We start from the raw sequence: 72089 nt of genomic DNA, 5'->3' as shown, positions 1-72089 counted from the left end.
ACATGTATTGGCAGAAAATTGGCTTGCAAAAGCAAATTTCTGTGAACCACTTTTTCATCTCCGTTGTCAGGATTCCTAATCCGGTAGATGTGACATCTTGAATCCTTTGAAATCACTGTGTACAGGGCTGACTCCCACCTGTCAGCAAGTTTTCTGCGCCCACGTTCACCTCTGTTGGCCAAGAGGACCATATCACCCTCTTCTATGTCAGCACCTTTCACACCTTTATTATAGAGCTCAGCTTGTCGCTGTTGTTTTGCGCTGGCATGAACTTGAGCAATACAAAGAGCCTCCTTGAGGTCATCTCTCATCCTTTTCACGTAACTGTCATAGTCTATGATGTCATTGTCTCTTTGCACACTGTGGAACATAACATCCACTGGCAGTCTAGGAACCCGACCGAACATAAGGAAGAATGGGGCATAGCCGATGGACTCATGAGCAGTACAGTTGTAAGCGAAGGTTAGTGTTTGAGCATCTGAGGCCACTTTTGTTTTTCTCTGGGAGGCAATGCTCTAATCATGTTTCCCAGGGTCCGGTTAAACCTCTCAGTGTGGCCATTCCCCATAGGATGGTAGGGCGTTGTTCTGGATTTCTTCACACTTGCTATCTGAAGTAGCTCTTGGATAAGCTGGCTCTCGAAATTCGCACCCTGGTCTGAGTGTATTCTCTGTGGGAAGCCATATACACAAAAGTACTTGTCCCACAGCTGACGTGCAACCTGTTTTGCAGACTGGTCTGAACACTTGAAAGCATGAGCCATCTTAGTGAAGTGGTCTGTCACCACTAATATATCCACACTCTTCCCGTGAGAGTCTTCTGCAGACCAGAAGTCCAAACAGACTAGCTCCAAGGGGCTTGTAGTTTTGATGCTTTCGAGCTGTGCTCTTCCCTCGGGCTCCAATGTCTTACTAACAACACAACGCTTACAACATTTTACATAGTCTCTGACGTCTCGCTCCATTTCGATCCAAAAGAACCTTTGTCTCGAAAGGTATAAAGTTCTACTCTGACCCTGGTGACCAGCATTATCATGCACACCACTGAGAACTTGGCTGATCAGGGAGGAGGGCGTCATGTACTGGTGTCGCTTTTTCCTTGTTGACGGGTCTTTGCAAACTCTGTACAATATGTCATTGTGCATCTTCAGTTTTTCCCACTGTTTTAGGATTTTGAGCACTTTCAGAGGCAACCCAGCTCTCTCTCGTCTTGATGGTCGTCTCCCTCGGATGACAAATGGGATGACTTGGGACAGAACGGCATCATTCCTCTGCCTATCATGAAGCTCTTGCAGTGAGAAAACAGGTAGAGGGACTTCGCCTGGCTGGACCAACTTCTCCAGATCCTGGGCCAGCCATGAAACCACTCTCTGCTTAGAACCTTCTTCCCACTCCATGTGACCTGCTAATACTGCAGATACTTCACAGTCAGATAGGGGTTGATTTCCCAACTCACTCAGAGGGGCTGCGTGCTGAATGTTTTGGTGGTTGACACCAATCCTGAATGTTTCCTGGATCATGGTTTCTTGAACTTGTTGCGACTCCTCCACAAGGTCATCATATGACTCGTTCAAAATCCGCTGGCAGACACGACCCTGGGCAAAGGGCCTTCTGCTGAGGGCATCAGCAACAATATTCTTACAGCCAGGTATATACTTGATGCTAAAGTTGTACGGTGCTAACTTGGCAACCCACCGTTGTTCACATGCATCAAGTTTGGGTTTTGTGAGGATGTATGTCAGGGGATTATTGTCAGTCCAGACAGTGAAAGTATGCCCTTTTAGCCAGTGACTGAATTTATCGCAAACAGCCCACTTTAACGCCAGAAACTCGAGGCGATGGGCAGGGTAGTTACTCTGGGCACGCGTTAGAGCTTTACTGGCGAAGGCAATGGGTCGTGCTTTACTTTCGCCCTCCTGGACCTGAGACAAAACAGCCCCCAATCCATCCTGTGAGGCATCTGTAGACAAAATGAAAGGGCGACTGAAATCAGGGTGTGCGAGCATCACAGTTTCCAACAGTGCATTTTTTAGCTCTTCAAACGCACAGCGATGTTCCTCTTTCCAGTCATTTGGATGTAACTTCTTGAATGCTGCGGCACCCCTTCCATTCACTTTTCTCCCCTTGGGTGCGGCAGTCAAAGTGAACAATGGTTTGGCAATGCGGGAACAATCTGATATAAACTGTTGATAATACATTACCACCCCCAAAAATGACTTAATTTTTTTTTGTGAGGGTGTGACACCATCCTCCATCATCAGGTCAGACTCTGTCATAGCAACAACTGCTTGGATCTTATCGGGATCAGTTGACACGCCATTTTCACCCACAACATGGCCCAAAAACTTCACACTCCTCCTGAAGAGCTGGCATTTCTTGGGGGCCAGTTTCAAGCCATGGGCATGCAGCCTGCTGAAAACAATCTCAAGCCTCTTTAGAGCTTCTGCTTCATCGGGAGCATAGACAAGCAAGTCGTCTAAATAACAAAGCAGCGTCGAAAAGTTCTGATCACCAAAGATGTTCATCATGAGGCGCATGAAGTTGGCAGGACTATTACAGAGACCCTGAGGTAGCCTGTTAAACTCATACAACCCCATGGGTGTGGTGAAGGCTGTTAGTTTTTTATCATCTTTAGCCATGGCAATGTTATAAAAACCAGAGGTGAGGTCCATGGCACAAAATATGGCACTGCCACCCAAAGCTGTCAAGCAGTCGGATTGGTGCGGCAACGGGTGAGCATCCTTAACTGTACGAGCGTTTAGCCAGCGGTAGTCCACACAAATCCTCAGATCTCCGTTCTTTTTCCACACCAACACTACAGGAGATGCCCACTCACTGTTAGACTTGCGAATGATCTCCCGTTCTTCCATTTCTGTAAGGACTTTTCGCAGCTCGTGATAGTGCCCTGGTGGAACACGTCGATATGGAAGCCTGAATGGTCGATCATCTGAAAGGCGGATGCGGTGGACAAAATCTTTGGCCAGCCCACAGTCAAGTTTACTTCTCGAGAAAATGCCTTCATATTTCTGGACCAGCTGCAACAGTTTTGTCTTCCAATGATCAGACACCTCACAAGAATCAATGTCCAGATCTTCTAGCCCCAGGGCACTCAGGGTGCTGCGGAAGCTGGAGCAGGGAGAATCAGAGCTGATTGTTTTGTCGCTTTTCACTATCTGACTGTTGGTACTGACTTTTGCGTCTAGCAACTGCTCCGGGGTCACATCCATATCTTCAAGGGCTATACAGGTGGACACCTCCGCTACCTTGGTACGACGTTTTAATGTGATGGGCTTATCAGAGGTGTTTAGAATGCGAACTGGGACCCATCTGTCACCATTCATGGAAGCCACCGACCTACAGACAATAATATCCTTTTTTTGGCTCTGTGTTTTAGCTGATGGCTCAACTAGAATGGCACTGCCCTCAGAGAGAGGTGAGTTTTTGGGAAGTCTGCCCCAAACCAAATGTTCTTGTTTTGGGAGAAGAGTGACTGCCTGCACCAGTTCAGCTGTTCCGATAAAGTCTGGAATTACATCACCTCTCCATCTTTCAATACCAGACAGCATACAAAGGAATTGTATCACTTCTGGTGTTTGGGTAGACTCTGGTTTACTCACAACCTGCCAAAAATGAGGAGACTGTTTGAACTGGTTTAGGAGGTGTTTGATGACATTTGTTCCCAAGATTAGCTGATCTTTCTGCCCAGGCACCACTAAAACTGGGACACTAAATACACATCCATACACTTTCATTTTCAATTCATGGATGCATTTGGGTCTTACTTGAGCTCCCCCACAGCCTACCAGAACAATGTCATTATGATTACAGTCAGGCTGAGATGCGAGCCCTGCATTCTTAAGAAGTTGTTCAGCTTCTACGCTGATAGTGCAGGCCATGGAGCCAGTGTCTATAAGAGCTTGCAATGACATTTTATCCTCCACCTGTGCATCAGTGTAAAAGAGGCTGTCAGCCTTCTCTAGTCTGGATATGTTTTGAAACAACACAAAAGTATTAGGTGAAGCAGATTTCAAACTTTCTGTATACACAGATTGTATGTCTTCTTTTGAGTTGAGGGACTCGTCATACTCACTCACACAGTGCCCTCCCAGGTGTGAGTGGCTTAGTTTCCCGGGTCAGTTGAGCCTCCAACTCGCTGAGTATCTGTCATTTTTTGACAGCTTCTTCGCTGATGTCCAATTTCGAGACAAGCCAGGCATCTTCTCTCTCTCATGCAATGTGATCGTGTAGAGTGGTTGCTGTTGCCACATACCTGACATGGTGAAGACTGACCGGGAGGGAAAAACTGAGGATGTGTATCTCCAGCAGGCTGGGTAGTGCGTTCTAGTACTCTTTCAAGCATAGTTAACACCCGTTCCAGAGCACCGGACTCTGCAGAACGATCATTCGAGCTGGCAGAACTGACAGGAGTAATTTTGACTGTGTTCACTTGCCTGTGTTCAACTTCAGGCTCTGAGTGGACCAATGCTGCTGTTGCGGTAGCAATCTGAAGAGCTTTTGCTTTTGCTGCAGTTGCCTGTGATCTCTTCACTTGCTGTTCTCTCTGATGCTCATCAATGGCCTCCTGCACCTCAGTGAGTGTCCACTTAGTGGTGGGCTTACACTTGAAAACATAGGCAAGACTAGGATCAGGACAGTTTCTGATGAACATCATTGCTATCTCTGCATCCATTTTATTCAGGCTGCTTCCTTGGTCTTTCAAGTGTCTGTCAGCATTTTCAGCAGCTGTGTTAAGTCTAACCCAGTAGTCCACCGGTGTCTCATTTGCTATTGGCTGAGTAGCATAGAAATCAGCCAATGGTAAGCAAGACCCAGGGATGTCACTAAAATAGCGTCTCAGAATGTTATAGACTGCCTCAGGATTTACAGGTGTGGTAGAAGGACTACTCCTTAATCCAATCTTTACAATGCTCTTTGCTTTGCTTAGCAGGTGGTTCAGAATTTCATCCGCCTTTTCCTCAGCTGAGAATCCCTTCTTACGCAAGTAGACCTCCATCATTTCTATCCACTCATGAACAGAGATCCTATCATCACCATCACCACGATAGGTGGGAGGCTCTTTAATGTCTGGTTTCACCACCAAGCTCATTTTTGTGAGGTCAGTCATTGTGTGGGATATCTCATTCTGCACAGGCTGTGATGGTGGGAGCTTCTCTGGAGTGAGGTGAGATCCACTGTGTAACAAACGGCTGGTGATGGCCTCACCTATTTGGCTCCCTATTTCACCAATGAGGTCGCGTAACTGTTGCATGGTGTTTTCATTATTGTTTACAGGTGTGGAAAACTGGGGTTCCAGCGGAGGCATTCCAATAGTCTCCTCTGCTTCTGACCCCTCATCAATCATTTGAGTACCACTCTGGGCTGTAAGCCCCCTACCGCGCCCCACTACTGGTGTGAAAACATTAAATGTACTACAACCTCTGCCTGCCATGTTTCACACAGTACAAAAGCAGTAATGTAACAAAAATATAAACCAAAAAGGTTCCACAGTTCACACAAAAAAAGAATAGGTTTGACCGAACTAATATAGTGATTTGAGTGATTGATATAAGTCTCTGCGTTTTAGAAAGGAAATTGTAAGGTGTAGCAACACTAACAGGCACAGTGCAGAACAGTGAGAGATCATTACAGTTCCACTCTGGTGTTCTGTTAGCTATTATAGCCAGTGGTAATAAAAAGTAAGAACAGTCTCTTTCTGATCTATAGTTTCACAAACATCTCAGGACTTAAAAATGAGCAGTTTCGTGAAATTCAATTCATAACATATGTTATAATGTCAATTCTTATTTAACAAAAACTGTGCAAAAATGTAGAAACAGCATGTAAAAAGTGTAAGTGCATCCTCACCACTTCCACAAAGTTTAAAGGAGTATTTATCAGCCAGGTACTGCTGATTAAATGAGCTTGAATAAAGTGATGATTGGAAAGTGTTACCACCGCTATAAAAATGGAAAGTTTGACTGTTTGAGGGTCTGAAGCATCTCAACATGTGTTACCAAATAATAAAGTCATCAGCAATGACCTTACAGTAACAATAATTGATGCCTATCATTCTAGAAAAAAACAGCACAGCTTAGATTTGCAAATACATATCTAAGCAAACCACAAGATTTTCAGAACTATGTCCTTGGGACAGAAGTGACCTAAGTGGTGATTCTTTGGCAAAATAAGCAGCACTGCATTAGGCAAAATCCAACCATGATAGCAAAATATCTCATTACCAGTCAAGCATGGCGGTGGAGGGTTAATTAGGTTAATTAGGCTGGTTTTAAAGCTATAGCTGCTGGTCACCTTTTAGTCAACCATGAACTCCTCTGTATATCCAAGCATTCTAGAGTCAGATATGAGGACATCTGGCCAACCGCTGAGGTTTGGCCCAAACTAGGTTATGAAACAGGACAATGATCCCAAACACAGCAACAAATCTCCAACAGAAAGACCTAAAAAGAAAAGAATCAAGGTACTGCAGTCCAGACACCAACCTGACAGGACCATGAGAAAGCTGTGCAGAAACATCTACAAATCTCAATATTTTGAGGCAACATAGTTAAGAAGAGTGGGCCAAGATTTGACCACAGCAACGTATAAGACTAATAAGGGCTTACAGAAAACATTTATTTAGGTCAGCTTTTAGTGTGCTGGATGAGGTGAAAAAAAAAAAAAACACTGTTAGACAAAACCCCAAATCCTGTTTTGCAGTACAGATCAAAATAGTGCTTTTATAAAAAAGATGAGGGTTCAGTACATCCTTGCATGTCTAAAACTGACCCCAAGGCTTCATTCAGATGTCCATGCAATAAAAAAATGCAAATAATTAAAGGTCATCCCACCAAATCTCCAGGATATGATAACATTTAGAAGTCTGTTTGCAGAGAGCTGTGACTGGAATGACAATTTGCTCAGTATATTTAACACCCATTCAGTCTTTCTTCCTCTCACGTTCCTTTTTTCCCGTTCTCACATTCTTCCATCCCATCCCTCCTGTAAGAAAACCTTTACAGTCTCCCTATCCATAACTATGTCTTCAATAGGATGAGGGAAATCACATTAAAGGATTTAAAACCTCTGCAGTGAGACACCGTAGCTCTGCCAAGCCGACTCTCTGTCTTTCATTTTCTCATTCTGCAATTCTTCCCTCAAACACTCTCCCCTCTCTGAAATATTAACACTGTTCAAATCCTCAGATCCCGATGAACAACAGTCACCAAGCGATGACATCGCAATAAAACAAAGAAGCAATAACGAATGAGTCACCAGATGTACGTATGTCTTTAAGAATCCCAAGTTCAACATTTTAAAATGGCAGAAATCGTCAAGGCTAGCATGATTATGATGGTCTCAGAAAGACTTCAATACGGATGAGAGGACTCTAAATATTTGCCAATTTTTAGACAAGAGGGAGTGAGAGAGAAAGAAAAGAAATGCAAAGCTGGTCTAATTTAGAGAAGTAGAACTTGAGCAATCATAAATGTGAAACAAAGAGGATACAGAGTGTTGCCTTGTCCCATTTTCATAATTGTAACCAATTAAAAAAAAAAATCCCTATGGCTCAGCTGAAAACCAGTTAGAATGAATTAAATTTGAGTATTGGTTTGTCCTCAAAACAGCTTTTTGCTATTGATAATACAGCCAGAAAACAGACTATGTGGATCATCCATATGTTTAATAAAGTAGTTGAAGTGTTACAATAAAATGTTTGCTTTTTCTTACTTCATTTTAAGGGTAAACGATGCTCATTATTTTGTCATTTGTGACAAAACTGTACTATTTTCGTCATTAATTTATTAAAGTTCATTTAATATGAGATTGCAGTAAAGGTTTTGTCCCAGTATAACGTCTTTTACATTTTATCATCCTTTAAATATAAAGGCGAATGCACGAATGAGCCAGTTATTGATTTTTAGAAACGTCCTTGCTGTGTTCTTGAAGGATGCAGCAGGACTGAGAGTCGTTGGCATTTTGTGTACAGCAGGAGGTGCTGGCTGACTGCACTTTGCCTCCTTCATCTCGCTCTAATCCACAGCAGCTCTGTAAGTGGGAGATAGTCACGGTCTGTGGGTAAGACTATCAAGGAGGAAGGGGGAAACCAAGGATCGAAAAGGAAGATGTGGAGGATACAGAGGAAGTGGCAAGGCAAATGGTGCTTTACTAAGGTGTTAAAATGGGGCGTACAGGTGTGTAAAAATGTGAGGACATTAAAAGATGTGTGAGACTGTGTGTGTGCTCGAACTGGATGGGTGATCTTAAAGGACACGGTTTGCTTCAGCAGAGCCACTTTTCTTCTCAGTGGCAGCCTCTCCTCTTTCTGTTCTCTTTTTCTCTGACTGGCTTCAGACCAAACCTTGTTCTAGAGTTACATCCTTTCCCAATGCCTCCACCCCACCCCCATGACCATCCTCTCTCCCTCTTTCATCCCTTTCTCTTGTTCTCTGTTTTCTTTCTATCACTGAAATACCTCCTTATCCTATTCTCTCCCTTAGGCCTTTGTCTCTTGGAGTTGCAGGTGAAATTAGGGGGTATAATTTCGTGCAATCAGCAGAATCCGGTCCTCTGCAAGCCAGCCGCTCTTCTCCCGCCCTTCCGCCATCCTACCACCCCTTCTCAGTTGAATCCTCACCATGGCCTGGGGCGGAGGAAAACCAGCCATCTCAGTGAGAACCCTCCCTTCATTCTGCCTCTTACGTTGGGTCACTTTGAACTTTTAATTGCTGGGAAAGAACAAACCAACAGGAGAGCGTGTCTTGGTATGCAATGAAATGAAGCAAATGAATGGGAGGGAAGGAAAGAGTCATGACAAAACTGCACAAGCAAGGAAATGAAGATGAAGAAGAAGGAGTGGCAGTGACGTAGAGGATTCAAACACACACACAAACAAGCGAGTGTGCACATAACACACTGAACCAATCTGTCATGGATAAGAAGATTATGCCTCTGAGTTTCCTGGAATGTTCTGTGCTGTACCCCCTCAGTACCATCACCCATCCCTCCCCCCACCCCAAGCTCACATTAAACACAGTCTCTGTCTTTCTTCTGAAGGCCTAGATACCCTGATCTTCCCCAACTTATATAAGCTTGCCCCCACCCTTGCCTGGATCCCCAAAGATACCCACTCAGAACCAGATTTTTGGCCCTGTCACTTTAACGCTGATACCAACAGTGTAATGTTTCCATCCTCACCCTCAGAGTTTTTGCTGTGTTCCATTTATCTAAAAACATCTGGGAATGACTTTACATCCAACTAAAGCGTATTCCAGTTTAAAACTGACAACATGATTTACTAATTTTTGTATTAGCGTCCTGCTCATTTAATGAGTTACAAACTGACAGAAAATAAAACGATTATTACTGCATCTATCACTACTTTTCAAAGCAATATTAATTTTTGAGGTCTGGTGAGAATTGCCAACTTTTATATTCCAACTTTTGGAACTCAAAGATTTGGCTTTTAATTAAAGAAGAAACACCCCCTTTTTAATGAATACAATCAGTCCAGTTTTCAATCTGCTCTTGTTTCTACTCATTTGATGAGCTGCACAACATCTACTGATGCTCATAATGTTTGATCGTTTTCACCTCTATGTGTCTTTCCTTGATTTATTATTCTTCATTAACACATGACAGTATTTCATGAAAAACAGTGGTCATAACAACCTGCCTGGCATTATATTAATTGCATGTTTGTTGGCATATGATTCTCAGCTCATTCTCGATGTGTTATCTCAATGACTACATATTGTTAGATTTGTTTGATTCCTGCTGTAAATGATTCCTGCTACCGACTTATTCATTCTTACAGTATTAACTTCAGAAGACAGGCATTTTTTTAAACAAGAACATTGACTGAAAGTAACAATTAAGAAGTAAACAATAATTTGATAGATGGGAAAGGACGTTAATAGTTCTGTAGACCACTCCAAATTAATTTTTCAACACTATACTAAAAGCTGAAATTATTTGTGGACATGCTAACCAAACATATGTATGCAAATGTAAATGTAATAAAGCTTTCATCTGGCAATTTTTCAACTTGCTGTCACTGGTTGAACCCAGCCAATAAACTTATGTTATTTCTTTACAAAAGTAACAACTGAAATTCATTATCTAAATGAGTCACTCCTCTCCAGGTAGTTGCTGTAGCCTGTAGCCTGTTAATGTTCTGTAAGCAGGAAAACTCAGTTCAATTCGCCAAAGTCTGAGAACGCTAACGAGAGTTATAGCTAAGAGTCTTTATTAAAATGTAAACTGTGTGCATGAGCTATTCAACAGAGAATTCTCTATTAAGCTCCTAACAATGAATGATAATGACACTAGTGTCCACAGAACTGGGATGATGAGAGCTTTTGGCTCAACATGCAAATTAGGTGACAGGAATATGTAAATAACTTTTACTGACCAAAATATTACTTTTTACGTTGTTAAATAGCACTCAAACATTGGTAATACTTCTTTGACTACTAACATCACAGCTCCTTGAATTTGTAGATTTACGTTAAAATTTTGTTTTGGGGATTTCTTTATAACGTTTGTTCTGTTGTCACATTTGTCCATTTACTTCAAGTTTTATTTTGAAATATCTGTTCCCTTGTCTGTCTATATTTGTCACACCTGATCCCGTTTTGTAATTAGCACACCTGTTCTTCATGTTCAATATCATCTCCTGTGTGTGTATAGCCTCAGCATTTTCTTAGTATTTTCTGCTCTACAAACAAAGGATTATTTCATCACAGAGTAAATCACTAAGTGTCTGCATTTAGATCCTTAAGCCTTTGACTGTCTTGTTTTGTGACAAATATATATTTACATCAAACTTGAGAACAAAACGAACCCTTATAGATTGCTGGTGCTGAAGCTTTTAAACAGAAATTTCAGAAAGCATTTAAAATTTGTCAATCAAAAGTACCATGTGGTTCCTAAACAAAGTGACAGTATAAATCTTTAACAAAGTTATTCTCTGCTTTATGAATTCAACAGTTCGAATCTGTCTTTTGTTTATACAGCCGCTGCTGAATGGCATATATTCAGATTTTCTAACTAGCGGATATAAATATTTTCTGGCTCTGACTTGACTCGATTAATTAGTATTCTTTTTGACTGTTTTTTTTTCCTGTTCAAAAAGACAGCCTTGGATGCAATATAATTGGCCATGGCTCAGAACCTTTGAAGTAAAATTGCTTGGATGAAGTCGACAATTGTAAACTGGATTAAGAGTCAAGGGGGTAATATGTAATCAGTTTTTCCATTCTAAATCAACTTAGCTTTCTCGCTGTTCTCAGCCTTCTTTTTTATCTGCTTACGTCACCTCCTTTACTGTCGGCAATCCCTCTGCCCTGTTTTGTGTATTCATACTTAAGTGGGTCCAATACAGCCAGAGATGGTCACTGTATAACATTGTCTCCCCACAACAGAAGTTCACCTTAAAAAATGAACACATTAACCTCCTTTTTGTGAATGTTGCACATATTTTTTATGATATACATAGATTATAGTCACAGGCATAGTGGTTAATGAATAGACACGGAAAACAACAGATGGGGAAGGAAGAGAAGCAACTCTTAGTGGGGTGTGACAAATTATTCTTTAAGCCACGATGCACAAAAAAGGACTGCAGTCTGAAAAACAAGGAGATAATCACAAGAGAAAACCCTTCACACAATCTTCACAAAGTAATGACATACGTAAAATAAGCTACATATTAAGATAAAGCTGAGGTATGTAAATTAGTTTATATCAATCATTTGTTTTCTTTACTATCATCCTGAAATGGTTGGAAAATGTTATAAATGGTTGGATGAATGCAATCTTTGCTCTCAAACGGCCATTATAAAACAACTCATAAAAGTCACTCCGGTTTTGAAAAAATGCCCCTTTTTATTGATTTTCACACCACCTTACTTTTCCATCAGATACTGTAGTTAGAAGCCCCGCTGTGCTTAACACATTATATTTTGCAACACAAGTTTCACACGCACCATTACTGGTTACAGACCACAGACTGCGTCGGTCTTTATTGCCAATATATATAGACCTATAAATAAATAACTGCTGAATGCCAAAGTAATGGTGGTGTAAAGGGTTATCAAACAGTGTTTAAATGATTTGCTATGATGTTTTTTAGATTGCAGTTGTTTTAGGACTGCAGATATCTACTATGGAACTAGACATGGTAGTTTGTCTCACCCAGGTGAACTTATGTGTTTTAGTTCATACTAATAATGCTCTGATTAATTTCTATTGCAGGTCAGATTTTGATCACTGATTACAACTCAACTAAGCACCCCTTCAAAATACAATAAAAATCTGAACTATTATTTAAAGCTCCTCAACATAACTAGCTAAATATTATTTAATCTTAGTTTTGAGCTTGAAAAAAGTAAAATCCATATCTCTATTAATAGTGGATAGTGACACAAATTGAACACAGCAGGTATGCACATACAGAAAATAACTTTACGTTGACTGTGATTTTTGGGGTAACTGCTGCTTCATGTAAATATTACTTGGAGCCCCACTGACCACATCTAGTATTAAATTCTTCTACCATGTAAATGTTCATTTTGCATCAGGCCAAATTTACTAATGTTATATGGCATATGCAAAATGTTATTGTTGGAAAAGGTTCAGTGCTAAACAAGTGTTCGAAAGGCTTGGACAGAGTAAGTAGTTTGTGCCTGAAACTCATTGTGCATATTTGTATATTTCAGATGAAATGCATCATATTTGCAACAGAAAGAGGCAGAGTCACAGTGAATGTCAGAATTTTCTTGTAAGACAGAAATAAATGCAGAGTCAGAACACTGGAAGCAGGCTGGGCGTCCTGTCCTAACCTGGATTGTATGTCCAAAAAGTCCAGGCAAGCAGATACTATTGATCTGATTGATGGAACAGGAAAAATCAGGGTCAATGAGAGGTTCAAGAGCCTGTTTAAGCTCACAGAATACAACTAGTCTGGGTATAGAAGGTTCTTCTATCTGGCTGTGAGTTGAGACTGGAGGCCAGTAGCTGAACAGTCTTCAGAAACCAGGACTGCATCTGTAATCAGAGGGGGACAAAGAGAGTCCTGATTGGTGGAAAGGGAGAGCACCGGGCCAGACACACATAAACACTCATCAATGTCACCTGTAACAGTACTGCAATAAAAGCTAGCTAGAACCTTGACATAGTCTCCTTTTACAGGCTCCTGCTACATGGCCAAGATGGTGACTGTTGAAGATGATTAACACTCGGCCTATTGACTGTTATGAGCACAACGTCAGAGTATGAATGTGTATGTATTGAGTGACTCTGGTGAAGTTTCTTTACCAGAGTTGATCAAGTTGTAAACTAGGTTGTAAGTTTATAGGGTTTAATGGAATTATTTAAATCTTCTGATACGGGATCCTGTAGAAAGATTATGAACAACCTCAGTTTTGATAAACAATTTAATTCTGACTGAATTTACAAGCTAAGTAAAGCAATGAACAAACTGAATTGCTGCCATGGTTCTATTTTGTAAATCTTTACACTGCTTTACTCGTCACAGTAGATTGTAGGATCGGAAGGGCTATAGCTAGTTGCTGCTTTTTGTGCTTGCAAAACCATAAAGTTCAATCTAAACGCCCATGTGTAGCAAAACTGATGACAATGTGAAGGATTTATAAAGTAGTGTTTGTAACCGCTATGAAATTTAATTTTTTTGTTTAAAGGAGACACCAATCCGCTTTGATCTTGACTCTTTCGGACTAGTGTTAGCTCGTCAATCTAATTATGTTCCCCTCAGGCTATACAAATATGAAAACAGTTGAATGACAAACTGATTGTTCACAAACACATGGCGACATCATGACAACTCTGTCTACAACATTTATACCTACACTACATAGATGGACCTCTTTCAAACAGGAACAGTTAGTTCTCCCAGAAAGTTTAGGAAGAAGGATAAAAATCCTTAAATCTAGCCTCCATAATGCAAATTAAAATAATTTTTTATGTATGTATTCATGGAAATTAATTAGTTGATTAAAGGGTAATAAAAGTTAATAAGGTAATACAAATTTTCTTTTTGTTTTTTGCAAAAAATAAGACTGGACGGAGGATCATTCCTACACATCCTTCTCCTCATTTAAGCTAACATGTATAAACCTGGTTGTGTGGATTTGGGTATAAAGTAACATCTGCACTTTGAACACATTCATCACACCGCCACTTGTGTCTGTGTCAGAGAGAAAGCATCTGTGGGGACTGAGCTGTGGATCTAATGATGGCAGTGAAAGGTATCATATTAATATTTTAATCACAGTGCTGGGGCTTCTGTTGAGAGACGGGCTTAATATGACAGATGAGGGTTAGGGGTAAATAAGGATTGGCTGTCCTCCACTGGAACTGAGAGGACAGAGTTGGTGGATTAAACTGCAATTTTGGCTGAATGGGACCTAACCTGTGGAGGGGGCGGGGGGCTGATCATAGGAGCATAAGGATAGGACAGCACCTATTTAGCTGTTACACAACTTTGCCAGTGACATTTCACTTTTCTGCTCAACAGTAACTATCATACATCATAAATCCAAGATGACAGGCAGGAATATTGCAGCCATCATTATTAAGGGTTGTTTGTCATCTGTAGGCTACATTACAGGTGATAATTAAGATGCGCCTGAAACAATTTGGAAGATCATAGTGGGTCACAGATTCACTCTGCTGCCTCGCAGCATGAAGATGCTGCTTCCTCGGAGGTGAGTGTGTCACTGTGATGGTGTTAATCGGTTTTAGCCTTGTAATGGACTGCTAGCCTGCCAAGTGCATGCTGAAATAAGCTTTTGCCCTCTGTAAAGTAAATATAAAGCATGTCATTGTCTCATTTTTGCCACACAATACTCTTTTAAGAACACTGGAGAGGTGGCAGAATACACTGTAAGCAAATTTGTCTTTTTACCTTTCCGCCTTTGCTGACCTAGCAAAGAATCGTCCAATTTCTGAGATGGAATTAAATTACACATTAGGGATTGCACTAAGCTTAATACCCAACACACATACATAATGTAGTCGAGTTCAATTTGTCCCCTGACATGCACCTTACTGCACCTAAAGCCGGATTTAAAGTTGGTTGACATGAGATAAACTGCAAGCTTCGACCACTAAATTAAACTCGCCACATCCCATCAGTCAATACTTCAAAAGACTTGCGACCCACGACTTGTACAAGCCAACAGTTACTTTAACACTAAATAAAAGATTTGCACTTTTTTGGGATAAAAAATAAGCACTCACACAAAAGAAGTAAAGCAGCTAGAGTGGCAAATTTGAACATGCATGGACTGAAAGATCCTATGACTGTACTGCAATGATTACAAAATCAAACCAGCTGGATAGATGAGATGACAGGGCTGCTGGTCTCATGTCAGAAGGGTGTAGCACCCTCTGGAGCCAACAGAAGGGTGTTATACAACTGTTGTATCATCTCCTGCGACAAGTTAACCTACAGCTGCTGTTACTGGGCCTGGCAGATCGGCACTGGGTCAAAGTTGATCCAAGCTGATCCCGCAGATTGGAGAAAGTGTGGCTGGCCACTGGAGGATCTTAACAGAATGTAAGCAGTCTATAGACACACATGCAGTATGTGTACATTGGTGCTGTCTCGGTGTTCATCTGTGGTAATGCAGAACTGAGCTTCATCGTTGATCATGACACAATGCCATTTGTCATCCGTTCATGCCTCCAGGTTATGGCTTCTATCCAAATGAAGATGTCTTTGCTCTGGTGTTGATGGCAGCCTACACCCAGAATGGTGAACTCATACTTCATTTGATGCTAATTATTAAGACAAGGTGCAAGATGACAAAGGGTTCTGTAAAAACAAAGTCTACTACTTGTGCCCAAAAGGCAGGCACATATATCTTGGTTTTCTGTAATGCTCAAAAACACAATATGACAATCCTCTCTTGGTGTGGTCTGTCTTGGGCAACCAGAACCTAAACGGCATGCATGGATGCCTTCACATACCCTTTGGGTCAAACACTGGCCTGCTGTGACATCTGTACACTCTACATACACTGGAATATACTGGGACCAGTGGGATGATGGTTCCAGTTCAAGTTTTACTTCAGATAACATATTTCAGTTGTTGGCACTTGTAGATTCATATAGTTATTTCCTTGCTGCTGTATGTTAAAATATTAATATTTCTAATATGTATAGCTTTAATTAGTTATTTCATGTTTGAAACAAAGATCAACGTGATGCCATGATTGCATGCAGGACCTAATGTTCCACATCTCTAACGTGTAGACTCTGGCTCCAAAAATACAACATGGCAGCTTCTAAAACAGGATCTCATGACTTTCAATTTTGAACAACAAAAGGAGGTGGAGACACTTTGTCCATTTTTATATTGATGGTTCTGACTGACTATTGGACAGTCACACAACTACCTCATAACACCAAAGCTCCTCTCATGATGTCACTACTTATGTCTTCTTGTGTCGTGCCAGCTACTTGGAAACTCTATCCCCCTATTCCAACCTCCAAACTTAGCAACAAAACTGACTGTGGAAAATGAGATAAATTATTGATCACGAGAAATTTAATAGTATTTTTGTGAAAGATAACAATTTGCTTGAGTCATTTGCAGTAGCAGTTTCTATTTTTCCTCTTGCATGCTATTTAATTGAGCCACACAGTTGGGAGAGTGCTTAATCATGGTGTAGGTGAATCTTGCAGACTGAACAGAAAACTATTTTTCTGTCAAGATGTCTGCTTGTGCTCATATCCAGCAGGTGATTAATTGCCATATGGCAGCACAACTCTGTTTTTATAATAAAAGGTAATCTTTTGTTTTAATTCTTATTTTTGAAAGGATTTAACAACAAATATTTAGCCTCCGAAAAACAAATATTAGACCCCATGACGTTTGTTACGGCCAGGCCAGATGGCCGCCAACACTTATGGTGAGTTGATAAGAAAGATCTGCATGGTTGGTGCTCAAAAGCTCCCAGCAAAGTCTTGACTGCAATATCCATTAATCCACTGCAGTTTCCCACAGATTCAAAGGCTGTCTTGCAGCAAGAGTTCTGCAACATCAAAGAGTGTTCTCTTATGAAGGGTAGCGGTGAAATGTGGAGCTCTCAGCAGAGCTTTCCAGCCAGCTGCACAGGAGTCTTTGGAATTCACCAAGAGACACAATTACAGCTTGTTTGATTGAAGTGACCTTTGCTCTGATGACATGCTCAAGGTGAAAACAGTTATTTCCCTCTGGCCCCAAGTCCTCTAATGGCATCATTAGAAGAGTGAAAGCTCAACAGTTTCATTTTCCCCTTAAATATGATGTATGCTTCGTGCACGGTTCCATGTCATCTGAAATCAACACGACTGAAGATGTCCACAACACTTAAAAGACCAGTGATTGTCTACATTACATCTTTTGACCATATATTGGGTTTTAGAAATACTAATTCATAGACCGGTAATTTAACAAAGAAAACAATTTTCTGCCAAGTTTTAATCAGAATATTTTTGCACCCCTTTTAAACAAGTTGAGCCAATTTTCTGAGATCCTGTTGATTTTTTTTAAGATTTTAAATTCAACATTGTTCTCTTCCTTTTTTAGAGCTAATTTTTAGTGCAGACATAGTGAAACACTCAACTCTACTCTTCCATTTTATTCAATAACTCTGAAGAGCCTACTGTACTGTACACAGCAGGATAATTCACAATGACCCACACCAAGCTCAGTCTAAAATTCAAATAAATAAATACAATAAAAATAAAAAATAAGAAAAGTGGAAAAAATAGACTGTCAGGTTAATTCTCAAAATCTTCAGTATTTCTTGTCTGCATCTTGATCACAGACATTTGGTACTGATCTTATTTGGTACAGTCATCTTGTGAGTTTTGCCTTAAACTGGTCCAGTTTATAAAAACACTAAATAGCAAAAATGAACAATGAGATAAAGAATCAATCAGCTGGAAAAATGCAATAATCACAATTATTTCTTGTGGCATAGTAGTTCCTCCACTTTATGGCATTGTCCTCTTTGCTACCTCTGTCAAGGAGGTTATATTGTCAGTAGTTTTGGTTTGTTTGTCCTGTAGTGTGATTATTTAAAAACTAATGAACAAATTTCGATTGAACTTTAAGGAAATGTTGGGGATGTCACAAGAAAAAAAAAGAAGTTTTCATCATTTTATGTCACTTGTTTATTTTAATTTGTTATAAAAGCTCACTTCTTCTCTCTGGCTTTTTGTCATTTTACCATAAAAGCCTGGCAGTCATGTGCATGTTTGTCAGAAACCAATTCTACTAACTAACTGATTTTTTTTTTGTTTTAAATCAACCTAATTGAAAAAGGCCACCACATCTCACTGACCTTAGCTAACACAAATGTGTCTATAACTCTGTCAGTTTTACAGATACTGAGACAAAAATTGGTGTGAGGTAACCGAGACCCATCCCAACCCATACTCCGAGACCTAACAGACTACATGACATATTTGAATAAACTTTGTTATGCAAGGCAGTGGGTGATATGCATTCCTTTAAGGAATGCTACTTTCATGTTTGGATATTTTAGATTTGCAATGCTAAATTGTCTATTTACTAGAAAATTAGTTAGTTAATTTGTTTATTTATTTTTGCAATTTTTCCTACTTAATGTTTTATTCTTTACTGTTGTTCACATTTAATACTAATTGCTAAACTTACATGGTATACTACTTTGGACTGGGGTTCATCTTAACTGTTTGATAGAAATGAACTTTCCTAAGTGTCTGACAAAGTTATAGTAAAAGATAAGTCTGTTTCTTTCTAAAGTCAGCTATTTAACATCCAATGGAAACTTTCAGTTTATAGTGAAGCAAGAAGTAATGGAAAAAAGAAAGTTTAGGTCTTCCTGGTTCTGAGTTTCAGAGAGGTACACTGGATTTTAACTTCTCAGAGATGGGAACGTGATGTTCTATTCTCCTGCCAATCTTGTTGGCACTGACTTCAGACACCAAAGTGGATCCATTCTCCCTCCTGTCTTTTAAAAGACTTGAGTTAGTGAACCTTAAACATCGTATTGGTGAAAAAGGAATTTTCCTTCCACAATTATAGTAATAGTAAAAGTTTATATAATTATTAAAATTTCTTTAATCTTACAAACTTATGTTATTGATTTAGATGTTAAACCAACTGAATATTCTAGATGTCCAAGGTGACTTTTGTGACCCTGCAGTCAATAATTGTTCAACATTCATAGATGGACAAATCCCCAAGTACGTTGTGATATAATATGATGAAAAGCACATAGACCAATACATCAATACTAGTTTGGAGCAATTCTGCAATAACTGAGAAATTGTTTGATGACAGTAATTTTACATGTTAAAAACAAAGATCTATGTGATGAGTTGGGAACAGACCAGGCTTGGTTCTGAAAATTGTTTCTTCAGTTTTTCTCATTATGCAGCAGGAGTGAAATCTGAACCGTTATGTTGAATACTGTGTCAATCTTTACATTTGTAGTAAAATAATTGTGTTTTTAGTAATTTTAACCCTTTATCTTTGCAAGCCTACCAGGGCCAGCTGCCAAGAAGCATCCTCACAGCATGATGCTGCCACCACCATGCTCCACAGTGCAAATGGTGAGTTTGTGATGATGTGCAGTATTTGGTTTCCGTCAGACATGGGGTCTTGTCTGATGGCCAAAAAGCTCCAATTTAGTCTCAATCAGACTACAAAACTTTCTTCCACTTGACCAAATGTGTAGATTTACACATGTCCCCTATTCCTTCCATCTCTTCATGATGGATCTAACAGAACTCTTGGGGATGATTAGGACCTTGGAAACCTTTTTGTATCCATCCTCTGACTTGTACTTTTCACTAATCTTTAGTATAGTATATATGTATAGTATAGTATACTATACATCTAAAACACATGTAATCTCAAATCCCACCTATTTGAGTCAGTTTTCTTGCCATATATTATCTTGTTTTTCTCTTTTTTGCTTTAATTTACTGTGGATACTTATATGGAAAAATACAAATTAATGAAAGTTTCTGCGCACTAAGCACAATCACGCACTCACACACGCATGCACGCCCCCCCACCACACACACACACACACACACAGGAGTTTGATTTTTACATTTTTAAGCTTTTCATGTTTACTAAGAACGTCCTCGTAGGGATGATAACTAGTAATAGCCAGATTAGTTCTTAAGTCGAGAGTCATTATTTGACCCCAAACAGTTTTCATTTCTAATCCTAATCTGTGACATAAAAAGGTCCCTCTAATCTGTCACAGGCTCATTTCTGCAGACATTCAGTTTTAGGGAAATAGGGAATGAAGGCTGTGAAGAGGGGATAAAGAGATAGGTCTTAACAACAGAGATCATCTCCTGCTTGTTTTAAATAGATTTAAACATCACAGTTCAGCCCGTGCGTTTAATTAAACCTGTCTTTTACATAGATCAGATAACCTCAAACAAAACTAATTACAACATCGTAAACTTGACACACGCGTTTTCATGCAACCCTGATGTGAAAGCTTAAATGGTTGAAAATTATTGTATTTTTTGTATTATTTCATAATTGTCAAATGATTTTGGAGTAAAAATTTAAGACATTTTTTGACACATGCATGCAGGTTTTCAGCTAGTTTAAAATAAATGCTGTACAGCTCCCAAGCCACTGAATGTTGTCAAATAAAACATGGCCAATGCAAAGATGTCAGAAATCAAAGTTTCATAGAGGAAGACTAAAAATAGGCAGTTAATTATTTGAATACTGGCAGAAACCTGAGGAAGGCTCTTCCACCACCATCAAAACAAAGATTTAGACCTTAATTGGTAAAAATGTTTTCATCTGGCTTCATCTAGAAATGATAACTATTTTGAGGTGTGGAAAGATTATAAACAATTAATATCTTATCTGTTGTAGATAGCTCTCAGAATGACTTGAGTTTGAATGAATAAAGTTGATTTGGAACTGGCCTGATGAGCTAACAATCCCTGTCAGTAAATCTTTTTAAATACCTCCTGTCTTAAAGGACCTGACTTCAAATGATCTGAGCTATAGCTTCAAGTACTTTTTGAGAAAGACCGAATTCGCCACAAATGAGCATGAACAAATATCTGCAAAACTCAAGACTTTTTGAAAAAGGTTGATGTTTTGACAGTTTCATCTGGCTGTCAGGAAAAAAGGTAAATTCAACAATTTCAATATTGGTGTTCCGGACAATTATTAAATGATTCTGTAGGATTATAGTCTTAGATGCTGGTGAGGAATAACAAAAAGGCAGCAATATCATGTTTTTTTCTTCAATCACTTCTCAAACTAGCTAACATTGAGCATCACCATTTGTACATATTAAAGAGTAAAAGTATATGACGTGCAACGTGCAAATTTCCCCATTGTGGGATCAATAAAGTTTTATCTTATCTTATCTTATCTTATATCTTTTTCAATCCACAGCAAAGTAAAATTTGACAGTGAAAGTTGCCAGTTTTAAACTCCAATAAAAGAGATGAGAATGATGGCGAAACCTGATAAGTAAAGGCTGCTCCTAAATTACTAACACAAAGGTCTTCCAAATATCAGCATTCATTAAGGGAACTTCATCTGTCCTGAAAGGAGCGACTTTAATCCCACAGATTTAACTTGCGGGATTTGACCTCAGGCATTAATGATAAAGAAAACGAGAAGAGGTTGCATCCAGGTACAAAGGAAATGTAGAAGCACTGCACTTTTCTGTTTAACTAAAATAGGTATCTATATATAATAAAACTCAAATCTTTACACTAAAATTAAAATAAATAAACAAATAAGTAAATGTAAGTATTTACAGTATTTTCTAAAATAACCCAAGATCACGTGGAGTCAGATATATGGTGAAAATTCACCTAAATACCCTTCTACATATTTACATATCACTGAATTTTATAAATAATGACACAAATATCATTTAAATTCCAATGCTTAAATTCTACATTTGAAACAAGTTATGTATTTATTTTTATATGTACATAAATAATTTCATAATAGCACTACAAATAACAATAAGCTACATGCAAATGGTTATTGAGATGCCTTTCATTCAGTTCCATCCATCCATCCATTTTTGTTTACTCGCTTTCCTTTCCAGGTCGTGGGGAGCTGGTGCCTATCTCCAGCTGTCACTGTGCGAGAGGCGGGGGACACCCTGGACAGGTCACAAGTCCATCACAGTTTATTTCAGTTTATTTATATAAACTATGACATACAATATCATAGCTTTTGATATGCAAATCAAAAATCCAATTCAGATCCAGATTAAAATCCAAATACAGTCAATTAATTCCTGTACTAATACAATATATTCAAGTACAACACATTTTGAAATTTTTATTAAACCTTTATTTAACCAGATAAAAACAAACTGAGATCAAGACCTTTTTCACAAGGGTGACCTAGCTAAGAAAGGCTGCAGCACACATCACAATAGACAAGACAAGTAAACAGAAATAACAAAAATAGACACTAGAAATACATAAATACCAACAATTTGAAAATGTAGGGCAGTAGTTGTGACAATATTAACTTAAAAACAGTGGCAATTTATGATTTAAAACACAGGTATCCGAAATGCCAGTTTGTAAAAATGATCTGTCTAAGGACGCGCTGAAAGTTGTCACTTTGCTGCAATCTCCCATCCTGAGCAGCACATTGGTGACAGTGGAAAGGAAAGAGGTACATAGTTTAGAACAGGGATAGGCAACCCTGGTCCTAGAGAGCCACTATCCTGCATGTTTTCCTTGTTTCCCTGCTCCAACACACCTGATTCAGTGGTTAAATCACCTCTTCATGTTCTGCAGAAGCCTGTTAATCACCCATTGATTCAAATCAGGTGTGCTGGAGCAGAGAAACAAGGAAAACATGCAGGATGGTGGCTCTGCAGGACCAGGGTTGCCCACCCCTGGTTTAGAAGGATGTGCTGAGCTTGAAATCCTGGATATGGTCTTGTGAATAGTCACAAAATGACATTTTAAATCATTGCATTAGATTGTGTTGGGAGTATTATACAAGTAATCCAAACACAACTTCATAACAAATTTCAGTTATATCAGTAGAAAAAAATGACAGAACAAAAAAGCGACAAGTCAGAACTACAAAAATAGGTTGTTTTAACCCTCCCAACACAAAGAACCCAAAACTTCAAAAAAGTGGAATAACCTTTTCTGACTGCTGCGGTTATCTGAAAATTAACGGTAAAATAATAAAAAGCAGCATTTGTAAACCAAGCAGTTGACACACACTGCACCAAAAAGACCTTCAGTCGAATAGTATTAAAAAGTGAGCGAATCTTCATCTATTTAACTAGTGAGTAATTGTCATGATTAAAACCTAATTACCTAAGTCTGATCTGAACAGGGTTAAATAAAGAACTGAAACTTAAAGAAATTTAATGAGCAGCTCACCCGAGGGTCGTGGTCAAAAGAAATATTATTTCTGTGCGCACGAAGCCAGCTTCAGATTTCACATGGTCGCATAATAGAGGAGGATTAACAGAGAAAACCTCCTGTCATCTGTGGACAGTATGATGAGCTGAGGGGGGATTGAAGGAGAGAGAGAGCAATGAAAAGAAGAGACAGAACTAGGCCATTTGTTTAAATGTGCCCAACTCTTTCTGGCTTTATGCGTGCACGCTCGTGGATCTATCTGTTTGGATAAAGAAGGCTGTGAATCTTTACTTCAGCACACATGCAGTGTGTACAGGACCAGCTCACTAGCACTCATTGTATATGTCACACTGAGAAAGGTGAATAACGTGTAACAAATTACTTATTCAGGAATAAACTGTTGCATGGAGTGCAAAATATATAAAAAGAAATATTCTGTATTGAAAACAAAATATGCACCCCTCCAACACCTACAATTTAATAACAGATACTGAGCAGATTTATAGACATCCAGCCTTTTTTTTGTTTTGTTTTTACTATAACTGCAAAAAAACCAATCTTGTACAGATCAAATTCATTGATGTAAGAACTAAATATCTAACTTACTGTCATAGTGGAGCCATACAGCAAGCTAATAATGGTGTTTTTACATTCATGTTCTGTTTAATTGTCTTTAGCTGGTTTTATTTTAATCTACAGAATCTTCGCAGAATTGCTGAAGCTGTGGTGACGCAAGACATACCACCCGCCTGAGTGCTTGTGTTTAGGACATTACACTGATTTATCGGACACTTTTATCCAAAGTGAATTACCACTGAGCAGTATAAAGGAGGGTAGAGGGTATTGGACTGAATACATTTAGGACAAGCTTGTGTTAATTACTCATGCACACAGTATTTAGTTTGTGTGCCCAAATACAATATTCATGATTTATGTTATATTTGGTTTGCTGGACTCCTAAAAGACTTCATAAAAAATGAAGTGTTTCCACTTGACTGTATTTTACCAAATTGATTTGCTTGGAACATCAGTAGAAGTAGTACTATTTAAGAGCCCATCCGAACTACACTGGGTATTTTTAAAAACAGACTTTCTGCTCCGTTAGCAACTCTTAGGCACATTAAAAATGAGTTTGTGGTTAGGAAAACTAAGATTTCAAAAGATGCTTTTTGATGTGAAGAATTCATTCTGATTGAATGCATTCAATGAACTTAGCTGGTTAATGTGTTATGAAGTACACTGTGTTTTGCTGTCAGATGTCTGTTACCCACTCTGCATGCAGATGAAGACAGCCATGTGACACAGTGGGCTCTCAGATCAGCAACAAACAGGACATCTGAACTTTATTATTATTATTTTGACATTAGCACAGTTCAGAGGTACAATATTTGGGACCTCACCAGTTAAGCCCAATTTACTAAATCTATGTCAGAGCAAAGACAGAAGATGAGTTAGCTTTAACATTAGCTTAGCTAACATTACATTCAATTTCTACTTGAAAATAAAAACACTTAACATTTAAATAGATGTTTAAATGAAACACTTTTTGTTATTTCTTTTGCAACAACTGAAGGAAGTCAGATCATTTTTGTTAGATGTTGTTAAAAGTTCATGATATTCTCCCATTATGTGGCTTCACATCACAGAGGGATCAAGGTTTTATGTTTCAATAGAGAAACATCTTCCAAAAGGAAAAAAAAGTGTGATTGCCAATAAAATAAAATGACAATAGTCCCCCTTTTTTTTCTCAAGATACAACTGGCTAACAAATTTCATAGATTAAAGCAAATAATCAAGTCTTTGATGCCATGTTCTATCCTTCAGATCACAGACCTAATCTGATCATGTTTTTTAAAATCTCTTGTAGTAACATTATGCACATAAAAGGAATACCATCATTTATTTTCAAGATATGTTATATCTGTTTTTTTTAAATAACATGAAAGTTTTTCTGTAAGGACTACACAGAGTTTAGGAAAAAAATTCCATTTCATGTGTTGAAGTGAAAAACAGACATTTTCATTATCATATGCTGAAACATTGGAGGCCATCAAACCAAACATCCCACACAAGCTGATTATCTTGTTGATAGCTCTGCAGCATTTCATCTGATACTGCTGCCCCTCTGAAATAGAGGAAGAGAAGGCTGGCTTCCAAATAATAATACATCTATACTTTTAGGAAAAACTGTAAAATCTGGAAAGAAGGCACCAACTGATATGAAATCAATAAAAATGAAAAGTCCTTCTGTAAAATGGGTAATCTTGTTATTCATCGTTAATAGAGGCAAATTGAGTTTCATTATAATTTTTAAGTAAAAAGAAAAAAAAAAAGTCATCTTTCCCACCACTGTCACGCATCGTCTTATTTTGAATATTTTGGACTTTTTTTTAGTTCCGTAGGACTCACTGACCCAACTTCAGCAGCTGCTTTGTCCAAACCAGCACTGTTTTTTTTTTTACTAGTTATTCTAACTAGATTGCTCTCAGATGTTTTCCTCCTGTATTTATTACTTGTTCTGCCCATTCTGTCCATAATGACAGACTAGGTAAATCAAACTGCTACTGTAAATATCAGCAAAAATTGAATCTCAGACCTTCATCGGATCAAAGTAAATCAGTGTAAATGTATAATGACTGAGCGAAGCAATGCCAGAATACAGACTCATCTTAAATTAACAAAGCTAATTTATTTACAAAAAACAACAATTAGGAACAGGTGTAGATGGGCGTGGCAGGCTGGGTGGAGAACTACTGAACTGAGAGCAGGTGAATAATGGTGCAGGAAACACAAGAGTGACAACATGAAAACAAATACAGAAAAATAATAATAAATGACTACATTCAAAGCCCAGAGTGCTGACCATTACAACATAGATCCCACAAAGACAGGAAAAACTTAAAAGCTACTATGGCAAGCTGTCACTCTAAATGTACCATCTTAGATGATTAAAGTCTTCAAGAATGAGGTTTGAGGGGAAAAAAAAAGTAAAATCTCCAATGATTTGCACCTTTTGGGCACTGCCTGTCACTGCAGTTATGGAATTGGTTAAAAAAAGTTAAAACCACCAATTTACTTTATAAAATGCTTAATACTACAACCTTTTTTTCAAAGAAAAGCGCATTAAATAAAATTTAACCATTTTGAAATAAGTAAAAAAAAAATAGGCTTACTTTACTCCAACAAATGAAGTGTTGATGCATGAGTGAGTATCGAATTCTAGACTTCACTCAAGTCCAGTGCTTGCTGTCCATCCTGTTAAAGCTTTCAGAAACATTTTCCCCCTTTTTTATATATCAAAATGATTTTGTCATTTTCTAAACAGTTACAAATGAACCAAAATAATAAATTTAAGGGCATTTTTTTATCAGTTAAATTCAAGGAAAGCTTATCTCTTTATGTCTTGCCTTTAAATCTATAAAAACTGAATTAAAGGAACCAGATAAAATGATTAGACNAGTCACAGATGTAATCTGTCTTTGAACATTTAAAATCAAGGTCCTGGCATTCTCTTTGCTGTTGAAGTGTGCGTTACCATCCTGTCGAGATCTAATGAGCTCTCCAAGGCCTTCAGGAAGAAGGTAGGTGGATGTCTGTGTGTGCCTCTGATTTAAAGAGGTCTTCAGACTATCTGATATCAATCAAAAATGAAAAAGAGCATGTCCCACTAGCATAAATTTCAAAATACTTCCAATTTACCCTAAACTGGCTGCTGTTGCAAATTCTTTTAAAGTAAAGGATAAACAGGAGACCACAAGTGAACAGTTTGTTTATAATATTTGTTAAACAAAAAAAAGCAACTTTACCTTTTAGTCATGTTAGGTAATAGCCTTAATCTGTTGTTACTGTCAAGAATTTTATAAGCAAGTACCTTTTTATATTTTTAATACTTTTCTACCAAGCAGCAAGGCTTCTTTTTAATTTTTTTAAAGTGACTGATAGTTTTTCCAGGATTTCTAAAGGTTTTCCAGAGTCTTCTTTGGACTAATTGTTTGTAAGCAGTGTGCGCAGATGATGCACCATCTTTTAGTTGATCATCTACTCCTGTATGCCAAGTTCTTAGCTAAATAGCTTTTTTAGGATTTCCTTGTTGGAGCTAAAATATTGCATTTTATGTCAAACTGTGTTATCGTTGTTATTTTCTATAGATTAAAATAAAGCAAGTTGTGCATAAAGTGTGCCTTTATGGCAGGTTGATAGTAGCAATATGCCTAAAGCTTCAATTTAAAAATAGTTTTTTACTAACTTTTCTGACTTGTGTCGACAAAGCATTGGTTCATCCACTAAATGTAGTAGCCTTTGTGTCTGAATGATGTCTAGGGTAGAATTAGAAGGTTTAACAAATAATCAAAAACATTTCTCTGAAAACAGTTGAGTACTGGACTGAAAATGAGTGAAAAATCAACCAAAGTCTGGCAAAAAAAAAAAACCAACAACAACAACAACTCTGAAATACCTTCAGAAAGCCTAACGAACTTTTAATCAAGACCACTATAAGAGACTACAAGAAGGCCTGGCTGCTTGGAAGCAAAATACAAAGACATTTGTAGATTTGCACTTTTCTATTCAGCTTTCATCCTTGTAGCTTACAGGTTTTAGAAAATGAGTCTTCATTATGGTAGCATAGACTGCATCATGCTCTAGAAAATATCAGATTTTTTGCTCCTAATATAAATTGCTTTGAAAGAGGATATGCTGTTAATACTTTGAGCTTGCATGAACATTGATGCCAGGATGATGGAAAGGCTTGTTTTTCAGCAAAAACATCTGCATGTAATCGCCTTTTGAGTATTACTCAGATGATGGGAATTTATTCATGGACACATTACATATTTTTTTTATCTTATTTTCATTTTGATTTATGCTGTGTTCGTTTTTCTCTACTGTCAGAGGCTTCAGACAGTGCTGATGGAACATAGACAGTAAATCTTGTCTGTGATCAGATGAGAGTTTTGGAACCATGTGGTAAAGTTAGGCCATGACGCAAGGAAAGTAAATTAAACTAATGAATGAGGTTGCCAGAGTTCGGACGTAATGAGCGTTTAGTTGTTAGGTGGGCTGTACACATCTAGGTGATTGCTCTTTGGGAGATTTAAAAGATGATTCTGGTCCTAATGTGTCTACTTGCTTTTTGTCACAAAATTCCATTAGAATGATGGAAACATCTCTTAACCTTGAGACTATCTAATGTTCCAAGAATCCCTACTTAGCTTTCTTTTGGTGTAACTTGGCATGTACTTGTGATTAGAAACAGCAAGAAGGAGAACAACTTCTGGCAAAGTGTGTAATGTGATGTCCATTAGGAGATTGATTCTTAGCCCAAAGTAAGAAGACAAGTGAGTGACTGAGGACGGCTGGCGAATGCTGGGAGAAAAGGAGAGGGTAGGGCTAGAAACGTCATTACAAAGGGAGGAAAATATCTTTTTTTTTTGTTTTCACATCAATACAAACTGCATTATCCCATGTGTGGCTCCTTCTGCCCTGCTCTTACTATGCCCCCCATCCTTCACAAAAGACTGAACATCTGCTGTCACCTGCCAATCAAGTGCTGACAGACGACGACCTTGGTTGGCGTTGTGGTTCCAGCTGACCTTGAATTTCCAAAGTGCGCCCACTCCTGGTTTCCCTGAAAAGTGGCTTTTAATAAAGATGCCAAGCCAAATTAAAATAGGATTGTTTGGAGCTCCATTAAGTTGATTTATTTAGCTGAAGTCTGAGAGTTCACGCCAGAGGTGTTCAATTTTTTTTTCATATTAACTTCAACATCAGATTCATAGATGATGATCACATTTAATTTGACTGCATTAACATAAAGTCATAAGACTGAAGTGGTAATTTCAGGTGGGCTGCTCTTTTAGTGCACTGAGAGTAGAATGCACAAACCTAGTGTTTGTTGCTACCCAAGAGTGTAAATAAAGATGGATGTTGTATATCTTTTTACTTTTGTTGTACAAAAGTGAAACCAAAATAGTGCTGCCATGTTGTATTTTTGGAACCTGAGTCTGTGCACTAGAGATGTGGAGCTGTACACTTGATACAAAAGTCCTGCCTACATTACAGTACACAATCATTGCGTTACATTGCCATTTTAAAGCTTAAAATAACTAATTAGAGCTAAACGTACTGGGAAAATTAACCTTTCATCATACAGAACCAAGGTAAAACTACATCAATCAACTGAAGTCAACATCTGGAAAAAAATATTGTTGGTGAATATTTACTTTTCATTTGGAAAGGTTTGTCCACGTGAAGGGACGGTACTGAAAACATATTAAATGGGGCCAGCCTGACAGAGGGGTGGGAGGCTTGTTTTTCTTTAACCTTTTGTTGTTTTTGTTTTGTTTTCCTTATTATCATAGTCCTAAACACAGGAAAAGAAAAGAAACGAGAAGGTGAAGCAAAAACTAGATGAGTACCCCTTAGAATGCTGGCTGCAGTATAAGTAAACAATTGGAACATTTTTCTGACTAAAAAAATAAAGATTCACCTTTGATCATTTTTTTTCAACATGTAGAATTTTATTAAATCACATAGTTTTTGCCTTGCTGCTGGAGGTTCAGCAATTCATTTTTCTAATTTGCTTAGTTATTTGACACCATGACGTTTTACAGGTAATTATGTGGAACTTTCAACTGTGTTCCGTTTACCTCGGAAGCTAGAACTTGTATCTTGGAATGACGTCAGACTCAACTTTACTCTCTTCCAGTTGCAACTTGGAAAATCAGTAGGATTTGCTCATGATTATGCTCAGTGACCAGGCTAACAATTCATATCAATACAAGCCGATAACAAAAAAATTCTCTTCATTCTGTGTATTTAGTGCTTCTAACGCCACTAACAATGGTTGGAAAATATGATGTGTGACTGGATTGCTAACATGCACACTGACAAAGGTTCAAATAAAAAGTTTATTTCTGAAGCTATCACAACTTTTCGTGTGCGAGTCAGCCATATTGGATTTTGAAGTAGGGGCAGGTCAGGAATCTCAAATTTTCCAAGTTGGAATTTTGACTTGGTGGGGGGTAGAGGGTGGGGATGGTGTTGTTCCAATTAATTTTTCTGACTTGGAATTCGAAAATTACAACTTTCGAGAACAAATGGAATGCAGCATTAGACTTTGGCTCTAAAAATGGAACATGGCAGCACTTGGAAACAGAATATTTTGGCATCCTTCTGGTACAAAGGAAGTAGACAGGGAAGCGTTGTCCATCTTCATACAGTCTTTGGTTGCAAGTCAGCAAAATTACTAATAGTTGACTGCAGAAGGCTGCTATTTATGAGCACAAGCTGATTTGTACAACCCCATCAGCATTTATCTATCTAAATTTGTCCCAAACTTCTTGAAGCACCTGGTATTTTGGCCCTTGAAGTTTAAGTAACTGCATATGCCCAGTCTTGGGTTTGTGTTCGTGTGAGTATTTTGCTGCCCGGGGCGAACCAAGGGAGAGCAGGGGGTGATCGTCTGCAAGTTTGCATGTCTTAGCTGTCTAACTAGATCTGTCCAAGCTCATGTTCCTGTCACAGTCGACTTAAGCCAGCATTCAGTTACGTCGGGCAATAAATAGGTGCATCAGGGACCAAAGTCACTTTATTCAGATATCTTAATTCATCTGTGGAGCTTTAAAGGGTAGAAATCACAGAGAGATTGTGGAGGTAATCACTGCAAGGGCAAATAACAAAAATTGTGCACAATAGGAAAGACTTCACAACAAAACATGCTGGGTTTTCCATGTGTGTTGTGTGCTAGTCCTCTCAGAAAGACAGACATTTTTTCACAATCTGCACCTTCGTTTCCCCCTCCCTATCCAACCTGCCCACCCCCACTGTTTCAGTCTATCAGTAAAAATGATTAAGCTTCTTTTTTCTTTTAAAGAAAAACATTTCTGCAAAATAAAATTGAAGTCTTTGTGAAGTGTCTGTTTCCCATCTCCCTCATTGTCAGCCCAACCAAACCGCCTTCCCTTCCCATTCCCTGTCTCTTTCTCATGAATGTCACCTCTACTGATGGTGGCTGCTGGAATCCACACACACACACACACAAACACGCATCCCGTTGCACTGGCTTCAGATGGGAGGAGGAAGAGGAGGAGAGGAGAGAGAGAGAGACAGAGAGAAAGAGATGAGCGGGGGGTAGGGTGGGGGTTGGGGGGATTGGTGAGGACTGTGGGAAAAGGAGTGTGCCATCCGGAGGCAGAAGAGGAACCTCTGTCTGTGTGTGTCCATGTCTCCGCTCTGTTCCCGGCTGTGTTCCGACAAACACTGTCAGTGTCCCGCCTGCTGTTCCACCTCTGGATTTAACTCAGCTGGATTACAGCTCGGACTCTCCGCTCTGCCACGTTTAAATGGGAGGCAAAGTTGGACCTCTGTGGACTGCACAATGGGCGACAAACAGTTTGGGTTTTCTTGCTCTTTTAAGAGTTTCCTAGCATTGAAGATGATCTCACTTTTCTTCAGAAAAAGTGTTTTTATATGTAATATATTCTGAGCTTCTTCTCTTTGCTTTTGTCTATTGGAAGTAGTTATTTTGCATTACAGTATTTTAAACTTAAGGTACATTTTGAAGGGAAAAATGAGTGGGGAAGAGGGTTAGGTTTTATTTCCTCTTACAAAAGACATTTATTCCAATTGTGATCTTAGTCTAAAAGGCAAAATGTGACTGTAGCAGTTTATCCTGCACCCTGTTTGGTTCAGATTTTTATTTTTGACCAGAGTGGAGGTTTTACAGAGGACTACATCTGAACTTGCATCCCTTCCAGTTCTACCCTCTCAAAGGGAACCATCAAGCTAAACTCTTCCCTGTTAACCCACTTAGTATCCTCATCTCCCCTGGGAGGCTTCTTTAAAACATCTGTCCTACTCTAGTTTTTTTTTTTAAGGGAAGCAAAAAGACCAACCAGTAAAGGGGGTACAGAGAAGTACAACACCCCCCTCCCGAAGGTGTGAGGGGGGGAGAAGATGGCAGCTCTTGCCAGCTCTCTCATCAGACAGAAACGGGCGGTCAAGGACGACCAAGCCAACCGACCGGTCGCCAACAAGCGCAGGCCCTGTCCCAAGAGCAACAAGTCCCTGTGCCAGAAACAGATCCTGGTCCTGATCTCCAAAGTTCGACTGTGCGGGGGTCGAAAAGCTCGAAACGACAAAAGACCAGGTGACTCACTTTTGTTGTTTTGCTGTTTTCATTTGTTCATGTTTGCTGCTTTATATTTCTGAAACATTTCTAAGAAATATAATCAAAACTTTGGCTTACAGTGGAATTTAAAGTTAACAACCATACCATAGTAAATCTCAACAACTTGTTCTGTCATGTCAAGTTGTCTAAATAAATGTATCTTACATAACATTTACACGCATTATATAGTTTGATTTTGTACTATTATTTGAAACATGTTCCAAAGGTTTATTTAGTGGGTCAAAATGTTGATGCACTTTAAACTTAATAACTTATTACATCAAGAGTAAGACACACCAAATATTTTACAATTTAAAGTTCCGGAAATGTTCTAAAGCTTAACCAAATCAAATGTGCAAATTCATTTTTGCTGCAGCTAACCCAGCGATGACTTTTTTTTATTGCCCACCACCAATGGTGGAAGGGTGATAATGGTTTTACTTGTATCTGTGAATGTGTTTATTTGTCAACCCAATTCAAGATGGCTGCCACAGCTTATCGACCTCAGCCAAGACAAAAATTTCTGACTTGGATTTTCTGCCTTGTTAATACACAGTTAATATGAGTTCAGTTATTCAGGGAACTAATGTTAGAAATGTTGCTGAACAAATATTCTTCATGTCGATCCAAGAGTTATGATACTGTACTGAACTTACTTGGTTTTGTGGGTCTAGCCATTTGAAACTTACTGCTTCTTTAGTGACATTTGTGTTACTGCTTGAATACAAAACCCAACAATAACTTCCCACCAATCAATTCTTATTCTCTTGTTAAGTAACAGAGTAAATCATACTCTTGTTTGCATTGCTAACTCAACACTACAGGTTTGTAGATACAGCAGACTAATATTTTAGTTGTCTTCAGAGAGACATATTAGGAAGAGTATATTGCATCTGTTACATCCTAACCCAGACAATCCCTGGATTTCTTAAAACCAACTGTTTACATAATAATACCAGCTGTCTGGCTGGTGTTGCGCTGCCAAGTGGGGAGTGGGAGGGGTGATTGTGGACAGGATTCAAATGGCTCTGAGCTCATTCTAACACAGCAGTAGTTTTAGAATTATAATTTTAGCATCTTAATTTTTACAGATGTGTCATGTTTATCTTAATAATTGTTGTCTGATAGAACATATCATTTGGTGACAAGTTATCTACTTCATGACAAGTTATCTGCTTTACCTTATTCCATCTAAAACAAGTTGGAGCCCAAAGAAGATAGAAATGTTCCTAGAACTAAGTATTAAGTTTTAACTTTTGCATGCTGTAACCTGACTGAAAATGGCCACTGCAGTTAATTGACACCAGCCAACACTAAAATATCCGTAACTCATAACTCAGCCAGTTTTACAGATACTGGCCAGAAATTTGGTGTGGCAGTTGCTGAGAGTCATCCCCAACACATATATTGAGTATTAACAAATCACGTGAGATCTTTGTGTAAAATTTTGGAATTATCTGTTGCTGTCAACCCTGGCTGTCTGGTAGCAAAATGTTTCATTAGACAATTGACAGATTTTATTGAAACTCTCAGAAAGTAATCAAAGGATGTACTGTATAATTGATGTTTATATTCAGCCTGATTCAAGATGGCTGCCACAGTTAATTCATCTTGGCAAACACAAAAATGGCTGTAACTCAGACAATGTCACAGATACTGAGGCAAAATTTGGTGAGGTAATAGCTAAGTATCATCCTGTCAGAGGTTTTGAATGCTAGCAGATCACACATGTTCTTTGTTTAAAACTTTGGTATACAATGCTTTGAGAATTATACATTTCTTCAAGGCTTCTAGTTTATCGTTTCTGTCCTTTTAAAGGAAAATTTTACGGTTCTGCAAAAAGACTGATAGTAAACAGTAAACATGTTTCTGAAGTGATAGAGACAAACATAAACTCTGCTGCATGTGTACACCCCTGGCACAAATTTTAGACAAAATGAGACAGATAACAGCATCAGCCTGATTTTACTTTACCTTTGTCCTCCCCATCAACCTCCTCCAGGAGCCCTGCACAATCCTTTAACTTTACACAGACTGTTTGAAGTGTTGGCCCTTTCACCATCAGCGATCTGCACTGTTGCCCTCTTTTCAGATCAATTCAGCTCATTAATGTATAGTGATTAATCAATAATCCACCTCTTACTTTGTTCAAGGTGGAATCTGACTTGAAAAGGGAAGGGATATTGAACTGCTTGCCCCCTGTGTATCACCTTCAGTATCTTTCTCTGAGTTAAAGCCAACAAGCACACTGTTTAAACACACATAAATATGTGTGTGTGTGGAAACTTTACAGAAACATTCTTGTGAAAAAAATAGCAACACTAACAGCTGAGTCTTTTGAATGCATTCAGATATAGTGCAAGCCTAGCTATCTTGTAGCAATGAGTGTGCTTTTTGGCATGGAGGAGCAGTAGTATGTTGTAGGTGTAAGCATCCGAGGGGCCAGTCGACTGTTTGGAGCACAAACGGAGGCCCTGGCTGGCGGGTAGCAGACCGGGTTACAAGGAGAGATCCAGCAGAGGATAGCATTAAGCTGACCCCAAGAGATCAGGGCAGCAAACTCGCTTACTCAACAACACCTGATCAGACAATGCAGTGTTATGTAGCTTCTCATCCGAACTTCACTGACTGTGACAGGGGTCAGAGAGAGGGAGGAAGACGGGGAGGAAGACTCAAAGGCAGGTATCGCGTGAAGGAAGATACAAGCTTAAAGAGAGAGACGTTACCGATGTTGAAGAGACCTGGGGAGGGTTTCAAAGATGGGTGTGAAGCAGATAAAAAAGGTGATCAGAACTGCCAAAAGAGAAGCAGAGGAGATGCCCTTAGAAATTGTTATGGGTAATGATTTAACTTTATAGTGACGTTTTATGAAGTAAGCAATGTGAATCTCAGTGAATCCAAAAACACTCCAAAACACCGATTGGTCTTCTTCCTTTGGCACGGCCATATCAGCACATGATGGTCAGTTGTGATAATTAAGATTCATTACTGAACCTGATGCAGCACCACTTTTCATCAGTCCATGCCTCCCAGTTACAGCACCACTTCAAACACAACCACCTCTAATGGCAGTCTACGCATGAAACGTTAAGCTCGTAGTCCAAATGATGCCAGCTGTTGAAACATGGTGCAGGACATTGTACAGAGTTCAATACCTGTGTTTGGATGGCAGGCACAGATGTGATGGGGTTCTGTAATGCTTAAAACACAACATGACGATCCTCCCGAAGGTGTCTAGTGCTAGTGTTTGTTTGGTGACCACTAAAACCACTATTGCTCCATTCATGATGCCACCGCTTTACCCACCAGTGTCCTGTTCTAGATGTGCTAGCTTCTTACAAATCAAATCATTTACATACACATCACTAATCGGCAGTTGCACCAAGTTTAAGCCAAGTCAGTCCATTCTTTGTGGGAGCTTAGATTTTTTTGTTTTGTTTTGTCTTTTAATCAGAGAGTGTACTTAACTCTGACATCAAATAAGTAGTCAGACATTTAATAGAATTTAAGTCAGGAATGTGGAAGGGACTGCATATATTTGTCCGAATCAACCATTTGCTTTTAGAAAATACTTAGCATCCTCCCTAAACTTGATAGAACAGGCATTAATCAGATTGCAGTAAGTTGTCATTGAGCATAATCTTGTCAAACAAAAGATTAGTGGCTGATTGCCGTTGAACTCGTGCCCACGGAGGTCTTTGGAATTTCAGCTTTAAACCCTTTTTTTCACCAAAAAGGTCTAAAACACCAAGAACCAGATGTTGCTGATGAGGATGTGGACACAGCTGTTCAAGCACAGAAACTGACGATCTAGTTTATCTCTTAAATTTTGTCCAAGATGTACTTATCAACCTAAAACCCAAAGAAATCCTAAGCTGAAAAATCCTTGAGTTTCTCATCTAAATTAAAACCTACCAGAGGGTTTTAATTTATACAAGGCCAAATGGTGTTTACAAAGAGCTTCCTTTTGTTTTCTGTCGAAAGGCCTTTACCTCCCACACGCACCTGCTATATTAAATCAGTGGGGGCTTTGATTAAAGCTGACAAAGGTAGATTGAATTTACCTCTAACGCAGGAAAGACTGTGAGGGTGGAGGACATTTGCAGAGGTAATAAAGAGAGGACAAGAAGAAGGAAGTGTAAAGCGAGAGAAGAAAATGCTCATAAATGGAGGACACACTGCAAGAGAAGAGGGAAGTGAGAGGTCAATAGATAATTTTGCACCTATTAATAGTGTCTAATACCATAGTTATATTTGACTTAAATGCCAGATTTAAAACTGACGTGACTCTAATCTTATTGAGAAAATACAAATTGGTGTCATCTAGTTCTTTAAGAAATTTCTGTCACATCCAACTCTTTATGGCAGTCAAATGAGGCACTTTTCAAACATAAACTTTGACAACCAGCGAGAGCTCTGCAAAAATAGCTAGATTGTGAGAGATTAAACAATTAAAACTGGCACAAATAAAGAATCTTTATTATTATTTTTAGATGACAGTTTTAGGATTATTCGAAGAACTCAATGCAGGAGATAACTAGGGATGTCAGCAATAATCACAGAAAGGCAGTTGTTACTTCTCATCATTCTGGGAGGGGTTCCAGTGTCGTGTCCATAATTCTACATCAAGAAAGCTCATTATACCCATGTCAAGAACATGCAAGGCATTTGCCAATAAAAGAGTAGACGTCAGGCTTTTCCATGGCCTCAGAAGCTGCAAAAACTTGTAAACTGCATATAACAATGTCTCTGTGGCTGCAACTGTTTGAGGCAAGTTGTCGACTTTTTAGTAGCAGACTCACTGAATTCTGGGTGTAAGCGACCAGCTAGTCGTGCGGCTGTGTTTTGCGCAGCCAGTTTTATAAAAATCCCTTTTTTAAGCCTGCAATGTTATCGGTCAAAAGGAGAGCTCCCATGCAGGTGTCAAAATACAGCTACAGCTCTCTAAAATTACAGAAACTACATTGAGAAAATTTCAAGATGTCAGCGACTATTTTGAGAGAACCTCTGTCACACAAAATTTTTAACCATAACTCAAAATTCAAGTGACAAAACTGTTAGCATCTGTGACTCCCGTGAAAAGATGAAGAACCTTCACAAATATAAAAGACATTCTGAAGACCTCTTTGGACATGTCTTTTTCCAGTTGCTCTTCAGCTGTTTCAGCCCTGTGAGATACAGGTGTATGGATCTACAAGCTTTAGTTAACATGTTGAATGTTAAAGTCCATCACAGAACAGCATCTTATTTCTAAAAACGATGGCTGTATGGCTTAGAGCTGCAAAGCTGGATCTAAGCTAAACCCAAGACTTATATAACAGTGCCACTTGAACAGAAAGCTGTCAGGCACAACAGTGGTGGGCTGATGAGTATGCCTTGTTTTGTGTTTTTCCCCAAACACAGCAGTAAATGTCCTGAATATCTGAAAAAAAAAAAAATGAATAAAAATAAATAAAATTAAATTAATATAAAAATGAACTTGTCTGAAAGCTTGTGTTAGGATCTTTCTTCTAAAGGCATTTTCTTTCCATGTACATTTATCTCATTGTTTTATCTCATTCTGACATTTCTCTCCACATGGAACTACACAGGTATTAAACTTGTATTAATAAAACCTAATTTTAAATCATATTCAGCTGAAAATCTCCAATAGATTTTCTCCACCGGTGAAACACTGCCCTTAACCCTACTGTGCCCTTTGGGTCAAATTGACCCGAAGCGACAAGGGCTTCTCTACCTTTCTTCATCTCTCTCTTTTGTGGGCTTCAGGAGGGTAAAGAAATCTGCACTCATGGTTCTCTAACTGTGTGTGAAAAATAAAGCGCACTGTGTTTAGACTTTATCAAAGTGCCTCGTATTGAGTAAATCAATGCGAGTTCAAACTCTAAATCCTTTGTTGTCCGTCACAGTCCGGAGTTCATTGCCGTGATCGCCACACTCTCTGACAGAGGTCTGAACCCTGTGGGAGTGCAGAGGATGCTTCTTGTTTGTTTGTTCTGCATATATTAAAGTGCCTATTTGTGTCCTTGCTGGAGGGTCTGGAGGAGAAAAAGGGAAAGGTAAAGTGAGCGTCTCTTTTGCTTCTGCACTGGTGCCGCTTACATGAAAGCAAAAGGGTGGATTCCAAAGTAAAGACGTAAAATTTGTTCTGTAATGTAGCCGTGAAGCCTTGTGCTGCAGTTTGTCCCCGATCTGTTCCTGCCATAATGCTAATGAGGCACATATGTGGTTATTGAATGTGTGTCAAGGATTCAGTGTGAGTCCTATTTGCTTCTGCTCGTGTTCGACATGCTCCTATCAGCACCGTTAATAAGCTGCGATAACTCCACCCCACTTTGGAGAACGACTGCCACTGTCACAATAAATGATTTAAGAGGCCTTGAATTCATATTAAGAGGTCATTTTTGAAGCTGTCAGTGATGCGGTCTTGTTGTTTCTTCAACTTCGATCTATCCTTCTTCCTCCTCCTGCATCATTTTTCTGCCTCTATTGTCACGCCGCATGTCTTTACATCACTCTATCGTTGCCCTTTCTGTCCTTTTCTCTTTTATTTCAACAGACCCAAACACAGAGCATTCTTCCAAGATGTTAGTTATAAGTTCATTCCCCTGTAGTGCCTCTCCATTTTACCTTCCTATAAGGTTGATAATTACTAGCAGCACAGTAGAGCTCATGGCCCAGTTTTGAAAAGGGAGGGAAAAAAAGAGAGAAACCTCATCCTTCTTTTCATTTGACACAGAATCAAACACGTCACAAGAGACAGACTCCTTCTTTTTTGTGCAACATGCAGTAAAAAATGAACATGCAATCAAACAAACAAGCAGCTGAAAAGGCAGCTGCATGAGAACGAATGGGAAAGTCAGGGAGTCCTAAAAATATAAACCAAGGAAAGCCCCTGTTGTTTGGTTCGGTCAAAGCTTAAGATGAAGAGATGCCCTTGGCTGTGTAGTCATGCAGGCCCCCAGTAATTACCTCCAACCTTATCGAGAGGCGCTCAGTTACACGGGGATCAGTCTGCAAAAACACAGAGCTCAAATCAAGCCAGATAAATACATTACTGTAATAATAACCAACATGGAGCCGTACACTATGCTGATTAGCGATAAAAACCCAACCACTGCTTATTTTTCAGAGCAATTACATTGCAGCAAGAGGTTTAAGTGTCCTTGATGGCAGCCGTGAGGCACAGAGTGATTAGATTGGGTTCTTATGTGCGCTGACCTCATTTACACAGAGACACACATAATTGCAGTGTGAACGATTGTACCGGAGGACCAGGCTCCGTTCTCCCCCAGGTGATTTTCTAAAAGATCATCAACGCAGAATGTAATTTTGATGAGGGGCATCCCTGTGTAAACCCTGCAGCGGTTTCTGCTGGGATCAGACACAAGCTCAATTTAATAAACAAAACACTCTCATGACTATGATCTCTCATGAGCTGAAAAAAAAGACCCTCATAATCATTTTATCTCTTGGTAAATTTTAAATGTATGTGGCTATGTTTGTAGTTGGTAAAGCATGTGTGACTAATGTAGCATTCACATTACCATAATACCTTTTAGAGCAAATGTTTTTAAAATTCACATCACTTGCAGTGCTTTTTTTCCCCTCCTATCATTTGCTTTACTGCTGCAAATCATATTTTCCCTCATATGTGAAGAGGTCACTTGGATGAGGAGCGGCTGATGAGTCAACATGTTTGTGGGCTGCGATGACAACACCTGTGTGCGAATGTACATAAACACGCAGAGAGCTCTCTTTGACCGACACTCCACTGACCAGGATCAGCAAATGTTTTCTATCACTCAAAGCCCACACGCGTCCCTGGAGGGATGAATGTAGTCACCCACACAGACTCTGCAGGGTAAATAGCTGCTTATTGTGTTTCTGGCAACACCGTCCCTTTCCCTGAATGACCCCGCGGTTTATTTGTTCGAACATGAATTATTGAACTAAAGAAATGTGGCGCTTTTTGTGATTATGAGAACAGCTGCAACTGCAAATATCATCTGTTACAAGGATAGTTCAGCTTAGTTGAAATGGGGTTTTGAAGATGATATAAAAATAGTCACTATCTTACATGCAGTAGAAAGTGATAAGTGAGATTGCAGTTTGGAGAAACAATGAGGAATCAAGGGCTGCAACTGTTCATCATTAGTTGGAGGCACAAAAGAGTGGGAAAATGGTGAGGAAATTATATGTATTTTCACTTGGAATCTCACTGAAATGGTACTCATAAAACATTTGTGGACATACTTGGTGCAATGACAGAATGGTAACGTTACAAGGAAGACAAATATCAGATTCTCTTAAACTTTTCCAAGGTTCTTCATGTTGCTATGGAAGCCCAACATGGCTAAAATAGCTATGATGTGATGAAGGTTTGCTGCAGCCACGAGTTATGTGATAACATATTTTGTGTCTGAGTTCAGCAACTATTCTCATTGTACAAGAATTCAACCATTTATTTTCTGCTGCTTATCAGTGTTCTGATCACAAAGGTAACAGGTCCAGGAGAGAAACATCCCTCTCCCTAGCAACACTCTCCAGCTTCTCCCGGGGTATATACAAGGTGTTCCCAGGCCAGAGAGGATACATAGTCCCTCCCTGCCCTGGGGTTGCGTTACAGTGGGACATGCTCAGAAAACCTTCAGTAGGAGACACCCAGGAGGCATCCTAATGAAATGCCTGAACCACCTCAGTTGACTCCTTTTGAGGCAGAGGAGCAGCAACACATCCTTTACATTGCATTCCTGCAAATGCTGTGCAAGTTTTGTTTTTCTTTTGCAATTAAGTCACATGTCTTAGTTAAGTTACATTTTAATTCTTCTCCTTTTTGTCTCCATTCAGTCACAGCTTGGTTGCATAGGTTGCTGACCCCTACCAAAAGGCAACTGGGTTGCAACACAGTAACTCTGTATTTATTTTATGAGTAAGTTTGTCACGCAAGTTTTTGAATATGTTTGACATTCCAGCAACCCGAGAGCATGGTCCTGCAGCTTGCACATGAAAGTTGAAAACCCTTACAAACGACTCAAGACATTTTGGAAACTACCTTGCAAATTCCATTCAGTCACAGCCCAGAAATATAGCATCTTTAGAGCAGGGACTATTTTATTTCAGCAAATTCTTAAGGTCTGAAACAATTCAGTCTCTAAGCTTTTCAAGAGGCTCAAGCAAACGCTAATATTATGTCTTGACCTTTTGCTATGATACATTTGAGACTATAACTGTCTATAATGTTGCTGCTGTTTTGTTTTGCTAGCTGAAGTCCATGATGTAAGGTTGCTAAACATATGGTATCAAACCATTATTCACCTGACTCAGACATATTTAGAGATGTTCTGCCTCTCTAACAACAATTCTTTGTATAATCTGGCTCATGCAGATGTTGTTTTATCTCTCCAGAAAAAAACAACAACATATTGTTTTGGCTTTCATAATCCCTCACTTTTATTGCTTGCAGTTGTTTTGGGATTACACCAGCAGGGCTGCAAGTCGAGGCTGATGTGCTGCACAGCCATTCAGCCAAAAAAAAATAAAGACAATACTCATAACTTCATCCAATCTCACTTCAAAAATAGCAATAATGAGACAACCACATTTTCTACATTTACTTCACTTTTTAAACACTTGACACATCAAATTATTTATAAATTTACTGTGAATGTTGCTCCTGGGCTTCGCTACCTTGAGACTGAGAAGTTGCATACAGTGTATCAGTGATTATCAACTGGCAGGCAGAATGGTGTGGTGTGTGTGTGTGTGTGTGTGTGTGTGTGGGGGGGGTTATTCTCATTAAAGCTGTTCTATAAAAAGATCTATAAAATAATTAAATTAAGGCTAAGATGCCATGAACTGGTAGTGAACAATTGTTATGTCTTGCAAATTAATAGGGAGGTTTATTTGAAAAATATCACATTCAAATTATAAACGTCAAAGTATTTAAAAAGGTAAAAATACTTCGGGAAAAAGTTCCATGTAACAAAACTACATGTCATTGCAACAGTAATGCAGATTCATTATAATACAAGTAGTTTTCCACAGTGAAAATGAGCTGAAGAACCTACTTCAGGTACAGACCGGTAAACTCGACAACTGGAACTGCATAAGAATTCATTCACATCTAAATGTTTTTGGATATTCAATATTAAATCAGTTTTATTCATGCAACTACTCTGTCTTTTAATGTATGAGTGTGGCCATGCTCAAAGATCACAACACATGACCTTTGAGTAATCATCTTCGTTTTCTGTTTTCCTCTCTGGAGCAGTCGAGGCTGCATCCACATCCTCATGATTCCAACACAGGATTTTTGCTCATGTAAACAAATCTGTGTGCTTTGCTAATCCAACCAGAGGTAGACTGCTGTCAGAGTGTATCACTGTCTGTCAGTTTGCTCCTCTAGGGGCTTATATTGGAGGGAGGGGGTTGATTTGCCTAACAATGTGAGCTCTTTCCACTGAGGCTTGGACGCAAATCATCACACTTGCACAGTTTTTAACACAGGAAATTATGTTTACATGTCGCAGAAACTGCAGTTCAGAGAAAACCGTTGTTTACCTCTGTCCCTCCCCACCCTCCCTTCCAAAAAGCTTAAAAATGGGCTGATCTCAGTTTGAAATTAAAGTTTTAGGGTAATGTCATGGGCATTTATTGGGCATGGAGCATCCAATGAAAGAACTGTCCCTTTGCATTACGAGAAACATATTTAATTATTTCTTTTTGTAGAGACAGAGTCTTACTGAAAGCATAAAGGTCGAATTCTCCCAGACTATGCTGCTTTGTGTGTCTGTGTTCATGAAAGGATTATGTCTAATAAATGCTTTTGAGATGTTGAAAAGCAGTGGTGAAGAAGATTTGATATATAAACTTAAGTAAGAATATAAATACAGGAAAAAAATCCTTCAGAGATGTACAGTACCTGTAATGACCCTTGAAAAATAGGAAAATAGGAATAGGAAAATAGTCCTAAAACTGACATAATGTGGGATAATTAATTTATTACTACAAGATTTTGATGTTAGCAGCATGTTGCTGTTGTAGCTGCTGAGGGTGGAGCTGCAGTTACAGTTCTGTATACAGAAACAGCAGATAAAACTAAAGGGGTTTGTTGAAACTTCAACAATATGTTATACTTTTAAAGCTAATGTCTGAAACTATTGTAAATTCTAAGTATTGATTTAAGTTTAAAAATGCAACATTTGTACTTGAGCTAAAAGTCCCTTTTAAGATTTGGTCATCATCATAACCTTTATTTAACCAGATAAAAAACCTTGTTGAGGTCTACAGTCTCTTTTTCAAGAGGGAGCTGGCATGGTACAGTAAATGTATGAGAAGCATCCACCATTCCACAGTGAGAAAAAAAAAAAAAATTACAATTGGAAAATCTTCAACATTCTTTCATAAAACCATGGCAGCACTGATTAGATTCGTGAAGTTGCATCAGACTAAAGAAATTGAAAACAGTGCCACCAAATGCAAAGTTAAAATGCAAAGAAAAACATTTGTCAACAACTGAATGCATCATATTGGCAGGAAACCTTCCTACAAAGAGTGGTGGAAGAGTATCTTTTCAGGCTCAGTTCCACAAGGACCTGGGCCCTTGACCCAGAAATGGTGGGTCTGACATGAAGTTAAATCAAACTTAAAACCTCAGTTACAGACCTGAATGTTAACACTTTTGAGGCTAATTACAGTGGAATATAGTAAACATATGAAATGCATAAACAAAGAACTTGTACAATATTTTAAGAACAAAAGTAAGGTCATTGTGATTTGTTTGGCAGCAACACATCTCCAAAAAATTGAGACAAGGTTATGTTCGCCACTGTGAAGCATTCCCTCTTCTTTTAACAACAGTTTGTAAACGTCAAGGAACTGAGGAGAGCAGCTGCTAGAGATTTTGAAGGGAATGTTATCTCATTTTTGTTTGATATAGCATTCTAGATATTCAACAGCCCTGAATTTTCTTTCTTGGATTCTTTTCTTTCATTATGCTGTTTTAATAGATGCAATATATGGTTTAACTTGCTGAAATATACAAGACCTTTGGAAAAAATATGTCTGGATGAGAGCACATGTTGTTCTAAAATCTGGAGATACTTTTATGCATTGACGGTGCCTTCCCAGATGTGTAAGCTGTATATGTCAAAGGCACTAATGCACCTCCATACCATCAGAGATACAGGGTTTAGAACAGGGCTGGAATCAAGCTGGATGGTCCCTCTCTTCTTTGGGAAAAAAAAGGGTTTAAAATTTAGATTCATCTGACCATAGAACAGTTTTTCCCTTTAAATGAGCTTTGGTCCAGAGAAGACGGCAGCATTTCTGGACGTTGTTCACATCTGTCTTCTTCTTTGTATGATAGAGCTTTAACCAACCTTTGTGGACAGCACAGTGAACTGTGTTTACAGAAAATGACTTGTTGAAAGTGTTCCTGGGCCCATGCAGTGATGTCCATAACAGAATCACATCTGCTTTAATTGCAGTACCACCCGAGGGCCTGAAGATCACAGGCATCCAATACTGACTTTGAGCTGAGAGATTTTTCCAAACTCTTGAAATCTTTTGACTATATTATCAGCTGTATATTTGGGGACATTCAAAGTCTTCCACTTTTTTTTACTGAGGAACATTATTCTGAAATTGTTCCACTATTTTTAGACAACATTTTTTACGAACTGGTAAACCCCTGCCCACCTTTACTTCTAAGAAATTCAGCATCTCTAAATTGCTCCATTTATACCCAGTCCTCTTACTGACCTGTTGCCAGTGAACCTAATTAGTTGTGAAATGCTCTAACAGCTGTTTCCTATTTGTAACACTTACTTCTACAACCCTTTGTTGCTCCTGTCCCTACGTATTAAAAAAATGTTGCTGTCATCAAATTCAAAATTAATTATTTTTTTCCTGAAATGGTACACTTTTTTTTAGATTTAACGTTTGAAATGTTCATTGTGTTTCATTTTGAATGAAATATGGGTTTTTGGGATTTGCAATCATTGCATTTTGCTTTTATTTACATTTTACACAACATCCCAAGTTTTTTTCAGAATTGGGGTTGTGAACAAGACCAGTTCTGCAAAGTGAAACATTTGCTTTAGTTCTCCTGAGGTAAGCTACTACAGTTTTGACTGCTGCCATACTGTCCAAACTGTGTGAATTTCTATCAAACATAAAGGCACTCTTGCTCGAGCATAGGCAGCCATCACTCTTAAAGAAAGGACATTGTCATCTTATTCACTATGTCCCCCAGCTGTCCCTCACTTCTCTCCACTCTGATCCTCCCATTTCTCTTTCTGCCTCGCTCCCTCATCTCTCTGCTTTGCATTTGTAGGGACAAAAATGAAAAGCCTCTCTCCGCTTTAATAGGATGATGGATTGTATTATTAGGTGTGATGATAAAAAACATAACTCAAAGGGTACAAATGTGAAAAAGCCCAGAAAGAACAAGAGAACGACAGAGCAGTGACATGATGAAATGTTTTGACAAGCACCTCTGAAGGAGCGGGATGTGGAGAGCTGCAGATGCACTCATGTAACAATGAGAGTAGGTCACAGTTTAACTGATGTTTCAACCCTGGCACAGTTCCTCAGAGAAATAGTGCTACAGATCTCATCATTTCCTCCCCTGCCTAGCTCCAGCTCCCTGTGCTAGTCCAAGGAAGACAGGCAGATTGCACAGTGCCCCCGGTAGTTCTCCCAGGAGTGTGTGAGGGGATGGAAGGAGTCTAATTTGGGGGGAACTCCTAACTTCTGGAGGACTCCATCTAAAACTTCTTTATCCATCTTTCATTGTGCTGTAGGAAGAATGACTTCTGAGTTTATTTACCGGAATAAATAAATCGACTAAAAGACAAGCTGGGTGATGTGCAGGGTTCTCATCGCCTGGCGGATTATCTCCCTGTTCTCCTAAAAGACCCTAAGGCCGCAAAGACCTCCATCTTCTCTTCCAGCACTCCAACTGTTTGATCTCCATCACCTGCTGCAGAGGGCAAAAGGGCAATGTTTCTGCTCATGTCAGTGTATTTGTTTGTCATTTTTAACAAAAAAATCTCATGAACCACTGGAGGTCTTTTAATATAACTCTCAGAAAATAGCCATTAGATGTACAACTGATTACCTTCTGGAGTTAAGCCAATTCAAGATGGCCACCACAAGTAATTGACCTTATCCAACAATTAAAAAAAATAAATGCTGTAATGTTGTCAGATTTACAGATATTAAACTAAAGTTTGATATGATAGTAGCTGACAGTCCTTCAGAACACATACTCTGAGAGTTAAAAAATGTTATTTTTAAGGTTTGACCAAAATGCAACATTTTTTGTTTTGTTTCTCTAAGATGATCTTAGTCTAAATCGCTGTCATGAATGGTAGACATTCAATTTATTTATTGAAAGGCTGAACAATTTGTAATTTTTGTTCTGCCTGACTTGCCATCTAATTGTAGAATGCAAATAGAAGAAACACAGCAAACTAAATATAAGTCAGCACCATCAGTGTTAAAAAGTGGACGATACAGCTGTGACATCACCTTTTGTTTTCTTGTTTTTTATCAAAAGCAGAGAGTAATGTTGTTGAGATTTTAATTTACCTTGTCACAGTTATCTGAAGTGCCCTACAATGCTGATTAGCCCAAACAGGATACAGAAAAGTAAGGACATAGATAAAAAAGCTCTGCGTTGAAACAGTCCATTACAAGAAACATGTTAATTTTGTTTTCAAAAGTCATCCCATCAACCCACTTTCCCTAAAAACTTTTGCAGTAAGAGTGTGCAGTCAATAACCTGCGAAAGGTTCTGGAGCAGAAACCAGGCGAGTCTGATTGCTGTTCATTCATTCACCATGTTCCAGCTCGCTAATATCGGAGGCGTTGTGTCTTGTCACTGTTCAGATAACTGCTGCCTCAAACAGAATAATCATTCTGATTGTTACAACTGCACATTACAATTACAAATCAAGGATTGCAAGCTCCCCATTTCAACTCTGAGGAACTTCATCGATCGTACCACTGTGGATTTACCAATGAGCCTCTGTTTTTCTGTATTTTCACTGTGGGAGTTTGTGAATAACTTTGAGTTATTTTATGAGTAATCTTTAGTTTTAGATTTATTGTTTTTATTCGTCTTTCTGTTTTATTTCTTGTGATCCATGTGTTTTGTCTGTTCCCTGTTTCTTTTGTTGTGTAGTTTTGCACCCTGAGCCCTCTATGTTCCTTGCACTATAACTCCCTCTCCCTCAGTGGTTTTCCATGTCAGTCTGCCTCACCCTCTGCACCTTTTCCTAGTTAGTAATCAGTCACTGGTGTCCTCATCAGCCTCAGTCCATATAATCTGTTCCTTCGCTTCCATTACTTGATGGTTCGTTGTTGGTTTAATGCCACACAGGTAATGACCTCGTGTCTCCTCGTGATCCTATGTGTGTTTATTGTTGCAACCTTTTGTTTTCGTCATTTCATAAATTAGTTTATTTTTGAGTTTTTGAGTGCTCTAGAAGAAGACCGATAATTTGCTTCGTTTTCTGGTTTTTAAAACTTCTGATCGCTGCCACAATGATCTGATCTGATGTGTGCAAACACGGCTGCTTGTACCACATACTGACAACAGTGAAATGTACTTTATGCCTGAATACTCACAAATGAATGCTGTTTGTCACTGATTAGCCATGATGTGTCCCTGCAGCGTAATTAAAATGTCTTTTTGTAGGTTGATTTCAGGGCATTTCTGCATGTAATCCTCCCAGTAACTGATGACTGATGGATGTGGTACTTCAAAACATGGTTCCTAAATTTTGTAAATTGAAATAACGAGCATAGATAAAACACAGATCTATGTTTATCAAAAAGTTCAACGTAATTTACTCTTTATCAGAGGAGCATTTAAAAAAGCTGGTATGAATATTTAAATGGTAATTAATTTTGTCATATTAGCAGTATGTTTTGAGTAATATGACTTCAGAATAATTTCTGACAGAAAAATATAACTTTGGCTTTTATTTTTTGCTACGTTGTAACAAAAATATGTTAATTTTTTTTTAACAAAACTGAGTTGTGTTTAATGAAAATAAACACTGACATCTCTTGTGAGATGAAATAAGCATTTACCCACTGAAGCTGAATTGTAACCCTTCTCATATCTAATCTTTGACATTAGAAGCTGAAGGAAATTGACACTAAAAGCACGAATTAGTCACAGGTTCTGTTGTAGCAGTTTGCTAACAAATGCTCAGAGAAGTGCATGTTTGATGTCACAAATTCTTCTGTGGGAAAATACTAAAACCCAGTGGAAGACTATGTAGTGCACTGCTGTAGACATTTATCCTTACACATTCCATCCTGAGACAACAGTTTCTATATTTTTTTTTCTTTCTCTGTTTTAACAGATGGTTTGTTTGTTTGTTTGTATCACAATAAAAATTCTGCCAGATTAATAGTGTGCTCCCATTACATGTGACAGAGTGTGATAGGTTGGTATTAAAGTGAAACATTGCCCCTATTGAAAGGTGTTTTTGCTTGACTCTACTCAGTCAATTTAGCAGATATCCAGCTAAAACTCTGTGTGTTAGTAGCTGATACTCATCCCCAACACATACTCTGAGGGCTAACAGATCACTGGAAATCTATGTTTAAAACTTTACCATCAACTATTGGAGTCAGGTCTGTCTGTCTGTTAGCAAAATGTTTTATGAACTACAGAAAATATTTTAATGAAAGTTTCAGACAGTAATCATTGCATATATATTTACAATTGATTAACCTTTGTAGCCAACCTAGGTCAAGATAACTGTCTCTGCTAGTTGGTTATAACTACAGAAATAGCTATAAGCCACTCAATTTTACAGATATTGAGACAAAATTTGATATGGTAACTGAGTGTCATCCCCAACACATATTCTGAGCATGAGATTTTGCAAAGGTGCATGACCACATACCTTTCTCATTTCCCAATATAAGATAATCCTAGTTTTTATTACTTTATTATGGAATTCTTTTCATAAGCATGAGTTACTCATAAATAGAAAGCGTTTTACCCAACTGTAACACAATACACTGACTTAGGATTTCATGAGAAAATTTGAACCTATTTGCATATGAATTCATTGAAGGCTGGAAGGTTTTTAAATTATTTAACTTACTGTCTGTTTTAGATGTATGTTATGTAAGCATTGTTTTAGAGCTTTAAGCTATTGCAGAATGTCACATTTATTGTGTTTCCAGAGTACATGAATGCAGCTACACTTGATGATCTTTTATTTTCCATCTGAAAGTCTTCTTTTGTAATAACTGAAGGTTGGGGATTTCAGGTACAAACTGAGTGTGGAAATTCTTTTTGAAACCGTCTGCCATTCTTTGCAGAGACTAGGCTAATCTTTCAATCAATTTCAGTTTGTCTTATGTTCTGCCTGAGTTAGCACATTCGTGTCTAAAGCACTAAACTTTGTATAACAAAACTTTTTATAGTAACTAAAGGTATTCCATTTTAAAACTCTTTTGTTTGTTTTTTTCATAAATAAAAAGGTTGAATCAGAGAGTTGATCCAACTAAGATGGTATGTACGCTGATGATGCAGTCATTTGATAGTGGAACCTTATGCCTTTTTCAGGTTCTGTCAATATGTAGATGTCATTTCTGTTATCAACATCTGATAAATCTGTCTAATGGGTTTTTCCTTTCCTGTATTTGTCTGCAGAGCCACAGCTGAAAGGCATTGTTACCCGGCTGTACAGCCAACATGGATACTACCTGCAGATGCAGCCCGATGGCACCTTGGGCAGCACAAAGGAGGAAGGAAGCTCCTTTAGTGAGTGTCCTATTACATATTGCCTAAATGATTTTGTTGTAAAATGTTCACCTTTTAAATGCTTGTGTTGCAAGTATTTTAGGACAAAATATATGTACTGTGCTAATATTCAAGCATATGCAACGTTCACCATCCTATAGTTCCAATTACAGGGCTAGCATTTCTTGAGGGAATGCATGTCCCTCATAACCATTACAGCCAGAGATTTAGAGTAAGCTCATCTTATGATGGGAAATGATTAAGTTGTAGCTATTTTTGGTCACACTTTGAAAGTAACATTATGTACAATCTTGTGTAATCTTGTGAGGTCTCGCATTATTTGTTAGTGGTGATTTGTTAGCGTTACCACACCAATTTTTGGTTCAATATCTGTTAAACTCACTCAGGTTTAACCATGTTTAGATAGGCTAAGGTTGATTACCTGTGGCAGCCATTTTGAATCACGTTGACTCCAAAAGTTAATCACATGTAGATGTACAGCCGACAATTAACTTTTGCAAGTTTCATTAAATTACGTCCAATTGTTCATGAGATATTTGGATAACAGATTGCTAAGGTGAACTACAGTAGTTATTGACAAAGTTTAAAAACAGATCTTGCTCAATCAGTTAGAGCCACCTTGAATTGGGTTAAGTCCAAAAGTTAATCCATTTTAGATATTCCTCTAATGATTACCTTTTAAAAGTTTTATTAAAATCCATCCAGTGGTTAATGAGATATTTTGTGAAGAGAGTTGATTCCAATAAATATTGGCTAAATTTTAAACACTGATAACATTTGATTATTTCATGCTCAGAGTATAAATTTGGGATCAGAACTCAGCTACTATTACAGCAAATTTTAGCTCTATGGGTAAACTAGTTATAGCTATTTTTATGTTTGATCAACTTGCTTTGATGTGATGGCCCTTTTGAATCAGGTTGACTCCAAAAGTTAATCAGTTATAAGCATCAAGCCATTGATTGTTTTCTGAAAGTTTCTTTTTAAATTTGTTTTGTGGTCCATAAGATATTTTGGTAACAGTGCAAACAAATAGACACACACACATACACAGACACGGGCAAAAACATCATCACTCTGCCTTTGCCTTTAGCGGTGGGTGATAAAAATGGAATAGAACTTGTCCTCAGTAAGGGAGAAATCTCTAACTGTGGTAAAGTTGATGCTGCACTGAACTAAACAGAACCACAGCAGGAGCCACGCTGTGCCATAGGGGCCCTGAGGCTGAGGAGTTCAGGAAAAAGTTAGGATTTCATCAGCTCACCTGTCAAATTGGTTTAAATTAGTGCTGTTATTTTTGTATTGAAATAGAAAAAGGAAATGGCGTCAAACTGGCTGCCAAACTTTGACAATTTAGTGTTTCCTCTCTCTGAAATGCTCAGATCACAGATGGTGATTTTTATTAGCTCTCTGCATTTCACTACAGTGAAAGTTTTTAACCACAAAAAGCCAAGATGCTGTCACTGCCGAGATGATGTCACTGTTCAATGTGACCTTTAGCAAAGAAAACGAGTTGTTCAGACTTAAAATCCTGCAGACTCTGTCAAATAAGGAATATTTCTTTGCATTTGCCTAGTTGATCTTAAAGACTATAGCTTGAAGGAAGAAATTTATTCAGTCATTAGTTCAAATTCCTCTTTGGTCTTCACAAAAGCAGTTTAATTATCACAGATATCGTAAATGTCCACTTTCATGTCTTTTTTGGTTTTACAATCCCAATTCTGACAAAGTTCAAACATGTAAAAAATGTAAATTAAAACATAATGCAATAATTTGCAAATCTTATAAACCTATATGCTATTCACAATGGAACACAGTGAACATATAAAATGTTTAAACTAAAAATTGTGCAGAAAAAAAAAATTCATAATTTTGATTTTGATAGAAACAACAAATCTTTAAAAGGTTGGGACAGTGCAGCAAAAGGTTGTAAAAGGAAGTGGTACAAATAAGAAGCAGGCGGAGGAGCATTTTATAACTAATTAGTTTATTTGGAAAGAAATCAGTCAGAGACTGGATGTAAAAAGAACATTTTAGAGAAGGTAAATCTCTCAGAAGTAAAGATGGGCAGAGGTTCACCAATCTGCAAAGATTGTTGTGTAAAAATAATGAAACAATTTCATAAAAATATCTGTCAACAACCAAACAAACGAAAACTTTAAATATTTCATCATCTAGAGTTCAAAATGACATTAAAAACTGTCAAGAATTTGGAAAAGCCTCCGTAACAAAGAAATAGTAATCTATAAATCTGGCCTATGCTGGCAAAAAGAGTCAGAATGAGCAAAGGTTGCAGTACTAAACAAGTGATAATATTGATTTTTTTTTCTATAACTGAGATTTGGTTAAGATAAGTTAATAAAGACACAATGTAGGGATGTGGTAAAGTACAATGGAATCGTTCTAATCTACTTTTAATCCTGTTTTCTAATGGGCATGTCTTCCGAAATAGTCCTTTGTCTTCTAACCCTTTGTCTTATAAGGCTGTAGCTCTGGGAAATACCTTCACGTAATGTTTAGCTTCATTGTAAAGCTTGGGCATTGCCCTTTTTAAACATAGGTCTGGAATTTCTGATGACATCATTCTAGATCAATATTAATGGAGTTTTCAAATCGACAGTCTCATAAATAAAACTAGCTCGTTGCCAAGCTAGGCAATAAATCATAAGATTTCAACCAACTCCATACAGTTTTAAAGCTTTTGAGATTTAGTGTTTAAAAATAATAATAACTCAATAATGAAAAATTCCTAATTGTGATTCATTTTGCCAGCAGGGGTCACATACAGTGGAACAACTGTGAGACAAAGCTAATTTAAAATAGACTGAGGCATGGTAAAAAAAAAAAAAAACAACTGTTATGTAATCAGACAAATCAAAATTGTTTTTTTTCTTTCCCTACTAAAATAAAAGAAGAACCATACAGCCTGTTATCAGGAAACAATTCAAAAGCCTGCCTCTCTGATGGTATAGGATGTATTAGTGCTTCTGGCCTGAGCAGCTTATAGATTTGGAAAAGCACCATCAATACAGACAAGTATATACAGGCTTTAGACCAACAGATGACTCTATGTAGATGACATCTTTTTCAGGGAAGGCTTTGCATATTTTAGCAAGACAATGCTAAACCATGTACTGTATCCATTACAATAGTATGGCTTCATAGACATCTGAGTGTTAAAATGACCTGCCTACAGTCTAGACCTTTCACCAGTTGAGAACATCTGACACATCATGAAACAAAAAAATCCAGCAAAGACAAACCAGGACTGTTAAACAGAATCCTACATGAGAGAAGAATGGGACCACATTTATTTCCAAAACCTCCAGCAGCTGCTCTCCTCAGTTTCTCGACATTTACAGACTGTTGTTAAAAGAAGAGGGGGTGCTTCACAGTGGTGAACATGGCCCTCTTCCAACTTCTTGAGATGTGCTGCTGTCATAAACTCAAAATCATCTTATATTTCCTAAAGCTGGTACAGTTTCTCAGCTTACAATTTGATATGTTTACTATGTTTCATTGTGAATAAAATATGGTTTTATGAAATTTGAAAATCAGTGCATTCAGTGGTTGTTTTTACATTTTACACAATGTCCCTACTTTTTTTTTCGGAATTGGGGGTATAGTTAAAATAACAGCAGTTATTTTCTATGTTCAGAGGCTGTGAAAAGCACAATGAAGGTGACTTGATGTTGTGCTTCTATAAACCTGAACTCTAAGAGGTCGCAGAATTTAGGTGTATAAATGTCACAGCAGTAGCGACACTGGAGCCTTTCAGCCTGCAACAATGACGACAGAATGTCTTCTGTTTGATGTCCCAGCCACCTGACTTTCTCTAATTTCCTTTGTCATTTTCCCTCTCGTACTTTATTTCCGGATTTAGCACAGTTCAACTTAATTCCGGTGGGATTGCGGATTGTGGCGATTCAAGGGACAAAAACAGGGATGTACCTCGCTATGAATGGTGAAGGATACCTCTATACCTCGGTGAGTATAACCTGCATAAACATAAAGCAACAACATGTTATGGTGACGCTGAGCATCTCACCATGATGCCATGTTCTTCTGGAAAAACCTGTTATACTCATATGCACCACCAACCAAAACCAGACCAAGCAATCATCACGTCTGATAGATCCAAACTATTTTTTTGTCACAAGAAAACCTGTAGATACAGTCAGGAAGATGTTGTATTTAGTGTGATATGCAGATAAGTGTCTGAGTGAATGATCCTCAAATCTTTTCTGATGGAAAGTTATTGTTGTCCTACAACATGACATGAAATTCAACAGTGAGAATCAAGACTTCATCTGAATGTCTTATTCCTCAATTTAATATTTCTCTTTTAAAAGTGAATTATATGGATATCCATCCATCCATTCATTTTCTTCAGCTTTCCTGTTGCCAGGTCAAGAAGGTAGCAGGTCCTGGAGGGAAACCCAGTCATTCCTCTCCTCTCATGATCCTCTTCTTGAATTGTAATCAGAAGCCTGAATCACCTCAGCTGATTCTTTTTGTTGTGGAAGAGCAGCGACTCTGCTTGAAGCGCTTACCAGAGAATTGAGCTCCTCACTCTGTCAGCAAGGCTGAACATTGCCACCCTACGGAGGAATTGCATATCAGCCACTTGTATTGGAGAGCTCGTTCTGTTGAACCAGTCCCCAAATTTTAGGCCAAATCGCTTGGCATAATATAAGATAGAAAAATAATTGTTTATAACATTTCATTAGGAGACATTAAGCAGATGAAAGTTAGTGTCAGATCTTATCAGAATCTGTGAGTTTTTGTGTAAGAGTAGTCAGTGTGATCAGTATTTTGAACAGAAAACTAATTTATATAATTAGTTTCAAATCGCTAACATGGAACTATTGATAAAATGTTAGCAATATCTGTCAAACTGTTTTCTGTTCAGGTTTTGCTCAGGATAATTGCACAAAAGTCACACTGTATACATTAAGGAGCAATAGTTGGATTTTAGAATTCTGCTCATTTTTCAACCAACGCTGTCTTGTCCCCTTAAAGTTAAATTTATATGCGCTGTGCCACAAATAAAATTCTCATTAATGTACACGCAGAGATGGGTGTGCTCTTTAAATGACAGCATATATTAAACTCAGAAAACACTCAATGCAAGCAGGAGCCTCAGATTTTGTCAGAGAGTTGTGGCGTACAGACTGCACCATTATCTTACCTGCTTACGCTTTGCTTTTGTGACTCGAAAAAAGCAGGGATTTCCTCTGAACCAGCTTTACTGCATCCCACACTGACCTCTTTCAGAGAATTTCCTCACACAGACTTACACACACAGTTACAGCACAGGGTTTATACAGTCTGTACAACAGGACATCTGTTTTCTTTTATATTATTGTGTATTTGGTTTAATAGAGACATTATATTCTCTGTGGCACATTAGATGTACCAATGTGTAGTGAAGGAGTTCAGGTGCCATCATAAAGAGATTTATGGATTTTCTTCTGTTGTTTAAAACTATGTTTATGTTAGCTTTTGCATTTAAAGTGCTACAGGATATTATGTGACCTTGGTAGGTATTGTTTTTATTATGATAAGTAAGCTTTGTGTCGTCTTCAGCTGAGCCATTTTTACTGGCTGATACTTCCTGGTTTTTGTGATGATTTCTCCTAAATAATCAGCAGGTAATGTTTTCATGCACCTTACCTGCAGTGGTCATTTTGTTGAAACAGGCTCTCACAAGCAAAGGAAATCAATTGTTGCCTTGTACAGATTTTAGTCTGTGGACATCAGTGGGAAATGGCTTGCCCTGTAATAAAAAGTGCTTGTTCCTTCCAATTTTTCATTGACAGGGACAATGTGAGTGTAAGAGAAAATAAGAGGTGGTGTTGTGTTGATAAAGACTAGGATGGCAATTGATTTTCAAGTCTTTGCGAGTTGTTTTTGTTATAAGGCGTTTAAAGGTGACTTGCACTATCAGGCAGGAAAACCAGACAATAATGATAAATGGCCAGCGCTTTATCTAGTCCAAGGACCCCAAAGCGCTTTACACTACATTCAGTCATTCACCCATTCATCCTCACGTTCACACACTGATGGTGGTGAGCTACATTGTAGCCACAGCTGCCCTGGGGTGGGCCGTCAGAGGTGAGGCTGCCATCACACCGGCGCCACCGAACCCTCTGACCACCACCAGTGGGCAAGGCAGGTGAAGTGTCTTGCCCAAGGACACAACGGCTGAGACAGACGAGCTCAAACCAGCAACCCTACAGTTACAGGACGAACCCCTACCTCCTGAGCCACTGCCGCCCTGATATGTCAACTTTATTAAAAAGCTGATGCATCTTACAGAAAACGAGACAAATTTTAAGCAAAATTTAGACAAGTACTAAACAAAGCAAATCTAAAACCTATTAAAGAGCAGGCAACACAATTTAAAATACTTAGGATAAAAAAGTTGTGCAACAGGCACATGACCAAACTGACCTAAAATATAGAGAGGCATAAATACACCATGGTACACGAGAATGGAAATTTACAAAAGGAACAAGTAACAGGCACATGGGAGGACTGGATGCACAGAAATGTAAATTACTTGCAACACCAGCAGAAAATGAAAACAAATAAGTAAAGCACCATGAAATTGTTGTGTCAATCAAAAATTAGACATGAACAAATATAAACCCATCTATCCATCTGTCCATCCATTCATCCGTCCCTGATATTTTCTCAGTCACATTTAAAAGGAATGAGAGAGAGAAGTCTTTGGTTATTTACACTAAAGACTGTGCTGTTTGTGGTCCATTACCAAATAACTATCCAGGTGATACAAAACATTGCAAGACAGAATTTGTTAAGCATGATCTGACGGAGAAACTATCTTTGCAAAAGTAATGCAGTGTAAAAACCTGCCGTTTTATAGCGGTTTAAGCAACTACAATTTAACTGAATTTTACAACACCTTACTTTTCCATTCGATAGTTACTCTGGCTGTGTCAGAATTTGGGTTCTTGTCTAAGCTGTTCTTTAAGTTTCCATTGTTTTGGGTTTATTGTTCAGTTTTTGGTTGTTCCTGTGTTTAGTTTGGTTAGTTGGGTTTTTGCTCCCTGTGACTTCTGTGTTCTTCGTCATATTCACTTGTCCTCAGTCAATCATTTGTTTGCCTGCCACACCCATCTACACCTACCCCAAGTTTGTAATCACTCACCTGTGCCCACTTCCCCTAATTACCTTCTGCCTTTAAAACATGCTCATCTTCTCCACTTACTCACTGGTTTGTTGGTGCCTCATGCACTGTCTGGTTCCCCTCATGTCTTGCCTCTTGTGTTTTGCTCATGTTTGTATTTGGTTTCATTTTTGCTGCCACATCAGCTTTTGTTTTTGGTTTTCTTTATTTAAAATAAATTAGTTCTTCCTGGAATTTCATCACGAGTCTTCACATTGGGTTCACCTCACTGTCCACCCAACTTGACAGGCTGAGTGCACTTAGTATGTTCTGTTTTGCAATTTGTGTTTTGTTTATGGATCATTATTGGAAACTGACTTTGGCTCAATTTATTCTTTAATATAAATAACTTCCATCTTCTGTACAAATAACTGTCGTACATTATTGACATCAAGATAAAAGTTTCTAAAATCATTGAACCACTATGAAATTTCTGAGATTGAAGTTATTTTAAGACAACAAAAATCAACTTTGGTCTTGGCCTACTGAGAACAGCCATTAGCTCATTAATCCAGCAGGAGCTAATGTTGGGTTTGCCAAACTTAGGTAGTTTAGTGATCTGTGTTCACCAGGTAAGACACTGACCTTTACTCCTTGCAGCTTTACTGTTAAACCTGTCTCCGTCTTGTTCACACAACTGACTTTTATGCCTCCACTTCTCCAGGCTCTCTTCCACCTGCTCCCTACTCTCACTACAGATCACAATGCCATCAAAGTCCATGGGAATGCCTGCCTGACTATTTACCAATAAACAGCTGACTTTAATTTATCAAGAAAATCCTAAAAAAACAACAAACCAAAACTATTTTGTGTATATATTGTAGTCTTTAATATAGATGAAGAAAGTCAGATGTATGTATGAGAGGAATAATCAAAGTAAGAGAACATGAGAGGTATTGATGACACATGTCCTTTCCTTTTTGTGCTTTTTATGGGACATTTACATTGACATGCATGACGTCACCTGCTGCTGGAAAAAGAAAGCATCCCTTTTATCACAGGATAGGAAAAACGTTGACATTAGACAAAGTGGCGGAGACAATAATTGGCCTGGACAAGACAAAAGAGACACAGGGCAGATCTGTCAGGATAAAGAAAGACATTATGCAGGGCGGCCAATTAGGAGAACTCTGGAAGGACAAAACCTATTCTTACTAATAGATTCATGATCTGTCTTGTAACAGAGCTCTCCATTCGAGCTGCTCAGGGATATATCGGAAAGAAGTGCTTGCAATTTGCAGGGATAATGTAACAGCTAATGATACAAAAACAGCCCGCTATTATCTACATATATCCTGGAAAATCTAAAGTGGAGGAATGCCTGAAACGGCCATCTCTGAGCAGTGATGTATTGATAGGGACATTTCAGATATCAATCAGCATCACAGAGTAATAAGTCTCTGCACATCATCATCCACTCTGCCATGAGAGCATAATTCGTATAATAGGGACGGAGTATACAAGTGTCCTGGGAGACGGTATTAACTCCTAGTCTCATAGTCTGTAAACTCCTCTTAATAAGCACATCTCTGCCCCACTGACTTATGTAACATGGCGTGTCATTGTGCATCTACATCCCACTCAGCAACAACATCAACAACATGCCCTTCTGGTGGCTCGCCCCCTCCATGCGCACCACAGATTGTGCCCGTGTGCTTGCCTAACAGAGATGTGATGTGAATGAGCATTACGTTGCCGTGCAAGGAGGTCGCTGCAGCCATAATGCAATAGGATTGTGGCGGTATTACTGCGGCATGGCGGATTTCACTGTGGAACTCGCAGATTACTCAAGAAAGCTGGTGGGACGGTCAATAGGCAGCAGAGGTCCTGTGACCCCTGCTGTCTGCATAGGGGGACTGCAAATAATTGCACATCATGATCCCGAAACATGGTTGGAATTCCAAAAGTAGAGCTGCATTTTCATGGGCATTAGCAGAGTTTTCGTGCTGCTAGAAGGAATAAACAAGATATAGACCATTAATCACGGTCACAACTTTAATTCCTGATCATTATGTTCTAATTAGAGTTAGTTAGATTTAGGTAACTGGTACCTGTCAAAGTGTATTATTAGCACTTCTCTGTCTGTTTAGTGGAATAAAGGTACCTTCAGTGTATGGTGGCATAAAGAGTAAAGCTTCCCGGAGCAGAATAGATGTAATCAGACACAAGGGATGAAAAAGGAGGCGGCGAGCATGTGCAGGGTGGGTCGGGATGATACGCCGCATCATAAAAAGGTTCTCCCCGTCTCAGGAATTCTCAGCACGGACACTACATATTACATTTTTCATCTGCTGTCGTTTGAGTTCATTTTTTGACTTTAGGCACACAAAAAGGAGTACAGTCACATACCAAATTCCTTTCATAAGTTTTGAATTAAGAATGAGAATATTATGGATTTTTGGTTGAACATAATAATAGCTCCTGAACACAAACTTTAAACAGTGCAACACTTAAAACAATGTCAACTCATTCTTAGAAAACAGAAAAATGGCTATAACACAGTCGATTTTAGAGATATTGAGCTCAAACTTGGTGTGGTAGTAGCTGAGACTGATTCACATCACATACCCCAAGTGATACACATTACATCACATCTTTGCTCAAAACCTTGGCACTGACTGCTGACATCAAGTATGTTTGTCTGTTAGAATAATATTTCATAAACCTTTAGGCGGACTTTAATTAAAAATTAGGAAAGTAATCAGCGGATGTACATCTACAACTGATTAAATTTTGGAGTCAATTTGTTTTAAGATGGCTGTCGGAGATAATTGACCTTAGCCAACACAAAAAATGGGTATAACTTAGTAAAATGTACAGATATAGAGCTAAAGTTTGATTTGTTAGTAGTACATAGCTAATTTACAAGTTTGACCAAAATGACTATAACTCTGTTCCTTGCTGCCATAGGACGATCTTAGTTTAACAATCACGCATAAAAGAACAATATGCATTTCTTCAAGGAATGCTGGGCCTTTAATTTCACAATTATTTGGGAGAAGAGTTATCACTGGTGTCATCTCAAAGGTTGAGGTGAAAGTTCTTTGGAGAAATAAGCTCTCTTTAAAGAAGTCTGTGAGTTTCAGACTCAGGAGTTCTTAACCATCTTCTTTTCAGCTTTTGCTCGTGAAAGAGAAAACGGGTCTCTCCCTTTTTTCTTTTGATTTGATCTACTTTATTAACTAGCATACCCTCTGTCCCATCTGAGTGAACTTCTGCTCTCCGTCCTGTCTCTCCTACCTTTCCACCCTCTGGCTCCCTCCCTTCTCCGGCCCTCTTTTTCTCTGGCCTGATTAATAATGAATGAAGTGGATCATCTATCGATCCCATCCTCGGCGTTAGCACAGCAGAAGATATCAAACCTGTCAGTGGATCTAAAAATAGCTTTGCAATGTGAGGTTGATGTGCTTTTTTTTTTTTTTTTTTTTTGAGTTAGGGTGGAAGCTTTTTTTTTGTTGTTGTTGTTGTTGTTCTTATACAGTGAGAAGAGAAATCTGAAAAGGGCATCGACTGGAGTGAAAGTATCTAAAGTCCTGTAACGCTTTCTCAGCTAAAGAAGGACGTCTCCCTTTGAAGGAGAAAGGTGATGAGCTGTGATAATTGTGAAACTGGATTCTCCTGCACCTTCTCAATCTCCTTTGGCTCTTTAGTAAAGCTCGTCCACACCAGGCTGTGATCCTTTGGCCCTCTTCTGTTGTTCAAAGTCTTATAAAAATTCTCCACTCAGCCCTTTCTGCTCTGCTGCTCTCAATTAATCAATCCAGCAGATTGGCTGTGCTCTCTGATGGGAGGGAAGGACCCTGCCGAGACACTGATGGGGACTAAGAGAGATGCATGTCCGTCTCTGTTGGTTAATATCACCGGTCAACATTATGCAGGGTTCAGTTATCTTTATGCTGAGGATAGAGAGAGAGGGAGGGGGACATGATCGGTTACAATGACTGGCTTAAAGTGCTGGATTTGATCCAAGTTCTGGTCATTTAATTTTATTCTGCCTCTTCGGATTCAGCCAGCACGGACAATTAACAGAACACAGGAGTGGCCCCATATTAATTGACTTTCGGGTGACTGTGAGGTGATGGATTTTACTTGTGTGAACTGACTGTGCGTGGAATGATGGTGCAATCCAAAGACGTGCCTGGTATCCCTAACAGGCCAGGGGTGTGAGCATGCAGGTTGTTTCTGTATGTTAGCCATGTGGTGGCCTGATGATCTGTCCAACATGTGAACTGTCTCTCTCCCAGTGGTGCAAAGGCTTTGGCCTCTCCATTAGGAATTGAATAAAGTGGGTATATAATGGATGGACTTGACTTTGTTTTATATACCCAAAGCCAAAAAGTATGCACAAATGTTGCGCCTCCTAATCTTTTTATTTAAAGTACCAGACCACAAGTTCCAAGACTGTCTTTAAACCAATTTGCCAAGTCCTTCAATCTGAGTCATTGACTTTAACATTTATCTCGTTGGCGTTTGCCCAAAGCAACATAAAAACGGTACAGTCCAAGCAGAGGCAAATCAATGAGACATTTTAGGATTTGATTCATTGATCAGCCTAATCAGTAAAATGAATTGGCAACAGCCTTCATAACCAAATTAGTATGTCAGTAATTTGTAAAGTATAATTGTAAAAAAAGTAGTTTGAGCTTTTAAAAGTAACTACTTGTCGTTTTGTCTTCTAAATGAAAGTGTGTTCGAGGTGGAGGTGGGGGCGGTAATAACAGTCCGGGCAATTTTTTATTTTTTGTTCTAACATTTTCAAAGGAATAGTTCAGCGATTTTGAAGTGGGGTTTTGTGGAAAAGTTATGAACAATCAGTATCTTACCTGTTGTAGATAACTTTTTGAACAACCTCAGGGAAATAAAGTTTATTTCTAAGTGGAGTATTAATTTACACTTTTATTTGCTAAATAATTATAGACACAGATTCTTCATGAATACAGATTCCACCTGGTCTATACCTGTAGGTACTTAGCAAATACCCACTACTTAATGGACATGTACCAGGTAATTATCAGGCACATTGGTACCTAGGGTTATGTACAAAGTAAATACCAGGCAAGTACCCAAAAAGTACCAAGTAAATGCCTAGTACTTACCTTGTACTTATCGGGTGCCAGGCTATATTATGTATTGCAACCAAAATATATATTTTTATTTTGGGATATTGTGTAAAATGTGAAAAAAAAAACAATGCAATGATTTGCAAATCTCATATATGAATATTTTATTCGCAAGATACCATAGTAAACATATCAAATTTTTAAGCTAAGAAATTTAACAATTTATGGGGAAAGTAAGGTCATTTGGAATTTTGTGGCAGCAGTGAATCTCAAAAAGTTGAGACAGAGACAACAAAAGCCTGTTAAGGTAAGTACTATGAAACAGCTGGAGGAGCATTTTGCAATGAATCAGATTATCTGGCAACGGGTCAGGAGGAGGATGGGGTTTAAAAAGAACATTTTGGAGGAGCTGAATTTCTCAAAAGTAAAGATGGGCAGAGGTTCACCAGTCTGCAAAAAACTGTCTAAAAATAATGGCATAATTTCCTAAAGACAATACTGAATGCCTTTGAATGTCAATTCATTCAATTATGAATAAAATTATTTGATTGTGCAGTTATATATTATTAGGAGTTAGTCCATGTGAACATTCATACGTGCTGCCATGCACTAGAATTTATTTTCAATGAGAAATCTCTGTTTTCCTAAAATATTTGCACATTAATTTGGTTTTCTGATTTGTTTTTTCTTTTTGTTGTTTTTTTCAGGAGAACTTCACTCCCGAGTGTAAGTTTAAAGAGAGCGTGTTTGAGAACTACTATGTTACGTATTCGTCCATGCTGTACCGCCAGACCCAGTCCGGCCGCTCCTGGTACATTGGCATCAACCGTGACGGTCAGATTATGAAGGGCAACCGGGTGAAGAAGACCAAGGGAGCCGCACATTTCCTGCCTAAAGTCATAGAAGGTTTGTGTCTTATAAGTTACTTTAGCTCTCTTTTCTTCTGATAACAACCTGCATTTCTGAAGGTATTCTATTTTTGTCACGCAGTTGCGATGTATAAAGAGCCGTCGCTTCACGAGCTGGCCGGTGAGCCCGTGAGTCCTCCTCGGAAGGCAGCAAAGACATCAGATTCTCCATCCCTAAAGAACGGACGGAGAGAATCTGCCAAGGCTGATGCCTCCTAGCACAGGAGACTGAGGGTGGGACAGAGGGCACAAGTGACACTGGGAACTCAGTTGCCCATAATGCACTGAGGGTGGCCGAAGGAACAGCACTCATTGGCCACCACTCTCCGGAAGTGCACTACGAGATGCTGAGGGCTAAAGGGCCAGCAGCAGCAGAGAAGGCCGAGAGAGGAGTCCCTGCTCTCCTCCCAAAGAAAACCCAGGGTCCAAGAAAAGGCTCCCCCCCACCCCAACCCCATGTTACTCTCTTACCCTACTGTACCCTCACAGGTTCCTTCATTTTCCCTGCCAGAGTCAAGCTGCTTTGTTTCTTCTTACACATCCTATCAAGTGTTTGCTTTGTTTTACTCATTATTGACCACTCTTGACTCAGTACCATAATCCTCACCCATATGGACCCCATTTGGGACCCAAGGTTGTTGACAGTGTGGCTCAGGTCAGCCCTCGACCCACTGTTTTGACAACAGCTGAAAAAAATCATTAAGGTCAACTCAAAGCCAGATGAGACTGGGTCAGATCAGTCCAGCAGGCCGACATGAAGAAAAGTTGTTTAAAATTTGATGTTCAAATCCAAATTTAAACCCCGTTATCTACGCTCTTAAGGTGTGTCACCCATTATCTGAATAAAATTGGAATTTACATCAACAAAGATGGACACGGAGGCTGTTAGGATGATAATAATCCTGAATTTATGAGATCTGACTCAAAAAAAGGTGTCGATAAATCTGATCAAGACAAAATCAGGATCTCAGAAAAGAATAGATATAGAAAATGTGAGAAAAACCTAAAGAGGGTCATACAGAATAAAATAACATAGGATTTAAAAAGAATAACCAAATGAATTTTCAAAATAAAATAAAAATGAATCAAACGAAATTTAAAAGTAAAATAAAACAAACAATATCTTGGAAAACGAGCCATAAAATCTACATGCAATACGAGAAGCTTGGAACTTTTACTAAAAGGATGAAAATGTGCAGTTTTTTTTTCTAAAATTGCAACAAAAAAAAAAGAAAACCTAATAAATAAAGGAAAATGTGTGATTGGGTAACAAAAGGGCAACGCCTTCTTTTCCCCCCTTCGATCTCTACAACACGAACACTAATGTTCGCACATGCTCATGTGCGCTTTCGGATTTTGACGCCTGAAAAAGTGACGTAATATACATATAGACTTCATTCAGCATCTGCTGTCAGCATGAAACCAGGTTTGAAGCCCAACATTAAAGCCAGCAGAGCTTGTGAGCTGCAGCACTTGTTATTCTGAGGATGTCTCGCAGCTTATCCACTTGCTTGCTATATCAAATCACCTTGGACGAATTGCCCCTCAAAAAAAAAAAAAAAAAGACTTGTCTGAGTGAATGTCTTGGTGCGTTTGTGCTTTAACCCCTGTGAGTGGATGTCTGTGGATGGACAGTAAGAGTCAGCGCACGTGTGTGTCTGTGTGTGTGTGAATGAGGCAGAGGAACTGTGGGTAATCTCTTCTGTGTCCTTCACACCGAGCGCAGCGTAGTGTCTCTGATGTGTCTGTGAGGAAGTGATACTTCATCCATCTTGTGAACCATCTGACTTTTAGTCCCGTATACATTTTAAAATAGCACGGACGAGGATTTTCTGGGCCACTTTGCGCTTGAAGGTAGTTCATTAAATGGATGATTCCTCGGCGCGGTCGGTCAACGGTTGTGATTGTTTGCTCTATAAAATAAAGGCCCAGCATTCCTTGAAGGAATGCATGTCGCCTGCCAGCTTTCATGCCAGAGTATTAGATCATCTTGTGATGAGAAATGACAGAGCTGGAGTTGTTGAAACCTTGAAAATAACATTGTGCACCATTTTGTAAATGTCAAGTTCAGAGTATGTGCTGTGAATGAGTCTCAGCTACTATCACATAATATTATAGCTTCATAGTTCTAAAATTGGCTATAACCATTTTTGTGTTGGCTAATGTTGATTAGTTGTGGGGTTTATTTTGAATTGGACTGACTTCAGAAGGTAATCAGTTGTAGATATACATCCAATGATTACTATCTGAAGGTTTCATTAAATTCCATTCAGTGGTTCAAAAGATATTTTGCTAACAGACAAGGAGAGTTGACTCCCACAGTTAATGCTAAAGTTTGAAGCAAAAATCTTGAGCTATGAGTAGCATTCAGAAGGTGTGCTGAGGATGACTCTCAGCCACCAGCACACCAAATCTCAGCACAACTTCTCCAAAATTAGCTGAATTATATCCGTTCTTGTGTTTTCTGAGGTCATTGGATGTGGTGGCCATCTTGTATCGGCTCTTTGTTGGGAAATGTGCAGGACAAATGACAGAAAATGCAAGTGTCTGACACAAACTGCAACATAATGTGACGGAGGGGTTCCAAGGATGTGAATCGGAGGCTTTACGAATGTGCGGCGCCGAGGGTGAAACGCAGAAGTCTGAAAGTGTGAGGGGAAACTGTAAAACAGGTCATCGCATGGAGGCGGTTCATTTGGGAAGTGAGCAGGATTAGCAGGTGTATTCTCGGGGAATGTTGATAAGGAATTTATGCAGCAAAATAGGCAGAGGAGCTTTGGCAGCGTTGCATGCAGCATGTTGATATGATAATGACTGTGAGACAAAGAGGCGCGCGCGGCTCCGCACGCTCTTTACGACAGGGGGTCTTTGGAGGAAATTAGTTGCTCTTTTTTTTTTCCTTCTTCTATTTTCTGGGTTTTTCTGCAAGGAATATCACTCAGTTCATATTCTGGTATTTTAAAGCCACCAGTGCTGTGTGGCTGTGTGCCGTGGGGATTTGGACAAGCTCGGTCTGAGTTCCAACTGTGCATTACTGACTACTGTATGATATCAAAGTGTTCCTGCTGCAGGTGACACACAGGATTGTGTACTTCTGAAGTTACACATAAGCTCGTGGTATGAAAGTAAAGCATTTGGTGATGCAAAGTAGTCACTGAGTGACAATAAAGGATTTTTAATGCCCACATTTTTCTCTTAGTGTATATAATTTCGCTGCCGCCATTATAAATACTTAAAATAACAAAACCAGCATACCTTAGAAGGGATGCATATCACACCCACCACCTTGTATGTCAAAGTTTTAAACAAAAATCTTTTCTTATCAGTTAGTACTCAACATTTGTGATGGGAACGATGGGAACTACTACTACACCAAGTTTCATATCAATATCTGTAAGATTAACTGAGTTGTAGCCGTTTTTGTGTTTTCTAAGGGCAATTAGCTGTGGTGGCCATCTTGAATTGGGTTAAATCCAAACGTTAATCACTTGCAGATGTTCATTCAGTGATTCCTCTCTGAGAATTTCATTAAGCTCAGTCCAGTATTTCATGATATATTTTGCTAACAACTAAACAGTGTTGACTGTAACAGTTAATGCCAAAGGTTTTGGACAAAGATCTTGTACGATCTGTTCGTGCTCAAAGTATGTGTTGGGGGTGACGCTCAGGTACTACCACACCAAGTCTTAGCTCAGTATCTGTAAGATTACCTGATTTATGGTCATTTTTGTGTTTTAAAAGGTCAGTCAACTGTGGCGGCCATCTTAAATCAAATTGGCTCCAAAAATTAACGAGTTTTAGATGTACATCCAATGATTCCATTCTGAGAGTTTCATTAAAATCCATCTAGGAGCTCATGAGATATTTTGCTAACAGACAGAAATTGAACATGTACAGACACAGGGGATCCATGTCAATTCTGCCTTTCATGGCTGTGGGCTATAAAAAATGGAATATTAACAAATGTGTGATATTCCTTCAGATGAAACCAGAATCTTTAATAGTGAATCTTTTAATAATTATTTTGGGTTTTTTTAGTAACCCTTTGAGTGATTGTTGTAACTCAAGCGGATAGCTAGTCAGTAAATTATGAATTAATGCTCAGTGTATCAGGTTAAACGTCAGGTGTCTGCGAACTCCACAAGATTCTAGCCCCACAAAAGCAAGCATCTTATGTAAAAATGAAGGTTTCAGTAAGTCGTCCAGGTGGTCATACTGCAAGTAGACAGGAAGGGAAAATGTTACAGTATATAACCTAAAATACGAGAAAAGCAGCAAAAGATGTGAAAAAAAAAATGGAAGACCAAAACAGAAAAGCACCATGTTGCCACGTGTGACAAAGAAAAACAGTGAGTGGAAGCAAAAGCAGGTAGAATGTAAAGGTTTTTTGGGGGGTTGTTGTGCTCTGAAGAAGTCAGAAAGTAAAGTGCTCTCTTACAGGACGCCGGGTCATGTGACGCTAACGTGGCAATGATAAAACCAAAAGCAGGACGTGACCACATGTGAGAGTTTGAACGTCTCTCTCCGTGTCCTGCACACATCTCCTTAACTGCAGAATCTACAGCCCATTAACTTTCTCTTCCACATAACGCAGCCTGTGTAGGCGTATGCTCACAGTGTTTTTATAAGGTTAGTGTGTGTGTGAGTCTGTTTGTGTGTGTTTATGTGACTCCAAGTGTAACAGTAAGACAAGACACAAAAGAAATGGCATGAGAGGGTGACAAAATTCCCCATCCCGAAAGGCTCTTAAAATACATTGACTTTATCAGAGTTATTTAGACTACCGGGCAATAATTAAAATCACACAGCACTAATTTATCCTAAAGGTTCGAGAATCCAAAAACTGTATTGCACTGTAAGAAACACCAACATCCAGGGAAAAGCTCCAAAACAAAACCCAGGTATTTCAGTTCAAGCTCATCCAAAAAGGGGGGGAAAAAAAAACATTTCCATCACACTGAATGCTGGGTAATAATTTAATTACAATATTGTAATATGTTGGTGTATTTGGTGCACTACGTGAAACTGTTCTGAGCTATGCATCCTTTGTTTTGTTGGTGTCTTTTTTTTAATCTCTTTTGTCAGTTACTGTCAACACAGTTTTGCTAAATCCTGCTGTCCTGATTTGTTCCAAGTTGTTCTTCCAAACTGCTCAGATGTGCCCCATTCAGCCTAATCAGAACGCTGCATAACTGGCGCCCTCTAATGGTCAGAGATGGTAACAATAGGTGACGATTGGGGTGACGGCGGGTTTTATGCTTTCAGCAAATCTTTATGTTTTGACACATTCATTACAAACCTGACAGTTTCCGTCGGGACAGTGGTTGTGATACCTTGTTGTGTTGTTCAGAAGGTCCAAATGCAGCCATTCTTTGAACCTTTTTTTAACCTGGTCTCTTCTGATTATTTTGATTTCATTAAATTAATTTATTGAATACTTACAAGTGTGCCATATACACTAGGTAGGAAAGGTAGGGAAATTGGAAACAACCACCCAAACATAATCAAAATAAATTGAAAACGATACTTAAAATTCTTAAATGCAATCCTAAAAATTACTGCGATTACAAGTTGTTGGGTTTTATTTTATTTTTTATTTTTTTAGTGCAGAATACAGAAGCTACCCATGTTGTGTATTGCAGCTAAAACCTGACGCCTCTACAGAGTGAGTGAGTACATTTGTCGAGGAATGCTGCCGGTTCACTTGTTTGCTATGTCCATGAACACTGTATAGATGTATCCGATGTACTACGTTATTATCTTTTCTTTCTCAGACATGTAGTCATCCATGTTAATGTGTGCTTCTTGTTTTTTCTTTTACTGCTTTCTGGTCATAACCCTTGCAGATCCCTCAGAGGAAGGCATAGCTCGCTCCTGTGTGGCGTGTTTTTTTTATATACTGTTGTATCCATAATTGTATGAATCCTAAATTACATTTAGCTAAAACTGGATTCCACTGTGCAACTGAGCTGTGAAAAAAAACATCTTGAGAAGGCGACTTGTTTGCCCCGCGGCTGCTCAGTTTTGGTCATGGAAGTCTTCCAGAATGCTTTTAACCTGCTTTTACAGATGCTTATCTCCTCTCTCCATCTCTCACTTAAACAAGTCTTCCAGAAACACTGATGCTTATTTTTCTTAAAGGAACAACAAAGGAGAAGTTTTTAAAAGCCATAACTTAAAAGAGTGAGTGAATAAAAAAATAAAAAAAAGGGCCCTGGCAGTTCAAGCCACAGAGAGCAGGCCTGGCTCTTCTGACACCCTCCGGAGTGTTGCCAAGGATTTCTGTTGGACTCCTTCACAATAAGAGCCCAAAGATTCAGCATAATCATAAGGTACTGCCTTTTTTTTCTTTTTCTTTCTCCTCTCTTTTTGGAGCACTCCGAGTGGAAGAGAACAAGACCAGCAATATGCAACGAGAACTACCAGCCTGCACTCAAGGAGACCAAACGAGCCAAGAGGCCATCTGCAAATCAACAATGGCAATCAGAGGTCTGCAATAAAAAGGACAAACTGTGCCGAGTGACTTTTTTTTTTTTTTAAAGCATGCATACATTGGCTCTTTAACGATGACTTCCCTCTCAGTATCTACAGAGACGAGCCCTCGATTCACCCTCCCTCCGTGTTTGTCTTCAGACCCGTGTACATTTCTACAACCCCTTACATGAATCGAAAGGAGATGTCTTATTCTGAAATATTACTCAATAAATTAACATATATTTGTATGATTGTAAGCAGTGCCTGCTTGAATTTTTGTCTTATTTCTTGACGTTTCCTTTTTTTTTTTTTTGAAGCCCCTTCAAAAATGTATTATTAGATTTTCCCTCCAGGCGCTACAGGTCATCCACACTTTTTTGTCCTCCTTTTATTCGTCCTTGCAGTTGCCCACTGGGTTTCACGCTATTATAAATCAAAAGCCTAATCCACGTAGCCTCATGAAATATATAGGTGGGAACAGATTATTGGGAGAGGGCATTTAAAGCAATAAGGAATTATATTAGTGTAGTAAGTGACTGCGGGCCCCGGCTGAGTTACGACGAACATCTGGGAGAGATTAGAGGCTAAATCAGCTTAACATCTCGTTGGATCATTTCTCCTCCTGTCTTTACAGAACATACATGTGTGCTTTGCCCCTGGTTTCAGAGACGGATGTAAGTGGAACCGCTTCATGTTTTTGTGATCAGGTTTAGAGGAAGGTAACGTTAGTGCTGGTTTCAGCAGGTTCGCACTGCGGTAGCTATGAAATGATTTGCGACGAGGCTTGAAGCAAAAGTTTAGGCACTAATTGAGCAGTTTTATTCAAGCGCACGTCTGTGAACTAAGCCAGCCCAGAACAACAGCTCCGTGATGAATTCTGCCTTTACAAAACCTACACACTCGCAGATAGCTCATGGTACTGTCACACTGATTTATACTAAGCCTGGAGTATGTGTTGGGACTGACTCTTAGTTATTACCACATCAACTTTTAGCTCAGTTTCTGTAAAACTGACTTAGTTATTATCTTAAAAGTGACTGACTCCCAAAGTTAATTAGTTGTCCATCTGATGATTCCTTTCTGTGAGTTTCATTAAAGTCCCTCCAGTGGTTCAGGAGAAATTTTGATGAAAGACAGACGGGGTTGACGCCAACAGTAAATGCGAAAGTTTTACGCAAAAATCTTGCACACTGTAAAGTGCTCGGTGTGTGTGTTGGGGATAACTGTCAGCAACCAGAAAATCAAGTTTAATTTCAATATTGGACCTGTAAAGCTGCCTTAATAATAGCTATTTTTGTGTTTCCTAAGGTCATGTGGCTGTGGCAGCCATCTTAAATTGGATTAACTCCAAAACGTAATCAGTAATAGAAATACGCCCAGTGATTAGTTTCTAAGACTGTCATCAAAATCCATCCAGCAGTTCAGGAGAACTATTTTGCTAACAGACAGGCCCAGTTGACTCCAATAGTTAATAGCACAGTTTTAAAAACAGATCTGGTATGATCAGTTAGTGCTTGGAGTATGTGTTAGGAACGACTCTCAGCTACTACCACAACAGATTTTAGCTTAATATCTGTTAAACTGGCTGCATTGTAGCCATTTCTGTGTTTCCTAAGGCTGCTTAGCTGTGGCGGCCATCTCGAAAGGGGCTGACTTCAAAAGTGAATCAGTTGTAGATGTAGATCCAACATTTTTTTTTCTGTAAGTTTCATTAAAATTTGTCCAGTGGTTAATGAAATATTTTGGTTACAGAAAGAAACACACAGAGAAACAAATACATAATCATCTGCCTCCTGTGGAGAGCAAAACGATGATGCTGTACTTGAGTGCATTACGCTGAAAACTGTTTTTAATGGTGTGCCCATTATACTTTAGAAAAATCACGACTGGAATCAGGTATACAAACTACAGTGATTAAAACATCAAATGTCTCTTCATACATCAGGAACACTGCTCCAATCAGAAGAAAATGGAAGAAAATATTGTCCTCTTACAATCTTTGAGCTCTTTTTGTGACGCTGCTGTGTTTCTGAGGTGTGGCCAAATGACTGCATGTTCCAGACTTAGACAGG

The 72089-nt window shown here is 38.7% G+C and overlaps 1 protein-coding gene across 2 annotated transcripts; it reads left to right on the top strand.

Annotated features, from left to right (window-relative positions):
* The first annotated feature begins 31597 nt into the window (after positions 1-31597).
* On the top strand, positions 31598-65107 carry fgf11b (fibroblast growth factor 11b). Of its 2 annotated transcripts, none has more exons than XM_017412499.3 (5): positions 31598-32556; positions 50270-50380; positions 54264-54367; positions 63343-63541; positions 63626-65107. In XM_017412499.3, the coding sequence occupies exons 1-5, from the start codon at positions 32364-32366 to the stop codon at positions 63760-63762; spliced, it is 744 nt and encodes a 247-aa protein (XP_017267988.1). In that variant the 5' UTR covers positions 31598-32363; the 3' UTR covers positions 63763-65107. The 2 variants fall into 2 exon arrangements, with proteins under 2 accessions (XP_017267988.1, XP_037834824.1); XM_037978896.1 differs by lacking the exon at positions 31598-32556 and adding an exon at positions 47883-47968.
* The last annotated feature ends 6982 nt before the right edge of the window (positions 65108-72089 follow it).

Source organism: Kryptolebias marmoratus, linkage group LG13, assembly GCF_001649575.2.
Source record: "Kryptolebias marmoratus isolate JLee-2015 linkage group LG13, ASM164957v2, whole genome shotgun sequence".
Taxonomy (NCBI): Eukaryota; Metazoa; Chordata; class Actinopteri; order Cyprinodontiformes; family Rivulidae; genus Kryptolebias; species Kryptolebias marmoratus.
Note: the sequence above shows the minus strand (reverse complement) of the source record. Positions and strands in the feature narration are given on the sequence as shown.

Bases quoted from the DNA above. Each gene is read 5' to 3' on its own strand.
- fgf11b (XM_017412499.3), top strand. From the start codon at position 32,364: ATGGCAGCTCTTGCCAGCTCTCTCATCAGACAGAAACGGGCGGTCAAG. The intron at 50,381-54,263 runs GTGAGTGTCCTA...TTCCGGATTTAG, and splicing joins GGAGGAAGGAAGCTCCTTTA to CACAGTTCAACTTAATTCCG. The intron at 54,368-63,342 runs GTGAGTATAACC...TGTTTTTTTCAG, and splicing joins AAGGATACCTCTATACCTCG to GAGAACTTCACTCCCGAGTG.